General features: G+C 38.9%; 1 protein-coding gene across 2 annotated transcripts; it reads right to left on the bottom strand.

Annotated features, from left to right (window-relative positions):
• Nucleotides 1-14070: 14070 nt before the first annotated feature.
• Nucleotides 14071-43961, bottom strand: CFHR5 (complement factor H related 5). 2 transcript variants are annotated; one of them, XM_008685082.2, is made up of 10 exons: nucleotides 43901-43961; nucleotides 40838-41029; nucleotides 39360-39536; nucleotides 32849-33025; nucleotides 31345-31527; nucleotides 31046-31225; nucleotides 25155-25331; nucleotides 20111-20293; nucleotides 17038-17220; nucleotides 14071-15725 (listed from the first exon to the last, which is right to left on the bottom strand). In XM_008685082.2, exons 1-10 carry the CDS (start codon nucleotides 43959-43961, stop codon nucleotides 15529-15531), a joined length of 1710 nt encoding a protein of 569 aa, XP_008683304.2. In that variant the 3' UTR covers nucleotides 14071-15528. The 2 variants fall into 2 exon arrangements, with proteins under 2 accessions (XP_008683304.2, XP_040490534.1); XM_040634600.1 differs by lacking the exons at nucleotides 20111-20293; nucleotides 25155-25331; nucleotides 31046-31225; nucleotides 31345-31527; nucleotides 32849-33025 and having other exon boundaries at nucleotides 40838-41035; nucleotides 43904-43961.
• Nucleotides 43962-72089: the final 28128 nt, after the last annotated feature.

Below are 72089 nucleotides of genomic sequence, written 5' to 3'. Positions count from 1 at the left end.
GGATATGTGGGCAGGGGAGCTGAAGGATTGAGGAGACCAGAGAAACTGAAAAAGTCAGGCAATGAGGTGATACGTAAGCACAATCCAACAAGGTGGTTTGAAACTGTTTCAATGAGTTACCACTTCAGTGAGATGTGTGAGGTGTTGAGAGTAATGTTAAAATAATGGCCGTTTTGCTTTTTAGAGAAGTTATGTTGTAAGATTATCTTTAGCATGATGAACATGAAAGCGAACTGTGTTTAGGGGATTTGCCAGCCCTACAGGATAGGGCAGCTAAGTCACCCATCAAAGACTCCCTACCATGCTGATTGCCCTAGGGTATTCCAAAGTTTCAAAGGGTGCTGCCTGGTTCTGCAGAGAAACTAATTTTTCAAAAGGAAGTTAAGTTCATAGATGTCTGTTTGTTACTTCATAGTGAAAGATCGAAACCCTAGAGAACATTACACATTAAAACTGAATTCAGGGAAACTCAGCATGATTCCTTCAGAGGAAAAATGGAAAGCATGGGAAGTATAAAAAGTCTAACCCAAACTGAGAATTGTATTGCCTAATACACGTCTTCTCAAATGTAAATTAAAGACTAATCATCAGACAATAGGCAAGGTTTCAGCTGACAAGGATTTTAATTTGTTTTTATATACTTTATTTTTATTTTTTCAGGAACTATTTTAGTCTTTAAATGAGCACTGAATTGTACTTTATATACTTCAGTCTTTAAATGCACATTACAAGGCCCGCAGAAGGGAACCTATGGTACTGCAGCAGCAGGTAGGAAACCTCTGGTCATGATTTGGTCCTAGTTCCATTGTTACTCTTGAAGGCCAGGAGCCCTGTGAGCACCGAGAAGACCCAGGCAGTCCGCAGACCCCCCCCCCCTTTCTGTGATGTGGCTGTGACTGGCTGCTCGGCACTTGCCCATCTCAGGTTCCTCAGTGCTGGGGTGCGTCCAGGCCTCAGTGCTACAGGTGTCCCCTGGAGGACCCAGGAGCACTCCCCAGAGGACCAGCACAGATGTGACAAGTCTTCCTTCCTTCTTGCCCCAACATGCAACATCAAAAGAGAAAGAAAGAAAGAAAGAAAGAAAGAAAGAAAGAAAGAAAGAAAGAAAGAAAGAAAGAAAAAAATAAAATCTTACTTTGTTTTACTTGCCATTTATTGTAAGAAAACTTTAAATCATCTTTAAGGAAACATTCTAAAGCAAGGTTGGAAAATGTCTGATCTTTCTATAGAAAGTTGGGTACAGTGCGACTGCTGGAAACCCACTACCACTTTGTGGCCTGTGGAACCCAAAACATAAGGATATATTTGATGTTCTCAGCAAGAGAAAAAAAGTATGGTCCAAATTAAATTTTTCAAAGATTAAAGAATTCAGTTTATATAAAATGTATTTAGCATCAAGTCAACTTTTCTATGACCAGATATTTTTTAAACTACAATTTTGAAGTACTGTGTTATTTTTGTCACATATAAGAGCAGCTCTTCGACATTGTAAAACAGTTCAAACAATACAAATGTAAATAGGATAAAGAATGAAAATTCCCTTTATTCCTCCCAAAACTCCAGATCTACTTCCTCGGTCCAGAAATCTGACTGTAAAGAATTTCTCTGTGTCTTCCAGATGCTACTATACACACTTGAAAATGTATTTCTATAGATATGTACATGTTTTTGTTTTTATATATATTAGTGGCATATATATTACATATCATACATTATATATATTGTTCTAAGACTTTCACTTGGTATATGATATCCGCATCTCAAGACACATGGACTGATCTCATTCTTTATAAGATGTCAATAGTATTCCAAAAGCTGGAGGTAACGTAAAATATTTAATTACTCTCTGATTGATGGACTTTTCAATTGTTTTATTTTCCTCACTTCCTTTCTACCTTCCTTCTGGTTTTTTTTCTTCCTTCCTCCCTTCTTTCCTTCCTTCATAGTTATAGGTGGAAATCAAATAATATAAAGATGAAATGAAATAGAATTCTAAATATATGTAAAACAATAAATATAAACACCAAGAAAGATCTTAACATTCAATAAAATTAGGTGATGGAGGAGAGGGAAGGAAGAAGAAAGGAAGAAGTTGTAAGCTAATTTTCTTGTTTCTCATCATAGGGACAAATAGACATTGCCTGAAGCTTGTGGGAGTAAATTTTATAAAGCAGGAACGTCAGACAGGTAATAAGGCAAGCAAGTAATTTTTTTAGTCTAAAATACTTCATGTGAACAAAATGTAAATAAAGGACATGGAAGAGTCTAACAAGTAGTCAGTAAAGTATATCTTATAAATGTATGTTAATTTTCTACCCAAGTAACAGTGCACATGAAGCAGTCATGAAAACCAACCTTTTATATTAAGCCATTAAAAAATCTAATTAAATTTCAAATAGATTAATATAAGCAAAATTCTCTGGTTATATGCAATACATTTACAACTTAAGCAAATAAAAGAGGCTATTCTCCCAAAAATGTACCAACTTTCTATCAGACAAGTTGGGTTGAAATGGAAATATAAACCAAAATTGCAGGATTTCTAGAAAACGTAATGAAGACATTAAATATCAGACTTTATGGGCTATAGATAAAACAGTGCTCAGAGAAAATATTAGCTTAAAAATATATACCAATTAATGTTCTTAAAAATGGATTAAACAACCAAATCTAAAAGTTGGAGAAAGAACAGTAAGTAAAACAAAAAAAAAGGAAGAAATTAACCCAAATAAATAGAAACGTTAATAAAATAGGCAACATACAAACAGTAAGTAAATAAAAATTGACTTTAAAAAAATAGCAAAATAGAAAAATGAATAAAGATACAATAAAGAACAAATATAAATGACAAGAAATGATATGGAGTAATGACTCCTCAACTCACTACAAATTGGCTTCCGGCTCCATTATTCAGTTTATTCTAATCTGGAAAATTCAGGGAACATATGTGCATCTCAGCCTTAATTTCTTTTTTTTTTTTAAGATTTTATTTATTTATTCGACAGAGATAGAGACAGCCAGCGAGAGAGGGAACACAAGCAGGGGGAGTGGGAGAGGAAGAAGCAGGCTCATAGCGGAGGAGCCTGATGTGGGGCTCGATCCCAGAACGCTGGGATCACGCCCTGAGCCGGAGGCAGACGCTTAACCACTGTGCCACCCAGGCGCCCCTCAGCCTTAATTTTTTAATTGAAGTATTGTTGACACACACTATTACATTAGTTTCAGGTGTACAGCATAGTGATTCAAGAAATCTATACGTTTATGCTGTGTTCATCACAAGCCTAGCTACCATCGGTCACGATAAAATGCTATTACATTACCATTGCTTATATTACCTACGCTATAACTTTTATCCCTGTGATTTATTCATTCCATGACTGGAAGCCTATACCTCCCACTCCCCTTATCCTAATTTGCCCATGCCCCAACCATCCTCCCCTCTGTATTTGTTCTCTGTATTTGAGAGTCTGTTTCTGCTTTTTGTTTCTTTGCTTTTTAGATTCCACATATAAGTGAAATCATATGACATTTGTCATTCTCTGACTTATTTCACTTAACATAATATCCTCTAGGCCCTAGAACTATATAACACAGGTATATATATACCGTATCTTCTTTATCCATTCATCTATCAATGGACATTTAGGTTGCTTCCATATCTTGGGTATTGAAAATAAAGCTGCAATAAACATAGTGATGTATATGTCTTTTTTAAAAGATTTTATTTATTTATTTGAGAGAGAAAGAGAGCAGGAGCGGGGGGAAGGGCAGAGGGTGGGGAAGAAGTAGAATCCCTGCTGAGGAGGGAGCCCAATGTGGGACTCAATCCCAGGACCTGAGATCATGACCTGAGGTGAAGGCAGACACCCAACTGACTGAGCCACCCAGGCACCCCTATATGTATCTTTCCAAATTAGTTTTTTGTTTGTTTGCTTGCTTGGGCAAATATCCAGTATTGGAATTATTGGATAATATGGTATTTCTATTTTTAATGTTTTGAGAAATCTCCATGCTGGTTTGCACAGTGGCACTATTGAGTATGATGTTTGCTGTGGGTCTTTCATCTATAGCCTTTATTATTTTGAGATAACTTCATCTAAACCCACTTTGTTGAGTGTTTTTATCATAAACAGATGTTGAATTTGTCAAATGCTTTTTCTGCATCTATTGAGATAATGTGATTTTTACCCTTTGTTTTATTGATATGGTGTTTCATGTTGATTTGCCAATATTTAACCATCCTTGCATTCCCAGAATAAATCCCACCTGATTGTGGTGAATATCTTTTTAGTGTATTGTTCAATATGATTTACTAATAATTTGCTGAGGACTTTTGTATCTATGCTTATGAGGGATATTGGCCTGTAATTTTCTCTTTTTGTAGTGCCTTTGGCTTTGGTATAAGGGTGTTGCTGGCCTCATAAAATGTGGTTGGAAACGTCTTCCTTTTTTATTTTTGGAATACTGTGAGTGGAAAAGGTATTTTACCAACTCTTCTTTTTGTTTGATAGAATTCACCTATGAATCTATCTGGTTCTGGGCTTTTGTTTGTTGGGAGGGTTGTTTTTGTTTTTGTTTTTTGATTACTGATTCAATTTTATTACTAATAATTGGTCTATTGAGATTCTTTATTTCTTCCTGATTCACTTTTGGAAGATTGTATATTTCTAGGAATTTATCCATTTCTTCTAGGTTGTCCAATTTGCTGGCATATAATTATCCATAGTTGTCTCTTAAAATCATTTGTATTTCTTTTGTATTTATTTTTTCTTTTGTTTCCGATATTATTCATTTTTGTCCTCTCTTTTGTTCTTGCTGTGTATGGCTAAAGGTTTATCGATTTTGTTTATCTTCTCAAAGAACCAATTCCCAGTTTCATTGATCTTTCCTATTGTTTTTTTAATAATATTTATTTTGTTATATCAGTCACCATACAGTACATCCCCAGTTCTTGATGCGATCTTTCCTATTGTTTTGTTTGTTTGTTTGTTTGATTTTAGTTTCTATTTCATTTGTTTCTACTCTGATCTTTGTTATTTCCTTCCTTCTGCTAACCTTGGGCTTTGTTTGTTGTTCTTTTTCTAGTTCCTTTGGGTATAAGTTTAGATTGTTGAGTAGATTTTTCTTGTTTCTTGAGATAGGCCTGTAGTGCTAAAGATTGCCCTTTTAGAACTGCTTTTGCTGCATCCCAGAGATTTTGGACTGCTGTGTTTTCATTTTCATTGGTCTCCATGTATTTTTTTATTTCCTCTTTGGTTTCTTCACTGACTTATTGACTGTTTAGTAGCATCTTCTTTAGCCTATACATGTTTGTGTTTTTTCCAGTTGTTTACCTTGGGATTAATTTCTCGTTTTATCAGTATGGTGTACCACATTGATTTGCCAAAATTTAACCATCCTTGCATCCCCAGAATAAATCCCACCTGATTGTGGTGAATGATCTTTCAAATGCATTGTTCAATGTGGTTTAATAATATTTTGTTGAGTATGATACTGTTGTGGTCAGAGAAGATGCCTGATATGATTTTCATCTTCTTAAATGTATTTCAAGTGAGAAGAACCAACAGAAGTAATAGGACCTGCAAGTTTTGGGACACCTGAGAAGAGCTACTGGTTTGCAAAAGTGGCTTACATTTTCCTTCTCAAGCCAAATGACTGAAGATTGGTTACCAGAAAAAAAAACCCTGAGAAGGGAAAGAGTATAGCTGAAAATTCTTGTTAGATGCATACATACTTCTCTTTTTTTTAAGATTATCACAAACACTTTATTTAATGCATTTCCTTCCACATCTTTTTCTTTTTTTATAATAATTTTTTATTATGTTATGTTAGTCACCATACAGTACATCCTTAGTTTTTGATGTAGTGTTCCATGATTCATTGTTTGCATATAACACCCAGTGCTCCATGCAATATGTGCCCTCCTTAATACCCATCGCCTCATATCCCATACTTCTTTTTTAAAAAATTTTTGTTTAAAATTAAGAATTTAGTTAACATATAGTGTATTATTAGTTTCAGAGGTAGAATTTAGTGATTAATCAGTTGCATATTAACACCCAGTGCTCATTACATCAAGTGCTTTCCTTAAAATATCCACCACCCAACTACCCCATTTCTCCCCGCCTCCTCCAGCAACCCTCAGTTTGTTTCCAAGAGTTCAGCATCACTTATAGTTTGCCTCCCTCTCTGTTTTTATTTTATTTTATTTTTCCTTCCCTTCCCCTGTGTTCATCTGCTTTGTTTCTTAAATTCCACATATGAGTGGAATCATATGGTATTCTTCTTTCTCTGACTGACTTATTTCACTTAGCATAATACCCTCTAATTCCATCCATGTCATTGCAATTGGCAAGATTTCCTTCTTTTTGATGGCTGAGTTATACTCCACTGTGTGTGTGTGTGTGTGTGTGTGTGTGTGTGTGTGTGTGTGTGTATCTCACATCTTCTTTTATCCATTCATTTGCCAATGGACATCTGGGCTCTTTTCAGATTTTGACTATTGTAGACATTGCTGCTATAAACATTGGGGTGCATGTGTCCCTTTGATTCACTATGTCTGTATCCCTTGGATAAATACCTAGTAGCACAATTGCTGGGTCCTAGGGTAATTCTATTTTTTGACTTTTTGAGGAACCTCCATACTGTTTTCCAGAGTGGCTGCACCAGTTTGTATTCCCACCAATAGTGTAAGAGGGTTCCCCTTTCCCCCACAACCTCACCAACATCTGTTGTTCTCCTGAGTTGTTAATTTTAGCCATTCTGTCAGGTGTGCAGTGGCATCTCATTGTGGTTTTGATTTGTATTTTCTTGATGCCAAGTGATGTTCAGCATTTTTTCATGTGTCTCTTTGCCATTTGTATGTCTTCTTTGGTGAAATATCTGTTCATGTCTTCTGCCCATTTCTTAACTGGATTTTTTATTTTTGGGGAGTTGCATTTGGTAAGTTCTTTATCATTTTGGATACTCGCCCTTTATCTGATATGTCCTTGTGAATATTTTCTCCTATTCTGTAGGTTCCCTTGTAGTTTTGTTGATTGTTTCCTTTGCTGTGCAAAAGCTTTTTATCCTGATGAAGTCCCAATAGTTCATTTTTGCTTTTGTTTCCTTGTCTCCGGAGATGTGTCTAGAAAGGAGTTGCTGCAGTCAGGGTCAAATAGGTTGCTGCCTGTGGTCTCCTCCAGGATTTTGATGGATTCCTGTCTCACATTTAGATCTTTTATCCATTTGAGTTCATTTTTGTGCATGGTGTAAGAAAGTGGTCCAGTTTCATTCTTCTGCAAGTGGCTGTCCAATTTTCCCAACACCATTTGTTGAAGAGACTGTCTTTTTTTCCCATTAGATATTCTTTCCTGTTTTGTCAAGGATTAGTTGACCATAGAGTTGAGTGTCCATTTCTGGGTTCTTTATTCTGTTCCATTGATCTATGTGTCTGTTTTTGTGCCAGTACCGTACTGTCTTGATGATTGCAGCTCTGTAATACAGCTCAAGTCTGGAATAGTGATGCCTTGAGCTTTGATTTTCTTTTTCAATATGACTTTAGCTATTTGGGGTCTTTTCTGGTTCCATACAAATTTTAGAATGATTTGTTCCAGCTCTGTGAAAAATGCTGGTGGCATTTTGATAGGGGTTGTATTGAATGTATAGATTGCTTTGGGTAGCATAGACATGTTAACAACATGTGTTCTTCCAATCCATGAGCATGGAATGTTTTTCTATTTCTTTGTGTCTTCCACAGTTTCTTTCATAACTGTCCTATAGTTTTCAGAGTACAGATCTTTTACCTTTTTGATTAGGTTTATTCCTAGGTATCTTATGATTTTGGTATAATTATAAATGGGATAGATTCCTTGATTTCTCTTTCTGCTGCTTCGTTGTTAGTGTATAGAAATGTGACAGACTTCTGAATGATGATTTTAATCCTGCAACTTTGCTGAATTCCTGTATGAGTTCTAGCAATTCTTTGGTGAAGTCTTTCGGGTTTTCTACATAGAGTATCATGTCATCTGTGAAGAGTGAAAGTTTGACTTCTCCTTTGCTGATTTGGATGCTTTTATTTCTTTCTGTTTTCTGATTGCTGAAGCTAGGACTTCCAGTACTATGTTGAACAACTGCAGTGACAGTGAATATCCCTGTCATGTTTCTGACCTTAGGGAAAAAGCTCTCCGTTTTTCCCCTTTGAGGATGATATTTGCTGTAGGTCTTTTGTATATGGCTTTTATGATGGAAGGTATGTTCACTTTATCCCCACATTGTGGAAGGTTTTTATTGAGAAAGGATGGTGTATTTTGTCAAATGCCTTTTCTGCTTCTATTGAGAGGGTCTTATTGTTATTATTCTTTTATTAATGTGGTATGTCACATTAATTGATGCATGGATGTTGAACCACCCCTGCAGCCCAGGAATAAATCCCCCTTGGTCATGGTGAATAATTCTTTTAAGGTACTGTTGGATTCTATTAGCTAGTATTTTGGTGAGAATTTTTTCATCCATGTTCATCAGGGATATTGGTCTGTAGTTTTCCTTTTTAGTGGGCTCTTTGTCTGGTTTTGGGATCAAGGTAATGCTGGCATCATAGAATGAGTTTGGAAGTTTTCCTTCTATTCCTATTTTTTGGAAGAGTTTCAGAAGAATAGATATTAATTCTTTGAGTGTTTGGTAGAATTCCACTCAGAAGCCATCTGGCCCTGGACTCTTGTTTGTTGGGAGATTTTTGATTAGTGATTTCATTTCTTTGCTGGTTATGGGTCTTTTCAGGTTTTCTATTTCTTCCTGCTTCAGTTTTGGTAGTTTATATGTTTCTAGGAATTTATTCATTTCTTCCAGATTGCCTAATTTGTTGGCATATATTTGCTCATAATATTCTCTTATAATTGTTTGTCTTTCTTCGATGTTGGTTGTGATCTTTCCTCTTTCATTCCTGATTTCATTTATTTGGGTCCTTTCTCTTTTCTTTTTGATAAGTCTGGCCAGGGGTTTATCAATGTTGTTAATTCTTTCAAAGAACCAGCTCCTAGTTTCATTGATCTGTTCTACTGTTTTTTTTTTCTTGTGGTTGACTTCAATTTTCATAGCCTTGTGGTCTGAAAATACTCATGGTATGATCTCAATCTTTTTGTACCAGTTGAGTCCTGATTTGTGACCCAGTATGTGATCTATTCTGGAGAATGTTCCATGTGCACTTGAAAAGATTGTGTATTCTGCTGCTTTAGGATGAAATGTTCTGAATATATGTGTTAAGTCCATCTGGTCCAGTGTGCCTTCTTTACTTATTGATCTTCTGCTTAGATGATCTGTCCATTGCTATGAGTGAGTGTTAAAGTCCCCTACTGTTATTGTATTATTATCAATGAATTTCCTTAAGTTAGTTATTAATTGATTTATATATTTGGCTGCTCCCAAGTTAGGAGTGTAAATAGTTACGATTGTTAGACCTTCCTGTTGGATAAACCCCTTTATTATGATATAGAGTCCTTGTTTTTTTCTTATTACAGTCTTTGGTTTTAAATCTAGTTTGTCTGATAAAAGGATGGCTACTCCAGCTTTCTTTTGATGTCCATTAGCATGATAAATGGTTCTCGACCTCCTCACTTTCAATCTGGAGGTGACTTTGAGTCTAAAATATATCTCTTGTAAGCAGCATATCAATGGGTCTTTTTTTTAAATCTGTTCTGATACCCTATGTATTTTGATTGGAGCATTTAGTCCTTTTATATTCAGAGTAATTATTGAAAGATATGGATTTAGTGCCATTGTGTTACCTGAAGAATCGCTGTTCCTGTAGATTATTTCTGTTCCTTTCTGGTCTTTGCTACTTTTGGTTTCTCTTTCCACTCAAAAGAGGAAAGAAAAAGAAAAACAACAACAACAAAAAAAACAATAATAACAACAACAACAACAAAAGCTAGATTCTGGATGTATTTTGGTCTGCTTGTTAAAAGAAACTAGATCCCAAAATAAGAAAGAAAGATATATATATTACATATATATAGTATACATGCTATTATTATGTATTAATATATTTATGTAAGTATGTATGTGATATTATTTATATTATATATGTAATATATTTTATGTATTATAATTACATAAAATTATACATATTTTATATATTATATATTATACATGATATAATTTATTATATTTTACATATAATTATAAATATTATATAAGGTATATATTATGTATTAATATGTGTGTGTTATGTATATAATATTATGTATATTATATAGGTAATATATATTATATTGTAATTATATATAATCATATATTATATATAAATAAAATACAATGAAAGGAAACAAAAAAGAAAAAAATATAAGATATTTATAAAAATAAAATTTAAAAAGAATAAAAAAAGAATTGAAAAAAAAGAAAATAACTGAAAAAATAATACTAAAAGACTAAAGAATAAAAATACAAAGAATGCTATATACTGTTTTCCCTAAGAGCTGAAGATTTAGAGCCCTCCATGATAAGTAAACTTGCTGTGAACGAGTTCTTTGTGCTGGTCTTCTAGGGGAGGGGCCTGTTGCGGTGATTCTCATGTGGACTTGCCTAGTGGACATGAGCCTCCAGGGTGCAGGGAGGCAGGGCTCGGTGCAAGCATCTCTGAAATCCACTAGGTGGTGCTGTTTTGCTTCCTGAAAGCTTTCAGCACTGATGGGATGAATAAGGCTGTGCCCCTCTCTCTAGCTCCACCGCTGAAAATTGGCATCCACCACTCTTCATTGAGCCTTTGCAGAAAAGCAATCACTCGTCTCCCCGGTTTCCGTCAGTGCTCTGTGTTCACACAGCCTGTGGCCCAGCGTTTTTATCTCGCACATGCAACTGAGTTTCAAAACTCCAGATTTTAAGGACTCCTGCAGCTCCTCCCAGGGAGGTCTTGCCACCCTTCTGCGTTTTGCCGGACCCCTCCCAGGAAAGTGGCGGCATGACCATCCAGTGGTTTGCAGCTTATGGCCACACAGAGCAGAAAGCGGGCGCCTGCAGTCACTCTTCTCAGCTGGCTCCGATGTCTGGGAACTCTGGTGCGCTCAGGCACCACCTGATCTTTTAGGGATCCCAGGGATCCTCAGACCACCCTGTCACACCTGGGATTACACCCCACTTGGCCATCTTGGCACTTAAGCCAGGCACGTCCCCCACTGTAGCTGGCTTCTGAAAGTTCCGATTTTGCACTCTGCTGCTGATACTACTTGGGGGTAGCCTCTGTAGGCAGGCTCCCTCCCCTCTGCCTCTCCTCGCACTAGATTCAAGTCTCCGCACCTCCCACCTTCCGAACAGTGGTCGTTTTCTACTTGTGGAATTGCAGTATTTGTGTTCTCAGATCTCGGATTGATTCCTTGGGTGTTCAGAATGATTTGATAAATATCTAGCTGTATTCCAGGAATGAGACAAACTTAGGGTCCCCCAACTCCTTGGCCATCCTAACTCCCGATGGACACGTATTTCTGACAGTGCAGGTCTCCTGGCCATGACTTGCTCTAGTTAATTATTTTATTTTTCTTATTTCTGAAAATGTGCTTATTTTGCTTTTTTTTCTTGAAGGATTTTTTTTCACTAGACATAATATTTTGAGTTCAGAATGTTTTATTTTAGTACTTAAAAACTCTTTTCCATTATCGTCCAGCCTCCATATCCGCTGATAAGAAGTCAGCCTTCCTTGGAATTATTGTCCCACTCTAAGCAATGCATCATTTTTTTTATGGCTGTTTTCAAGAGTCTCATTATCTTTAGTTTCTGGTAGTTTGTATATATTTTCTTTGTATTTATCTTGCATAGACTTTATTAATTTTCTAGATCCTGTATAGTTATGTCAGTCATCAAATTTGAGGAATTGATGGTCTTGCTTCTTCAAGTACTTTTTCTTCCGTATTCTCTCTTTCTCCTTTCCTTCTCAGACTCCATGTACATATTTCCCTTTTCTATTGTCCAACCATTCCCACAAACTCATCTTATAATTTTTTATTTAAATTGGATTATTTCCATTGTTTATTTCCATTATTTCCATTTATTTTTATGCTTTCTGTCTTTTGTCAATTCCATCTGTTTTGAGTCTCCCCAGTGAAGATTTTTTTTCAGATATTGAACTGTAAGTTCTAGAATTTCTTTTTCTTTTATGGTTTCTATTTTTCTATTAATGTCATATTTTTATTCATTGAGAGCATTTATTTTTATGTCCTTTAAAATAGCTATAAAGCTTGTTCAAAATACTTGTCTATTCCAGGGGCGCCTGGGTGGCTCAGTCTTTAAGCCTTCAGGGTCCTGGGATCAAGCCCCGCATCAGCAGGAAGCCTGCTTCTTCCTCTCCCACTCCTCCTGCTTGTGTTCCCTCTCTCGCTGCCTCTCTCTCTGTCAAATAAATAAAATCTTTAAAAAAACAAAACAAAAAAATACTTGTCTATTCCAATATCTGGATCATCTCACACTCCATATCAGTTGATTGTATTTCTCTTGAGTGGGTCTGGATCACGTTCTTCTAGTTATTTGTATATCACATAATTTACTCACCTGACAACTATCTGTAAGAAATGCTTTCTGGAATTTCCAATCCTACTCCTTTTTTTTTTTTTTTTTTTTTTTTTAACTTTCTTTACGTCTTGGAGGAGAGTAGTAAGCTCCGGATAGCAGAGCTTCTGAAATACTGCTGTTTAAGCAACTTGTTTAGAAATAGGTGCCACAAAATAGTTTGAGAATGAAAGAAATTCTCAGAAATTGGGCAAGAATACCCAAGTTTAAAGTCCTATTACAGGGCATCTGGGTGGCTCAGTCAATTAAGCATCTGGCTCTTGATTTTGACTCAGGTCATGATCTCAGGGTCCTGAGATTGAGCCCTATGCCAGGCGCCCCACTCATCGGGGCATCTGCCTGAGATTCTCNNTTTCCCTCTTCCTCTGAGCCTCCCCCTGCTCGTGCTCTCCCTTTCTCTCACTCTCTCAAATAAGTAATTAAATAAAATCTTTAAATAAAATACTATTTCCTATTGTTTCTAAATAAAACATCTGTATATGTATTTTATCATTCTAAAACTTTTAAGTTAACAGTTCCCTTTCAAGATTTCCCCCTCAGAATTGAGGAGGAGAAATGAAACTTCTACCTGCCTTCCTCCTATCAGCTGTTTTAATAGATAGCCAGCGTGAGTCACAAGTTTTTACTTTTTTGTTCAACCCCATCAATCTTTGAGTCAGTATAAATTCATTATAAATTCTGATACTGTCTTAATTTTTCATTTTATTTTTTAATTCCCAGTGTTTGTCATGATTTTAACATGTTGGCCACCATTTTTTTTGAATCACTTTATTGAGATATATTTCACATATCATACAATTCACTCATTTAAAATGTATTGTACATTCAGTGTTTTCTGGTATAATCACAGAGTTGTATAATCTTCACCACAGTCAATTTTAGAACATTTATCACTGTTAGCTATCAGCCCCTGCCTCCCTACTCCAGCCCTAAGCAACCACTGATTTACCTTCTGTCCCTGTATTTGTCTGTTCTGGACATATCTTACAAACAGAGTCACATAATATGTCATCTTTTTTGACTGGCTTTTCTCACCTAACATAAAGTTTCCAAGGTTCATCCATGTTGTGACATACAATAGTGTTTTATTCCTTGGTTATAAATAAGTAATATCATATAAGATATATGTTTTGTGTATATTGATAAGCATCTGGGTTGTTTCTACTCTTGGTTATTATGAATAATTCTGCTATGAACATTCATGGACAATGCTTGTGTGAACATATGTTTTTATTTCTTTTGATATCTATCTAGGAATAGATTACTGAGTCTATGATAACTCTATGGTTAGCCTTTCGAACAACTTCCAGATTGTTTTCCAAATTGGGTGTACCTCTTTACGTTTCCATCAGCCGTGTAAATGGGTTCCAATTTGTCCATATTCTTAGAACTACTTGTTACTATCTGACTGATTATAGCCATTCTAGTGGGCGGGAAGCAGTATCTCATGGTGATTTTGATTTGCATTTGCTTAATGATTCATGATGTTAAGTATCTTTTCATGTGCTTATTGGCCATTCATACATATGTTTTGGAGAAATGTCTAGTTAGATCTTTTGCTCATTTTTAAATTGGGCTGTCTTTCTATTTTGAGTTGTAAGAGTTCTTTAATTCTAGAGTTCCTTAATTCTAGAGTTCTTTCTATTTTGAGTTGTAAGAGTTCTTTAATTCTAGTCCCGTATCACATATATAATTTGCTACTCTTTTCTTCTATTATATCTGCTGTGCTTTCATTTTCTTATCAGTGTTGTTTGCGCATAAAGGTTTATAATCTTGATGAAGTCCAATTTGTCTATTTTTTCTTGCTTATGTTTTGAAGTCATATCGAAGAATCTATTGCTTTATCCATAGTCATGAAGATTTTAAACCTTAATTTTTACCTGTATTTGTTGTCAGCATATTCATAGATATTTAAAAAAAAAAAAAGAAAAGAAAACCTGCTGACCCAAAAATATTTTAACTATGAAATGCTACCTAAAATACAGGACCATGCAAAGCATATTTCTGAAACTTCCTGTTGGGTATTTTCCTGAACTATGGTACATCAAAAAATAATGGGCTTTTTGCCTGAAATCAGTTTCATGACCTACAGGGTCTTTACACTCTCATCTTCTACTTTCTTGGTTTCTAATCACAGTTCTTGATAACTCTCATTTAACTGTAATAGTAATATAATTCAAAATGAAAAATTATAAAATACAGGAAATATAAAAATTTGCAAGTATTCTAATTTCTTTAACCTGTTAACCTCAAACCATATAGAATTATTACAGCCATACTTTGTATTTCCTCTCAATCTTCTTAAGTATTTATACATATCTAGATAATCCTATAAATGCAATATTGTAACCTCATCATTTTCACTTCTAACTGTAGTTACCTTTGTGTATGTTCATATCACCTCTTGACTATACGAGAAGTTCTGTAGTAGGATTTATAAATGTTTTAGTCTTCTACTCATTTGTGGAAGATGGTGCATTTGTGCCTTTAAGTATTATTTAGTATTTGATGAATAATTTGGCTCCCGTTAGAGGACTTATTAATACTTACTAATGCTTGCTAAAAGCATAAGAGGTCATAGTTTTTGTATTTTTTGATGTGATAGGAAGATCAATATCACCATAACAACTTTATTTCAGAGGAAGTAAAGTTGACTCCGAAAGCCTTGAAGTTATCTTATACATTTTAGACAATTGGAAGAGGTTAGATGGAATTAAGTACTGAACCAAGGCCCATGCTCACTTTCTGTGGGTACCATTTGTACAGGAGACCCAGTGCGAAGATTTGCCCAGGTATAATGAAGTCCACCTAATAAGGGAAGCACTGCTCTTGGCTTATAAATTTGTGAACCTCTGAAAGTCCAAGTTCAAAATAAAACTGAGATAAACAACACTGAAAGAATAAAGAAAATAAGTATAGAATTGACTACATAATGCATACGTATAACATACATGTAGGATTACTTTTAAAATTACATTCAGCAAAATTATGCTGGTTTCACTCACACGTGGGGTATTCCAATTTCCCTTCCCGGCAGAGTATCCGAAATGACTGCGCTGATGTCCTTGCTTTATATGGCGGTTTACACTCAAATTCAACAAAATCCCCCGTTTTCACATAAAGTTTTTTGATGTCTTTCCATCTTAACTGTATGTTATTTTTGTTCATGTTGCCTTCAGAAATTATACAAGGATCTGAAAGAAGAAATAATAAAAATAAATTATTAATAATATGACTTTTCCTTTCCAAGACTAGTGAAATTTTATTTAAGAATATTTTGGAATTAAATAAAATTATGAAAAAATATTAAAAGCTAATATTTATTGAGTTTCCCAGGTACTGTTCTTAGTACTTTGTATGCATTTTCTCTAAATACCACACATCATTTCCCTGGGCTACACAGGAGGAGATGGGGGCTCAGAGAAATTGAGTAATTTTTCCAAGGTCACACAATTTAGTGAGTATTTTAAGCCAGAATATGGACCCTGGCAGTTTGACTTCAGAGCCTATGCTTTTAATCACTATACATTATATACCTAAAAACCACATGCCAAATAGGATTAAATTAAAATGTTCTATTACGGTCCATGTTATTCACCCTCCTTTCCCAACTCAGGATTCTCTTTTACATTGTTTCCAAAATGTGCACAGTGTGAGCACATGAATGTATTAACATCTTACCAAATATTATAGTAAAAATAAGTTTACTTCCATTTATCAGATAAATAGTACAGAAAGTGGGCTGAAGAAGACAACAATATATATATAAAAACCTAACCATCTCTTTAAGTATTCTCTTGGCATATTCTTGAAGGTAACTATCAACAAGACCAAAAATTCTACTAGCTACTGTATTGCTTGTTTAGAACTCCTTTTCTACAAACTAATTATTGATGGTTCATAACTTTCGTGAAACATCGATTTCTGTAAAGAAGCAGTGTTACTTTCCCCCATGATCAGAGTCCACTCATTCTTCTTTAAATTCAGCATTCGGAGAGGTAACATTCCCCCTAGTAAACAGCACACCCTGGCACTACTAAGCAACAGCCCATAATCTCTGATATAGGAATTGTTCAGAGTTGCTGAAATTAGCCCAAGATTAAATTTGAGGAGCCATCCTAGGCAGTGGCAACCACAAGGAACTTCTTTTAGTACTTTTAGATTTGTCCAAGCCCAGGAGATTGTAAGATATTTACCAAGTATTTTCTTGATGACATATGATAGACTAGTCCATGTACTGTTAAGGAGAGGTTGACCTTTTTTCTCCCCAACTTTTCTGTAGACATGAGAGGCCACCAGAGCATCAGGCTTACATACATGAAATTTGGAACCAGATTGCTGTGTCTGAATCCTAACTCCACCAAATACTCACCAAGTGACTTGATCAATGTCAGACAGGTTTTCAGCTGAATTCAGTTTAAGTAAAAGTCATCCTATGAAATTAGTCCATGAAAATTTTACTATGAATTTCAAATCTCAGACTCCAAGAGAAGATGAAGAACTCACCTATGCATTTTGGTGGTTCTGACCACTGTCCATTTCTGCATATTACATCTATGGGGCCCCGAAGCTCATAGAAAGACTGGCAACGGTATTGGACTGTAGATCCCGGAGGATATACTGATAATGGGAATGAACTGATATCTCCATTGCTAATAGGTGGAGGGGGACCACAATATTGTGTAGACTCTGGAAAATAAATAACATTTACGTGTTGAGAGAAAGCCAACATGTAGTGTGAGTGAAGTAGTATAAATAAATCTCCTTATATTATACCTTCAATGTCTTATATGATGTCTGAGAGCTCAAGTAACTCATTTTATGATTTCTATGCTGCAACCTGATAACCAAAAAATATTATAGTGCTTCCTTTTACACTAAAGTAAAATACACTTAAGTATCAAGTATATATGTATTATAAGAGCATGCAAGTATAAGTATTAAGAATAGTTTTTATTTAAAGCTTGATGCACAGGTAAGTAAATCTTATCTGGCCTACTGCCCACCATCTTCATAAAAATTTTTATTTAAAGAGGAAAGGTAAAAATAAATAACTCCCTTTCCATTTCTATTCTCTGGGACTACTGTTATTTTATGCAAATAGCATGTGTCTATCAGGACATAATCATAAACTCTTAGTTTTACTGAAATGAATCATTGACATACTACTTTCTATTTATTTTTCTGATTCCAAATAATAGCATAGCATCTTTCCTGTCAATAAATGTTTCAACTTCATGTTAAGAATGGCTGGGATAGGACATCTGGGTGGCTCAGTTGGTTAAGTGTCTGCCTTTGGCTCAGGTCATGATGCCAGAGTCCAGGGATCGAGTCCCACATCAGGACTTGCTTTTCCTTCTGCCCCTCACCCTGCTCTCATGCTCTCTCTCAGTCTCTCTCTCTTTCAAATAAATAAATAAAATCTTTAAAACAAAGAATGAAAAAAGAATGGCTGGGATACAGGGGTTCCTGGGTGGGCTCAGTTGGTTAAGCAACCGACTCGAGATTTTTGCTCAGATCATGATCTCAGGGTCATGAGATGAGCCCCACATTGGGCTCCATGCTCAGTGAGGAATCTGCTGGAGATTCTCCTTCCCTCTCCCTCTGCCCCTTCCTCCACTCTCTCTCTCTCTCAAATAAATAAATAAATGTAAAAAAAAAAAAAAAAGGAATGTCTGGGATATATTCCACTGTACTGATTTGTCTTCCCATATATCACCAAATATATAGATAAGAAATAGCCAAATAAATACTCTTATCCCAAATAACTTCTTCTACCTCTTGTTTCTTTGAGTTACTATTCCTGCATTTTCTCAGACTAACTCTTTCATGTGGGCACTAGATTCCTTCCCCTTTAAATTCAGCAAAGACTCTACTCCATGAATTGTCCCCTTTTTTCTGTATTATCAATTTCTCCTTACTTGCCAAATCATTCATCAACATACAAACATGCTGAAAATGTCAAAACTTTCCCTTTTTTATACTCCCTATCTAGTTACTGCTTCATTTCCCTATTCCCATTAGAACAAAACTACTTGTTTCCTATCCTCCCTGATCTGACTTTATCACCCCATATTCTCTCTTGAATATAATGCAATTAAGTATTCCCCTCTACTGAAATACCTCTAAGCAAAGTTACCAATTACTTTAGGTAGCTAAATTCATTGTTCAACTACCAGTCATCTTGTCTAGTTCTAGGCAGTCTTTGAATGTTCGCTATCCTGTTGAATGACATTTTGCAATATGTCCTTAGCATTGCTTCTGGGACACTAGCTCTGGTAATGTGATTTATGATAAATATTTGGTCTTTCTCCCCATTGCTGGCACAGAGGTCCTAAAACCCTGGGGATTTCCTAAATGATGAGAGCAGTACATGTGTCTTTTGTTACGTCAATGAGATGAATTTTGGAGAACCCATAGGTAACCTGAGGATAGGCTGGTTGCTAGGAGTACTAACCATGTGATTAGAGGGTGGAACTTTCAGTCCCATCTTGACCTGTAGGGAAGGGAGAGGAGCTGGAGGTTTGAATCAATCACCAATGGCCAAAGGTTTAATCAATCACTCCTACATAATGAAGCCTCCATAAAACCCCAAAAGGACAAGATTCTGAGAGTTTCTGGGTTGGTGAACTTGTGGAGGTGTGGGAAAAGTGTGGGCTGGAGACAGTATGGAAGCTCTTGCCCTTTCCTCATACCTTCCCTATACATCTCTCCCATCAGGCTGCTCCTGAGTTAAATCCTTTTATAATAAGCCCATAATCTAGTAAGTAAAATGTTTCTCTGAGTTCTGTGAGCTGCTTTAGCAAATTAACTAAACCCAAGGAGGGCAGTTGTGGGAACCTCCCATGGATAGCCAGTCAGAAGCAGAGATGACAAGCTAAACATGACGGCGTTCTTAACCTATGAAGTCTGATGCTGTCTCCGGGTAGATAAGATAGTGTCAGAACTTAGGTGAATTGTAGGACACCTCACAGGTGTCCAAGACTTGTTTGTTGGGTGCGGGAGAATCTCCGTACAAGCACAGACACACACACACACACACACACACACACACACACACACACACACAATGTAATCGTGTCCTAGAATCATTTCATCAGCCTTCCCTAGTTTTTCTTCCACAACTCTGTCTGGCTGCTTCTCACATCCCCGATCTCTAGTAACGGAGAGTCTTCAAGGCTGTTCCTTTGACGTCCTCTCTTATTTAGCCATTCGAATTCTCTATGGGATCCCCTTCAATGCTATAGCTTAAGATATCATCTGTACACTAGCAGGTGCCAAATTTACACCCTGGCCCTGACCCATTACACACCTTAATCTGCATATCAAGTAAATATACTTAAAAGAAGCGAGTATCCAGTTGAGATCTCAAACTTTCTTCTTCTGTGGTCACTGCTGGAAGTACCTCATAGAGAAACAGTTTTTAAAAGTGACAGAATTGGGTAACTAGATGACAATTTAATGCTTTAGAATACAGTGCAATAGATAAATCATAAGTTGTTTTTCCTGTTCTTTAGATAAAGCAAAGAAGGTTAGTAAACAGTTTTTAGGTAGCATTGTTTAGAAATAAACTACTAACCAATACACTGCGGTAATGACTGCCATTGTCCATTTTTACACACTATTTCTCTTGGTCCGTGAAGTAGATAATTTTCTTTGCAGAGGACGGCTACTTTGGCTGTATTGAGATAATTCACTGTGGTTAGCATGTCCTGAGCATTAGGTATCTGAGGTGCAGGTGGGCAGAATTCTCTCCATCTTCCTAAAAAAGGTTGGAATTAAATTATTTCATTAGTAAAAGCTAAGGAAAAACAGCTCAACAAGATAATATTTCAGCATAGTGGAACATCCAGTAACTAGTGACTCCTTCTTTGTGTGTGTGTGTGTGTGTGTGTGTGTGTGTGTGTGTACATATGATGCTATAGTAACAGATACACTTTATCTTAACATAGTTTATGGTTTGCAAAGCACTTTTGTGTTATAACCACTGGATTAAAGTTTCTCTGGTGTTCCCTTCTATTTCCTATTCATTATTCCATCAGTACTCTCGATTTTCAAATTAACCCTTCTACATTTTTTCTAGCTAATTCATATGATTCAAAAAAGTTATGTACAGGTGACTCAAACAAGTTAAAACAAAAAAATTAAAACGGCAATAGTAATGAGAGAACCAACTAAGACTTCCCCTAATAACCTAACCCTTGACCTCAATGAAAGGTTTTCATGATTTGCCTTTTGTTCTAAACATGACAATGACTAGCAATCGATGTAATTAGAATGCCTCTGTTTGAGTAGGAATTAACTCCATTTTGGTGGCTTGGTTTATTCTAAGGGAAAAATTTTAAATGGTCAATTTGGATGCTAAAACATCATTATCTGAGCCACATCCCACCTCCTGACCTAGGCTCGTACAGCTCATTTTTTTTTCTCCAGGACAGACGCTGCTGTCTAGTGACACTTCCCTTCAAAATCATTACAAATAAATTGATAGATATTTTTTATTTCCCACTATACTATTTTCTTTTAAAATCAAGATAGAAGAATGATCTAGTATCTCTTGTTTAAGTACATTTGAAAATATAATAATAATTTGTAGTAAATATCTCAAAAATTATCTTAAATATAACCTAAGATCAGTATAAATTCAGCTAAAACACACATACTACCTGCAACCTGAATTTTACATTGGGTTGTTGCTTATTTTTTCAGGGGAAGGAAGACACACTAGAATTCTATGCCGCAAATCCTCTAAGCAAAAAGTATTTCTGTGAAAAATTAGAGGGGTATCTAGGAGGTGGGACCACTCATGCATATTCCTATGTTCTATATAACTTGCCCTCTTTATTTATCGGTTTAAGAAATATGTGACATAAAAGAATTTAATTCCAGTGACATCATTATTCTAGTCAACCTTTAACAGGGCTGGTCTTTTATGATCTGTTTTGGCTCAATAACTCACTCTGTAAAAGAAGATAAAGATTAGCCTGACATTTTAGCCTGACATTGGGGTGCCTGAGTGGCACAGTTGGTTAAGCGTCCACTTCGATTTTGACTTAGGTCATGATCTCGGGGTTATGAGATCAAGTCCCATATCGGGCTCCCCACTCAGCACAGAGTTGGCTTTGGATTCTCTCTCTCTCTCCCTCTGTCCCTCCCACTTGTGTGTTCTCTCTCTCTCTCTCTCAAATAAATAAATCTTAAAAAAAAGATTAACCTGATATTACTGTTATTGTACCTTTTCAATTACTGAAGTCTGATTCACAGGCTAGAGGACAAGCTGTGGAAAGCACATGAAAAGAAGACCAGGCACATTCAGTAGCTAGATGGGGCAGTTTATTATGTAGAAACTTTCCTACTTCATATCTCATTTCCTCTTTGTTGAGGAATTTTGTAGTGTCATTTATTAATTTTTGTTTAGGTGTTCAAATATTTTTAGTTAAATACAAAATCACAAGGATGAATACTTGGTGGATTTCATCAAGACGCTTGAAAGAGCATCAAGGTCTGTGATGCCAGTCTTGGGAGTCAGCAACCACCTGCTGTCGTCTATCTCTAGAAGTCCCAGTGCAGGGAAATAGGGAGGCTGATGTTGTCTATAATCTCAAGCATATAAATAATTTTAAAAATTGTGAACAAAGCCCCAACTAACCAAATTAAATATTCAAATATCATATAAATATCATTGCTGTTACATTTAGGTAAAAAATTATGCATGATTATGTCAGTTGTCCAACTTACTTTCCTCATGGAAGTATGGACATTGTCTTCAGAAATTTCAACCTAGTATAGATACAGTGCGGTTGAAACGGCACTAATAGAAGAACCTAGAAACAAATTCCAATTTTAATTTTGATCAAGTGATTTCTTGGGGCCTTGTATTCCTGATTTGTAAATTGAAGGACTTTGTTGTTGTTGTCTTTCATAAGAATAAGTCTGACAATCTGTGTGACAAATATTTGCCACTTGATAATGTCCTCACCTAATCTCCACCTGCCACCCACCATTACTTCCCAAAATTGTTATTAAATTCTTCTCTCAACTTTCAGGAAGACCTCCTCAATTTTTTACCTCACTCTGGAAAGATAATTTTATTATCTATAATTACAACCTTTAAGAAAATCAAGTTGATGCAATAAATCAAAATTTTTTATGATTTTTATCTAGCTCATATTGAGTATTTGGGGGATTCTAAATACCACTGTTAATGTGTCCTATAAATTTTATAACATTTTTAGTATTAAAAACTATCAGTAATCTGACAACTAACAATGGAGTAATGGAACATTATATACTGCCTTATCTAATACACAAATATATTTAGGTTCTAATGTTAAATCAACCATACAGAATATTTATTAATGTATATGATATGATAATAGGGTTAATAATGAAGTACCACTAAAGTATAATTTTTTTAAAAAGCTGCACAGTAATATCTCCAAAGTGCTTAGAAAAAGTAATGGGCAACCAATTGTTCTCTATACCAAAATTAGTTATGATTACATATGATTATGATAATTACAAAATAAAGAAAATTTTAAATATAGGAAAGCCCAAGAGAATTTACTACTCGAAATCATCCTTTGAAAGAAATCATATAAAATATATACCAATCAGCAAGATGAAGTATTAATTCTTAACAAAAGAGTATGAAGTCATTAGAAATTGTGAGTAAAAGGATTCTAGAATATGTTTTCAAATATCTTTTTCAAAATTAGTATTATTTCATGGGTCAGCTATAAGTAAAATATTCTATTTCATTGACACTGCTTTTACTTTTATTATTTTGCCTCCTGACATCTGGAGTTTACTTTTCCTACCTTTAGGGGAGATAGATAGATAGATAAATATCTCCAAACTTTATTCTTTAAGGCTATGTCACTCCCAATTTTGTTTAGGTTGCATCTCATAGGTTTTACTGTATGTTCTTATAATTATCATACAGTTCTTAGTATTGTAAACACTATATTGTCAAGTCATTTGGAAGTGAATTATTTCACAAAATGAAGGGTAGGGGAGTAGATAAATGTTATTTTAAATATTATTTTTTTGTGGTTATAGAAAGTGATCTGTAGGATATTAATATTTGAAACTTGTGAGAATTATTTAATGCACAATAAGTGGTTAACTTAAGCAAACTTTCCATGGACATAGAAAAGGTTTTAAAATTCTTGAAACTCTCAGAACAATATTTCTTCCTTATATAAAAATAAAAATATATTGAATAAAGAAATTTAATAAAAATAAAAACATTTTACTTGTTTTAAACAAATTAGTTACCTTACCTTCTTGAAATTATTGCTAATTTAAATTTAACATATTCTACTTTTTACTCACAATTTCTAATGACATCATGTTCTTTTGTTAAGAATTAACACTTCATGTTGCTAATTGGTATATATTTTATATGATTTCTTTCAAAGGATGATTTTGAGTAGTAATTTCTCTTGGTCTTTCCTATATTTAAATTTTTCTTTATTTTGTAATTATCATAATCATACATAATCATAAATAATTTTTTTAAAGATTTTATTTATTTATTCGACAGAGATAAAGACAGCCAGCGAGAGAGGGAACACAAGTAGGGGGAGTGGGAGAGGAAGAAGCAGGCTCCTAGCAGAGGAGCCTGATGTGGGGCTCGATCCCATAACGCCGGGATCACGCCCTGAGCTGAAGGCAGACGCTTAATGGCTGCACCACCCAGGCACCCCCATAAATAATTTTGGTATAGAGAACAATTGGTTGCCAATTACTTTTTCTAAGCACTTTGGAGATATTACAGTGTTTATTCTGGCTTCTTATATTGCTGGTGAGAAATCTGAAGTCTACTCTATTTTCTCTATTTTATTGTCATGTCTCTGTAAGCACTGTATCTTCTCTATATCTGGTTTATTTTAATTTAACATGGTGCCCATTTTATAATTGTTTGTAATTTATAATCCTGTTACTCAAATAATTTGAAAATAAGCTTTTGATGAATGTGAGATTTAATCTTAAGAAAATAATTTCTTAATCAGATCATTTTTCTTCTCTACTTTCTACTTTTGGTTCAGAATTTATAATATCTGTTAGTTATCCTTCACAACATCATTTGGGTTTAAATTATTTCCTAACGTTACTGATGACTGAGTTTCTGTTCTATTTTTACAGTTCTCTTTTTTTCTTTTATGATTTCAAGAGATTGTAATAGAGTAAAAAGGGGCTTACTCCATCATCTTTACCAGAAGGCAAGTGTTTTTAAATGATAATATTTGTCTGAAAATAGCATTATGAGTGGTTTCAAACTTCATCATCAGCTTAAAAATTACTTATTGGGGTGCCCGGGTGGCTCAGTTGGTTGAGCATCTGTCTTCAGCTCTGGTCCTGATCTCGGGGTCCTGGGGTAGAGCCCCACACCAGGCTCTCTGCTTGGCGGGGAGTCTGCTTCTCCTTCTCCCTCTACCTCTCCCTTCTACTTGTGCACTCTCTCTCTCTCTCTCTCTGTCTCTCAAATAAATAAATAAAATCTTAAAAAACAATTATACATCACAATAAATAATTTAATTTAAAAGCATACTAATTACAAGAGCAATTTTCTGATAAAGCTGTAACAAGGCCTACAAAATCTTCAAAACAAGCCTTACCTCTGCAGTCTGGTTCAGGATACCATTTCCCATTTATGCAGATTGATTGCATGCGTCTGACCTTCCCCAAACATCTGTAATTTATTCTGGCACTATGATTATATTCACGCACAAGTAGATTCATCGGCGTTTCTGTATGAAGTATTGGTCTTCTGCAACTCTTAAGTTGGTTTGTTTCTACAAAAAAGAAAAATATTCATACATGATAAGAATGTTGAGCAGAAACTAGCAATTATTTCAATAAAACGTCTGAAATAGTAATGGTATAATTAAATTCTGTCTGATGCCTTCAAGCAATATCACATAAAGTTATTCTTAGTTTCATTGCAGAGACTATGCTGTTGAAAAAGGAAAAAGGAAACAAAAACCCGTATTCCATCTTTGAATGACAAAAAAATATGTTGAAATCTTTTGGGAAATGGGAGTGCAAGATAGATTAGTCCGGTCCAGGGTCTTGACTAGAGAGGACAGTCCTTATGAAACTTCATTCAGCCTAATTTTTAAAGGCCATGAAAAGGCATACATATATAATTGTTTTCCACTACATTATGTTAAATAAATGTTGTCACAGTATTTCAATAATAAAAAGAGGTAATGCATGAGTAGGTCTGTGGGAAGTACAGTCTTAGGAGAGATAAATCTGGATGTCACTTGAGGTTCAATTACTCCCACATTTCAGAGGCTTAGTAAGGACCCTGACTCAACAAATCCGAGTAAGCTCAAAGAAAGAACACCCTAATGACAGCACTCAGAACAAGCATTTACGATGGGCCACTTGCTTGTCTAGGTAGTTTTTATTGTTCTAATTCTTCCCTACTGTCCATAAATATATAGATCATTATGGAACCTTTCCTGAGGGTGTCAAAGGATGGGATAATGAGACATAGATTGCTCTGCTACTTCTCTCTATGTGTTTTCCTCCAATAATCCCTATTTTTAGATTTACCCTATGTGATGCTAGTGATTGGATGTCTGTATTCCCCTTACATAAAAATTGTTGACCATGAACATATACTATTTACACCTTTTTATAATCAAGTCCAGGCTCTTGGGGCTGGAACACATTCCCTCCCCACAGGTCATCGTGAGTGGATGGTGACCGGGTTCCGCAACAGCTACAGTTTTCATCCCCAGAAGTGGGGAGGCCAGTTGAGAATCCAACAATCTAGGAGATGAGGGAAGAAAGTGGTTCTGGGTTTTCTACTTTAGAGTCTTGAAGAATAGCCGCAGAGAGTCTGCTAGTCTTTAAAGTTTAAAATTAGAGGCTTGAATATATTGGGATTGCTGGACATAGGCCAAAGGAGAATGGTATCTGAGGACATCAGGAGAAAATACTTCTGCATTATGTCTGACAGCCCAAGGACTGCCAGAATGCCAAGAGCAGAGCACACAGGCTGGTGGGCTGACAGAAAAACCTGAAATGGATTTCACAACTTCTGTGGAAGACAAACTAATCAGAAAATCTAGAATGGAGTTAAAAGAATTAGAGGCACAGGAAGAGCAAGACTCAGGCCTAGTTCCTAGGTCATGTATCCAACTCTCTCTAAGAGGAGATTCCAAACACCCTAGAACTTGAGGAAACTTAGGCTATATGATTATTATTTTGTCTTTTGTTTCTGGACCAGGCAGAGGTATTTTTATGAGCTAAAGCAATAAAATAAAAGAGATTAATTATTTATAAAAATAAAATATCCAAATTTGTTATTAGAACTAATATGGGAATTCAGCAAGATTTTGCTGGAAACAAAACCAATATACAAAATTAAATTATAATCTTGCATGTAGAAAGTATAACTTTTCATGTATATAAATTAATAGAAGCTCTCATTTGTTTTATCAATAGAATCCCAAAGGACTTAGGGAAAAAACTTATTTAGAAATAATTTTAATGAGGTTTGATATAAGACCTGAATAAATAGATTGAAACATTATATTCATGAGAGGAAGAGTCAATAATAAATAAAATTGATTACAATTAGCTGAATTTATAAATTTCATACAATCCCCAAAAAAACTGAACCAGAATTATCAAAGAACTTGGTTTTAAAATACAGATGGATTGGGGCATTTTAAAGAATAGCCAAGATAATTCTAGTAACTAAATAATAAAGATTGTTATAATAATAATGATTTTTCCATATTAGTATAAGAATAGACAAACAGGTTAAGGGAGCAGAATAGATAATCTAGAAATAGATATATTTATAAATAGGGTACTACTAAATGGCATATGGGGAAATAAATATTAGCAGAAAATAGAACAGGCAATTCTCTTAATATTGATATAGTTTTCCACATAGAGACAAAAGCACTCTAATATAATGTAAATATATCAGATACATTATAAAGAAATAAATCTTAGTAATGAGATCATAATGCTTAGAAAAAAAGGGAATATCTTTATGCACCTAAAAAAGTAAGGGATTCCTCAACAAGATACATATACATATACAATTGAAGAAAGGAAGATTGATCAATGAGTTTAAACAAAACCTTACAATGAAAAAGATATCACAGAAACATTACAATAAAACAAATATACTTTAAAACATTTACAATATAATTACGAGAAGATTCAATTCAGAACTCAAATAAATCTTAAAATCAGTAAGACAATACAAAATAAAAGAAAAATGCTCTTTGCACAGAAGAGAAAATCCTAGCCACCAACGGATATTTGTACTAATGCTCAAAATTACTATTATTCAGAAAAATAAAATTAAATATGGATAATGATTTTGACCCATTGACCTGGAAACAATTCAAAAATATTAAAATATCAAGTGGTGATAAAGAAGAGTAAGATCTCTGTATATAGTTGGCCGTACCTTGTAAAGTCAAAAGTATCTACAACCCGAATCCATTAACACCACTTGTAGGCATACGCTTAGGGAACCACTGAAGCATGTCTCTTAAACCAGGACAAAAATAATGTCCAAGCTACATGCAAAAGAATGAAACTTGACCACTCTCTCACACCATACACAAAAATAAACTCCAAATGGATGAAAGACCTCGATGTGAGACAGGAATCCATCAAAATCCTAGAGGAGAACACAGGCAGCAACCTCTACGACATCGGCCAAAGCAACCTTTTTCATGACACATCTCCAAAGGCAAGAGAAACAAAAGATAAAATGAACTTATGGGACTTCATCAAGATAAAAAGCTTCTGCACAGCCAAGGAAACAGTCAAAAAAACTAAGAGGCAGCCCACGGAATGGGAGAAGATATTTGCAAAGGACACTACAGATAAAGGACTGGTATCCAAGATCTACAAAGAACTTCTCAAACTCAATACACGAGAAACAAATAAACAAATCAAAAAATGGGCAGAAGATATGAACAGACACTTTTCCAATGAAGACATACAAATGGCTAACAGACACATGAAAAAATGTTCAAAATCATTAGCCATCAGGGAAATTCAAATCAAAACCACACTGAGATACCACCTTACGCCAGTTAGAATGGCAAAAATAGACAAGGCAAGAAACAACAATTGTTGGAGAGGATGTGGAGAAAGGGGATCCCTCCTACATTGTTGGTGGGAATGCAAGTTAGTACAGCCACTCTGGAAAACAGTGTGGAGGTCCCTTAAAAAGTTAAAAATTGAGCTACCCTATGATCCAGCCATTGCACTACTGGGTGTTTACCCCAAAGATACAGACGTAGTGAAGAGAAGGGCCATATGCACCCCAATGTTCATAGCAGCAATGTCCACAAGAGCTAAATCGTGGAAGGAGCCAAGATGCCCTTCAACAGATGAATGGATTAAGAAGCTGTGGTCCATATATACAATGGAATATTACTCAGCCATCAAAAAGAACGATTTCTCAACATTTGCTGCAACATGGACGGCACTGGAGGAGATAATGCTAAGTGAAATAAGTCAAGCAGAGAAAGACAATTATCATATGATTTCTCTCATCTATGGAACATAAGAACTAGGATGATCGGTAGGGGAAGAAAGGGATAAAGAAAGGGGGGGTAATCAGAAGGGGGAATGAAACTATGAGAAATAAACTGAGGGCCTCAGAGGGGAGGGGGGTGGGGAATTGGGATAGACCGCTGATTGGTAGTAAGGAGGGCACCTATTGCATGGTGCACTGGGTGTTATACGCAACTAATGAAGCATCGAACTTTACATCGGAATCCGGGGATGTACTGTATGGTGACTAACACAATATAATAAAAAATCATTAAAAAAAAAAAAAAGTAAGTAAGTAAATAAATAAATAATGTCCATTTCCAATAGATAATGAAGTGATAAAACAAGGTACATTCTTTTTTTTTTTTTTTTCTTTTTTTGACAGAGAGAGAGACAGCCAGCAAGAGAGGGAACACAAGCAGGGGGAGTGGGAGAGGAAGCAGCAGGCTTCCAGCGGAAGAGCTTGACGTGGGGCTCGATCCCAGAACTCCGGGATCACGCCCTGAGCCGAACGCTTAACGACTGACCCACCCAGGTGCCCCCCAAAACAAGGTACATTCTTAACGGAGATTACAGCACAATAAAATTACAATGTTGAAGGAAAGAGCATTTTGCAAGCAGACAATAATTTTGTGTAAGATTAGGGAAAAAAACACAAAAATCTCATCCTACACGTTTTAAAAAATAATATATATGTATATATATATTACACACACACACACATATATATATATATCCCCCCAAAAGTAGAAAGTACAAATTCTACTCAATTGGTATTTCTTTTGGGAGGATGATAGGATGACGGATACTTCCCTTTTTCTTCAATGCTGTTATTTAAATGATTTATTCTATTACCAAGTATTTGAAGGAAATAATGTCAAAAATGTAAATTCGAAATAGTGGAACATGGATGTTTTACAGCATTCTCTTTGTTTTTCCCCATTTTTTTCAACCTTAAGCAAAAATTGAATCAAAGTACTTCAGCTATGTCTTATCTAGAACCTCTCCGGGTCTACAACTGGTCTAGGCTGAGGAGGAGAGAGATGAGAACGAGTTCTGAGACATTAAAAATGTCAAGTAAAGCCTAGATGGACTTCCTATGTGTGTGACAAAGGCTAGGCCAACAGAAAGTAGAGTGCAAGAATGTGAGACAAGCAAAGAAAGCTGATACCAAATGGACCATGCCCCAGAGGAGGGACCTATAGCATAAAACCCCAAAATAAGTATGAAATAAGTTACTGACACAGACTCTTAACATTTTATGTAAACCTAAATGAATGATTACTAAGGTAGTGAATTTGAGATTGGGTCCCTACAGATGGGCCCCGCTGTTCTGGCAGGATACAATCTAAACGGGAAGACAAGTATCTATTAGGTACAAGACAATGTGATAAATGTACACTTAGCACAGTGGAGAGACTATCTCGTTCTACTAGAGTTTTGGGAGCAGAGTGTGGGTAGTGGAATATGAACCCGGAGACGTTTCAGAGGTGAGTGAATTTTGAGTTGAATCTTGAAAGTGAATAGTTTTACATGGGAGTCAAGTGGAGAAAGACATTTCAGGAAGAAAACAAAGGCACAAATGAAGAAAGCCACGAAGATTTAAAAGAACGTGGCTTATCCAGAAGCTAAGGAAACTCAGTTTTGCATGGCTCCATCACATGGTGAAGATGAGCTGCGGCGGGAGGTACTGGAAAGAGCAATCTGATATTATTCCGAAGCAGAAGTTCCAACTCTCATGGTTCACAGAGCCTTTAGCATCTCAGTAATTTTGCCCAGTGTACATGGGTCAGAGAAGATCTTCAACAATTCAGTTTCTTAAGTAATTAGGAGCAAAGAATTTAGCGTGTTCTATCCCAATTATTTAATACCTGATGGGTACCAGCATGTGCTGGTCTAAATATATTTACTGATTTAAAAAATAAGCAATCAAATACAAAAGTAAGAAGCGTATTCTCACCAACACACTTAGGAAGTTCAGTCCACATTCCATCAATACAGGTAATTACGTTATTTCCAATCATTGTATGTGTATCTCTGCAACTCAGCTCCACAGAGACACCATGTTGAAGGGGAAGACTAGAGAACCGGGCATAGCCATCCTTGAGGTGAGGGACGGAGCCACATGCTTTAACCTGTCCTAAAAAAATGTAATAAAAGATCTGCTTACTTTTAACATATCTTAAATCTTTTTATATATGTATTTATATGTAAGTGTGAAGTTTTAACTGTTCTGTTTAAACATTAACATCTATTTACCAACGCAAGTGGGCAAATTTGTCCATTCTCCATCGATGCACTGTACTTTCTTAGGCCCCGTCATTAGAAAATATGGAGGGCAGTCATATTCCACCGTCTCGCCGTGTCTATATTCTTCTTTCATTACAGCCTTCATTTTGCCATTGGGGAGTTGAGGAGGTTGACCACATGACTGTACTTGCCCTATCATAAAGAAACTATTTAAATAATGCTAAAAGAGTCTTATGAATCTGGCAAAATGTGGAATTACTGCTTTTTGGTTGACCTAGAACTTAATTATTTTATGCTACATTCCTATTTTTTTTCAGGTTTGCTTGTTACTGTGTACATAGTGTATTGAGTAATCTTTTTCTCAAATATTGGCTTTTTATTGTAAACAATTCTGAATAAATTAAAGAAAAATGAACACATATACTGATCACCTAGATATATATGAATGTTACATTTTGCCCAATTTAGTTAATCTTTTTTTCAATGTAATTTATGTATCTATTTATTTAAGATGTTACTTATTTATTTGAGAGAGAGTGCAGAGAGAGAGAAAGAGAGAGAGAAAGGGGAGCACAAGCAGGGGGAGAGGCAGAGGGAGAAGCAGACTCCCCTTTGAGCAGGCAGCCTGACTCAGGGCTTGATTCCAGGACCCTGGGATCATGAACTGAATGGAAGACAGAGGCTTAACCAACTGAGCCACCCAGGAGCCCCCAAAGTAATTTAAAGTAAATGATAGACATAGTAAGATTTTACTTCTAAATTCTTCAGAATGCCTATCTAAGAAATAAGGATATTGATCTGCATAAACAAAACACCTTATTGCATTTCTTTAAATTAGCAATAATTTTTAGTGCTATCTTATATCTTTTCTATATGTAAATATCTGATTGCCCCAACCCCCAATATTTTGCAGGTTATTATAACCAGGATATTAATTGTGCTCCTAAAGATTTTAAAGTAATTCAATAATCTGAATATCATATAAAAGTAAGTAGTTATCAAATATGTGGTATGATATACATATGCAATTATATTTATTGCATGTTTTCATTAATGAATATCTATAAATATATAAAATAATTTTATCAAATATTCTGAAAAAGTAATGTCATCCAAAGCAAGTAACAAATCATTAGTTTCTATTGAATAATTCATATGTTTATTTGATTACTTTTTGATTACTTAATAAATGTAACAAGGCCCATACAATCTTTTTTAAAGCATAATTTTTTTATTGCATTTGGGGGAAAATCCCTAACACTTCCCCATTCTGGCAACTTTATTTTTATTTCTAAAACTCCATCACATATTTCAAAACAGAGGTAGAATTACACCTTGATAAAGGAAACATAAATAATCTATGGCCAAGCACCTCCTCTCCTTCTCAGTTAAATTACTACCTTTGCCATTTTTTTTGCAGTTTGTCAGATTATATATATAAGACCAATAAAATACATAGACATTAATATAAATTGATATAAGTTGTTTCATCAGTTCTAAAATAAATATTGACCTTTGCATGTTGGAAAATTAGGTGACCATCCAAAGTAATAGCATTGAACTGAATCTGGTCCAACTCTTGTAAGTCTTTGTCCACAGGAAAATTGCAACACATCTCCAGCTTTATATTTTACTTGTCTTGGATAAACATCTACATTTGCTTTTAAAACTGGAAGAAGACATTCTATATCTAAAATAAAATAAAAGTAAATAAATATGTGTGAAATAATCATTATAATATTAAATTTAATATACGTTATTAAATAGCAGGGGGCTTCATACGCAGGGGGACTTATATTCTTACCTTCAAAAAAAACCCAAATTATTTACACCCAACAAATATGTGTAAGCCCCTCTAGAGAAATTAGGGTTGAACAGCAAGGTAAAATTTTGTATGACAATCTCCTCAGGACTGTAATAAATAAATCCTGAGCCATCACTTATAAAGTAAATTATTTCATTCATTTATTTAACAATAAAAGTTTAATAATTTTAAGTAGGGGGGACATTAAAAAGCAAATAATTCCTAACTTTACAAATGGGGAGCTGTATTTAGTAAATGGACTTTTTCAAAAACACATGGCCAAGTTGCTTCTAGGTGTTCAGAATCTTTCCATTATACGCAATCACATCTCTAATATCTTTCTAAAAACCAATGCTTTCTGAATACCTTCTGATTCAAGTAAAAATGGATATGTATATATGAATATATATGTGTATTTTTCTCATTTAATCTGTTATTCATGGTTCATTTATAAAATTAGATATTGAAATTCACATGTGAAAAAATAAATGACAGAGGCACCTGGGTGACTCAGTCAGTAAAGCGTCTGTCTTTGGCTCAGGTCATGATCTCAGGGTCCTGGGATGGAGCCCCACATCAGACTCCCCCCTCAGTGGGGAGTCTGCTTCTCCCTTTCCCTGTGCCTCTCCCCTCTCCTCGTTCTCGCTCTCAAATAAATAAATAAATAAAATCTATTAAAAAAAGAAAATAAATGACATTCAAGAGAAATATTCTCAATAAATCAAGCACATATCACAAAAACATGATGAAATATTTTCTAACTAAATCTCAGAACTACTATTTAAACTAGCCAGTTTTATGCATTGTTATTGGCAGGTTAATAGTTTAATAACAGCTTGAACGTATTCCCCTGAAATGTGACTCACTCAGCTTTAGGAAAATTGCACCCTATATCTTTGTATTTTATTCCAATAATATTGCATGACAGTTTGTTATTGGTGGTTTATATGCCCTTCTAATCCAATTGCAAAAAAAAAAAAAAGCTATTGAAAATAATTGATGTTGGCTGATGTAGGATTTTCCAGCTGATTTATTCAAGTGTGGTTATGACATGGTATTATAGACAGAGCAATGGCCTCCCCAAAATGTCCACATCCTAATCCCTAAAACCTGCAAATATGTTACCTTCCTTGGAAAAACAGACTTGGTAGAGACAATTAAGTTAAAGACCTTGAGATGGAGAGATTATTTTGAGTTATTTGTACGGTAGTGGACCCAATGTAATCACAAGCGTTCTTACAAAAGGGAGCAGAGGTGTCAGAATCAAAGCGGGAGTTGTGACCACAGTAGCAGAGGCTGGAGTGGTATGAGGAAGGGCAGTGAGCCAAGAAGCGCAAACAGCTTCGAGAAGCTGAAAAGGCAGAAACAGATTCTTTCCTAGGACCTCCAGAAGGAACTGTGACTCAACATCTTAATTTCAGGACTTTTGACCTCCAGAACTGTAAGATAATAAGTTTGCCTTGTTTTAAGTAATTAGGTTTGTGGTTATTTGTTACAGCAGCTGTAGAAAACTAATATACATGGAGAAAAAATGAAGAGACATATTTAAGGAAGGGTATGATTTGGATGACCTGAAGGCACCCTGTGCTGCATTGAAGTCAAAGACTCTGCAGCACCAAGAATGAACTGCAATATAAACTATGGACTTCGGGTGATTAGGACGTGTCAAATTGTTCAACTGTACAAATACAGCACGCTGGTCAGTTAAGTTGATCATGGGACAGACCATATGGCATGTGTGGGGCAAGGGGCATATCTCTGTACCTCCCCCGCAACTGTGCTGTTAAACCCAAACTGCTCTGAGATAAACAAAAAACCAACTCTTGGACTATAAATTTCTTTTTAAGATTTTATTTATTTGAAAGAGAGAGAGAGCACAGAAGGAAAGGGAGAAGCAGACTCCCCACTGCGCAGGGAGCCCAATGTAGGACTTGATCCCAGGACCCTGAGACCATGACCTGAGCCGAAGGCAGATGCTTAATCGACTGAGCCACCCAGGAGCTCCAAGTCTCTGACCTTAAATCATGAGTTTATAATCAAGTGACTAGGAAAAGGATGAAAATCAAGGAGTAAAATATCTTAAGTTGCTGTAGCATGCTTAGCAAACTATAACCTTGGTAATGTTTGCCTAATTTTGAATTCTTTGGCAGTTTGAATTCAAGGTATCTTTCCAAAAGCGTTCATCTTGGTCGTAAATATTACAATGCATGCGGCACGTAAACAACTTCATTTTGGCTGAGCCTAGTACTTTTCAAAGATCTTTTATTAAGTCAATATTTAACATTGGTCTCGGGGCACCTCGGTGGCTCAGTCGTTAAGCGCCTGCCTTCGGCTCAGGGCGTGATCCCTGAGTCCTGGGATCGAGCCCTACATCAGGCTCCTCCACTGGGAGGCTGCTTCTTCCTCTCCTACTCCCCCTGCTTGTGTTCCCTCTCTTGCTGGCTGTCTCTCTCTGTGTCAAATAAATAAACAAAACCTTTAAAAAATATATTTAACATTGGTCTCTTCAAGCTATGTGGAGACACCTTAAATTTTGATGATTGTTCTTTAGGAAACATCTTTCAATAGAGTCTACTAAAAAGAAATACATGCAGAATTACTCTTATTTCCTAGAAGAGAAAGTACGTACCATACCCTGTGGGCAAGATGGGACCAGCCATCGTCACCACATCCTATGGAACCCGGGATGCTTCCATCTCTGCTTTTATATCCATCATGGTGTTCATAGCCCAACTCGTCACTGAGTGTAAACCATATGCTCTTACCTTTGTTTCTGGCATTCACTAATACTGGCAGGTCATAAGACTCAAAGGCATATTAAAAATCAGGGTCTTATTTCCAATGTTATCCCAAACACACAACAAGCAGACAAAAACCTTTAACCGTTCTGTACTAATGGATAAAGTATCTTTTAGGAAATGTTATTATGAATAATTTAGTAAACATTGATTTTAGGTTCATTTTCCTTATATATCAACTCCTAAATAAATTCTACTATTTTACAATCCATATAAGTATTCTACTATATAAAGATATATGTCTATTGCTATATCTACCATCTATAGGATTCTGTACATTCTATTGGTAGCCCAGTGAGTACCCGATGTGTGTATATGTACGGGCGTATGGAAATGTATCCTCCTCACAGGAGACATTAGTTCTCTAGGTCAGAGACGAAATAGGTGCTTACTCACAAAGAGCCATATTGCCAGTTCTCTGAGCTCCAGTCTCTAATCTGTTAGACTCCTGTTCATCAGATGCAGTGAGAGCCCGAGGTGGTGGTGCTCAGGCAGGGGCTTTGCAGCAAAGGAAAGGAACCTGTGAAGTAAGAGGCTTGGACCTTTGCAGGGCAGCTGGCACATTGGCCCATCCTCTCCGCGAGACAGAAAGGGATGGAGACCATTGCTCTGCAACAGACAAATTCGTGGGGAGAGAGAGGAAGGTTTTTGCGACTCTGCAATGTAAGCAAATGGCTCCAGAAAGATGCTGTCGGTCTCACTGGAGGTACACGCTAGCTCCAGGGTCCAAGGCATGCTCGCAAGCTAGTCATGTTCTAGCCAAGGTTGCTGGCACTCTTCGTTCAGGAGACTGGGACCATACAGAAATGGGAAAACATCACAGAACTGTCTCCTAGGTATGTGTTGTAATGAACTTATTGAAGCATAAAATGCACGTAGACGAATGTAAAAATCAGAAGTTCAGTAAGTTTTACAAAATAAGCACACCTCTGGAACTGCCATCCAGTTAAAACAACAGAATTATTACTCACAGTTTCAAAGTTCCTCACGACCCCTCCAACCACTAACTTTCTCTTTACTGCAAATAGAATAATTTTGCCCGTTTTAAAATTTATGAAATTTTTTAACCTCATTTTCGTATTGGTGAATGCCAGCATTGTTTTTGTGATTAGCTGTAGTTTATCACATTATTTCATTATTTAAATAGATCACATTTTTAAAGGTTAAGTACACATTTTAAAATCATCTAAAAGGACCAGTCAGTGGTAACATCCTTCTGATAGAATTACTAAAATTTAAAATTTAATTTACTTGCATATTACTTTCCTAAAGAAAATGCTTCAATATGAATAACATGGATGACTTTCCTTTAAGAGTGAATCCAATATATTCTTTTAAAACGTGTGATTTACAATGTTGTTAACATTGCCACAAGATATAAAGGCATATGTATACCACGGTTGATTTAATGAAGTGATTAATGATTTTATCAGCATCCCCACAGTTATTCTGGGGAACAAAAGGTGCGCAAGCTTCAGAAAAAGTTTAGAACTCTTGTTCTAAATATTTATTTTTCTGTATTCTTTTTCTGTATTCCCGCTATTTCTTTCCTCTTTCTGAGTCTCTCTCCACCATTTTGTTATCCAGTCATTCTCTCTTCCCTTGCCACTCTAATTCTTGTTAGCCATTTTTCACTAAATATTTGTCCATAAATCTAACACAGTTGGTAGAAAATGGGAGCTTCCACCACAGGTGGAAACAATGTAGGGATTTAGAGACACATTGTTAGATTTTAATCATTGTTGCCTAGATAGTTCAGCATACTCATTTTGTGGCAGGCTCAGTAGCCTGAGCTCAAATAGGTGATCATTTACTCATGGACGCAGAGGTGATTTTTCTCAGAACCCACGCTGGAGTTGCCCTGAAATGTCATTGACTTTCCACGGTGTTCCTGATCCAACACCCAACCTTGCATACGCAGAATTTTTCAAAGGGTAATGGAGTCTCAAAAAATGTACACAGAAACCAGCTTGTGTGAGCTACTACTGGTCAAACTGAGTTGTTAGGCCTCTAAAATATAATTGTTGGGCGGACAGTTGCCATTATTCCACAAAATGAAGAAAGATGGTTCTCGAGACAGAGATGACGATGAAATATTTACACTGTAACTGAAGCCTCATAAATCATGAGCTCTGTTCTACCACTGGACATTTCAGGTAGGAAGTTAATAAATGTGTTCTTTTATTATTTTTCTGCAAGTATTAGTCATGTGTAAGTCTCTCGTAATTGAGATTGTGGCCTAACTGGTAACTAAGTATTTTAATTCAAGCTGCTTTAAAAAGACTCTACCTTCTAGTAGTTTAAATTTAAACAATGAAGTTGTAGAATAACATTTAAAAAAAAATGTCAGAATACTTCATTTCCTGATAAGATAGATTAGCTAGTATCAGCATAGCAGCTACCAGAAAAAATGTTAGAAGACTCTACAAACATATCTCTAAAAAACTGGAAACTATTCAATGCAAGTCTGTGATGAGTAAAAAAAAAGGGGGGGGGACACCCAAACCCCAAAGCACAGTCTATGACTGTTTCAGCTTCCTACTAGGAGAGCACTTTCCAGACTGTCTTGCACGGGGGGTGGGGGGGAGAAGCCATGCCAAGTCCAGGGGTCTTCCTAAATAGAGAAGAGCGAGATCACAGTACTGAAGAGCGTGGTGGCTAGAATGGCTCGAGCGTACAGGGCAGAGTAACAGAGAAAGGGTATATGAGGAGTAAGAGCTAGAGAAGTTTTCTTAAGAGTGTTCTTGAGTCTTCTGTTGATTGCTAAGCTGTGCAAGCATAGGCTGGAATTCCATGAACTGGCTTCAGAATGATTGCCCGTGAGTTGTAAAGATGAAGAGTTACAAGCGTTCACACAGGTCTAGGGGATGCCATCGTATTATACTGTTTCTTGAGTTGTTTTCCAAATTCTAAGCTACTGACAAATAAACATCACACTCACAGGCACAATATATTTTAAACATAGAAACTGATTGTTTATGGAATTAAGCTTATGAAGTTAATATACACACATAAAATAACTACAATAAACTGTCTTAGTCATAAGACATTTTAACTAGGATTGGACTTATGTTCACTTACATAGTCTATTTTCAGTTTAATACTCCAGTTTTAAATAAAGTTCATTTCCAACTAACGTGATAATTTTCACGTAAGCAATAAATGGGTGTTACTTTAACATAAAGGGACTGCCTTCAAAATGTTTGTATTGCCTAATATTTCTATTTATTGCATGCTCTGCATCTGTGTAGGTGGGCAAACTACGTTATTTGTATTTCTATCAGACTCAACTGGAACTGAAAAACAAATGCATAACGATAAAGGCCAGTAAAGGTGAGAGCTACATTTAGCCCCTGAAACAGATACATTTTTTAAAAAATCACATCACATGCCAGGATGTGACAGGATAGCATTTTACTTACTGGTGGAGCTGCATTTGGGAGGAGAAGACCAGCCATCTTCCAAACATGTGATGGTGTCACTATTATCAGGAAGGCTGTAGCCGACATCACAGACAATTTGTACAATGTCACCTTCCAGGTGTGTTTGTCCTGAAGATGCAGAATGACCATTTTCCACAGAAGGAAAGAAACACAGTCCTAAGGACCAAAAATTGCTTAATGTACAAGATGGAAGTGGTAAAAAACAATTAAATTTGCTTTTTACAATTTTTTTTTTAAGATTTTATTTATTTATTTATTTGACAGAGAGACAGCCAGCGAGAGAGGAGTGGGGAGCGGGAGAGGAAGAAGCAGGCTCCCAGCAGAGGAGCCCGATGCGGGGCTCAATCCCTAACACCAGGATCACGCCCTGAGCCCAAGCAGACGCTTATCGACTGAGCCACCCAGGCGCCCCTGCTTTTTACAATATTTTAAGAAGAATGGCAAACTTTCAAAATGGAAATCAGGTATGAAAACAAAATTTCTAAAGAATTCTGATCATGCTACTACATATATGATAGTACGAAATATACGAATATATTTCATACATGGAAGTAAATTAACATTTCATTCTGTTCTATGGTTTTTACAAAAAATATTTTATTTTTATAAACCTTTCTAGGTATAAAATTAGATTTTAATATATCCATTTCTCTCTTAATTCTCATAAATGTTTCTTACAGAAGGATAAAGACCATTACTGTCTCCTTTGTTGGCTCATATTTTCTGCTACCCATTGTTTTTTCTTTTTTTTAGATTTTATTTATTTATTTGAGAGAGAGAGAGAGAGAGACAGAGAGAGTGAAGGGGAGGGGCAGAGGGAGAGGGACAAGCAGACTCCTCAGTGAGTACAGAGCCCAGCACAGGGCTCAATCTCATGACACTGAGATCATGACCTGAGCTGAAATCAAATATTGGGTGCTTAACTGACAGAGCCACCCAGGCACCCCCCACTGCTTTTTGCTTATATACCTATTCTCTGCTGAGTCTGCTCTTCACATTCATGGAAGGATTAATCTAGATATCACTGTAAGAATAAAAGACATGTTTTATGGAAAATATGAAAGTGAAAATATTTACACCGACACAATCTTTGCAATATTCAAGAGAATGGTAAGTTTCAAAACAAATTGTGTATGTAAAAAGATTTGTGTTAAAGGAAAAGTACGCCCAGGCTGATACCAAGCAAATATTAGGAAATACATATTAATAGTCAAATATATAAATCATCAGTTTTTAAAATTAAAATATGTAAAGCACTTCTAGGTAACACAAGAAAGTACACATACTTATTCTTCATTTAGTTTTCATAAAAGGCTTCTCAAGAAAGGACGACATCTCTCATCTTCGCTGACTCGTCCTGAGCCCTGGGACTGTCTGCCAGGAGCCAACATCCCACCTGGCGCATCTCTATTTACTGAGTGTTGCAGGCACATCTACGGGCCAGGGCATTTACTCACTGAGACACTTGGGCGTTGGCGACCATCCTTGCTCCGTGCAGATGATGCGAGTCCAAAAGGATCGTGAAGGCGATGCAAAATTATATTCACAGGAATAATAATAAATTTCCCCGATAGATATTGGCAAAAGCTCCTCAGGCTTCTCTTTGCCATATATAATTCCGTGGTTAATTTTTGGAAAATTACAATAGGAAAATGCTGGGAAAAATAAGACAAAACTGAAGAATTAACCTACGTCAGTGAATCATTAAATCATTTTAATCATCTTTGATTTTTTTTTCTTTCATCCAGCTCCAGCTCCTCTACCTTAACCAATCGAGAACAAAAAACGATCTCTAAGAGTATTTGAAAAGCCCATTGTCAATGAACATGAGATTTATGTTTGGAGTCATGTGGCATAAACTCTCTTCCGCAGTAACTTTGAGAAGAAAATCCCGCGCAAGGATCTACGAGCGGCTGCCGAGCGGAGCAGCGAGCGGCCGGCACGGGTCCACACCGCGCGCTGGCAGGCAGGGATAGAGTCGTGTGGGCTCTCTGGGCTTTTCTTTTCTCTGTTCTGATTCAGACTCTGTGCTGTCTGGTTTTTCCTGGTGCCCTGAGGATGGAGCAGTTTTGTTTTCTCCTCATGTGAATAAAGAAAACAACTTCCAGAAATTCAGCTCACCAACCGGTTTCCCCGGGAAATTCTCCTTTGCCTTTGTCTAGAGGTGACTTCCCATGTGGCACAGTATTTCACGCTGGGGATTCCTGTGATGTTTAACCTGTGAAACCCGAGGTTACTTATCTGTTTACAATTTGACACGTGGTAGTTTTGGAGAAGATGTGGAGGAAAACATGGACAGTTGCACCCCCCATAATTCTTTTTCCAGATATGCTTTGCCCTCCCCTCAAATTATAGCGTTGGATTTCCATGCATTTCTACCTGTGTATACTTTGCTATCCAGAATAAGGTCCCTTCCATTCTCCGATCATCCCTCTTCTACCTATACTTCAATGCTCATTCTGCAACATTTTGCAAAAATATTCACTGTGTGCACAGCGATGTGCTAGCTCTGAAAAGTTAACTTCTCTTGGCAAACCTCCCTTAGCCAGTCACCCTCTCCAAAAGTAGGAGATGATGTCTCCTGTCTCTGCATTCTGATAAAAGCTCATGACTACATTTCCAATGAGATAGAGACACACCCTCATGTATACACACGTAGATCACACATACATACATAGGTACACGTAGTCTTGCATTCTATTTGCTTATTGAAGGACACTCAAAGCTGTAGTGAAGCACAGAGTTTTCATTTTCTTTTGAGCTTCTTTGATGCAGCAGAATGTAGTGCTCGATCAGTATTTCGCTATGGAAAGCATGTAGGGTTGGGGGGGTTATATAAGCATGACTTTAACACGCAGCTTTTGCTCTGGGGCCAGTTTCTCAACAGGCATGGAATCCTACCTGCGACACAAACTTGCAGGCCATTGAACATCGACACAACTTCTGGATAGAGCTTCACTGAAGGTTCTCCAGGAGACTAGTTTGAGGTTTGAATATCTTTTTCTGGGTTATGGGTTGTAAAAATTCTACCTATTATTCTCATAGTTTACACTTCTTTTCCTCTGCTTTTTGCCCATTTAGAAATCCTCTCTTAATGCCATCACTAAGATGTTTAAAACAATATATACCAGACACACAGATTGAAAAAAAAAATCAAATACACCTATCTCTACAGTTGTTCAGTGAGGCTGTTGTACAGTCTAACCAGATAATTTGCTATTTTCAATGGAGACTAAGTAATGCCTGTTGTACTCTTTTTTTTTAAAGATTTTTATTTTTTATTTATTTATTTGACAGAGAGAGACAGCCAGCGAGAGAGGGAACACAAGCAGGGGGAGTGGGAGAGGAAGAAGCAGGCTCCCAGCAGAGCAGGCAGCCTGATGGGGGACTCGATCCCAGGACCCTGGGATCATGACCTGAGCTGAAGGCAGATGTTTAACGACTGAGCCACCCAGGTGCCCCTGCCTGTTGTACTTTTACCCCCATCAGCTAATTGCTCTGCTGTGATTCTATCTCAATGTTAAAAATAGTAACAAACAAAAGGAGTTTCAAGTCCATAGAAATAAGGTTTTATAACTTTTATGATGGTGGCTCTTAAAAGTAAAGTATTTTTATTGCTCCTATTTTTCTCTTATGTTAGGATTAAAAAGAAACTTCCCCCAAAGAACGTCCATTATATGAAAAAATTAGCAAGCAACAAAATAGCAAAATAAACCCCTTCTGGAAATCAAACAATGAAACACAGGACTGAAACTCTATTTCCGCACATGGTCTAATCAGCGGTCCTGGATCTTGTTAGAGGTTTCGTTTGCAATTATTTGGATATGATGATTTTTATTTCAACGTGAAATAAGATGAGACAGTTTTTTAAATATTATAAGATGTGGTTTATCGTCTTAATAAAGATGGACAATTTCTTTTCACTTTTAAAATTTGCTGAAGAGCTCAGAAAAAGCAAATAACAAACAAAAAACTCATTGACATTTCACTGGTTTATTACATTAAAAAATTAGGATATACTGGACTGTTTTACTAAAAGAGATTTTCCCTTTGTTGAATGATAATTAGATTGAAAAAGGAAGTTCCTGGTTTAATAATATTTAAATCTTAATTTAACAAATCTATGAAAATGCGAATATTTTGAAGATGTCCTGAAGTTCTTGGGATGTTTTCTCTGGCCAGTGGCATTGCAGAGTTTATGGAGAATGACACTGGTAGCCGACCCTTTTGACTTTATTATATGCAGCTTTTTCATCCTGTAATTCCTCTGCAAATGTCATATTTGGTGGCTATTCCCACTTGGGAACTTAGAGGACAGAGAAAATCATTTCATTCTATTTTCTCTTAATTTCATATTAAAAACATTTTTATAAAATAGATTAAATTATAAGCCTTTATTCAAAATGTTCTTACCTATTTATTCATTTTTAGACATAATTGCACACACACACACACACACCCAACACACACACATATGAGAGAGGAACTAAATATTCAGATCTGCTCTTGTGTTTTCAACTTACCTTGCACCCCAACAGTAGAAATCCATAAGATTAGAATGGCATTAAGTAAAAGCGGCATGCTAGATTATCCCCAGCACATATACTGAGAAATGGTCCAACAACGGTGGTATTGCTCAAGATCCTGCTTTCATTTGGGGTGATATGGATGACTTTTGAATTTCATTGCACTGCCAGGAAGCTGGCGTAGTGAAATTCTTTTGGTAAATATCAAAGTTCACAGAGGGTAGCGTGAAAAAACTAAATAATGTCTTATTTGTGTTTTCACATCAAGACTAAATTCGACTCTTGATATTTACTTGAGCAGAATAATAGCTGTGCGACTTCCTTGCTGCAGTTACAAAGTTTCTAAGTTTGAAACAGTCAGAAATGGACCCCTGAGGAGGAGAAATGAAGCCCTTCCTCGCCTCTTGCTAGCCAGGAGGTCAGCTGTCTCAGAAGGCAATCAGTCCTCGTTCTAATGCCATGTCCATCTTTAGTTATTATAAATTCCTCTTCGAACTGGCACTAAGAATTAGGTTCCCTCTTAATAGTTGTTATATGTTTGTGGATATTTTTTAAATGTTGTCAAGAATAATTTTGTCAAATAATGCTTCCTGGAATTTTTGAACAAAGTATATTTCAAACTCCTTTAGGTGGGACTGGCAAGAATGGCTAGGACAGGAGTGTGGTAGATTCCCTTTCCAAAAGGCAGAAGTAAAACTGGACAAAATTGTGTGTGTGTGTGTATATATATATATATATATATATATATATATATATATATATATATATATATATATATATATATATATATATATATATATATATATATATATATATATATATATATATATATATATATATATATATATATATATATATATATATATATATATATATATATATATATATATATATATAAACATTATATATATAAACATATATATAAACATATATAAACATATATATATAAACATTATATATAAACATTATGTATATAAACATATATATAAACATATATAAACATTATATATATAAACATTATATATAAACATTATATATAAACATATATAAACATTATATATATATAAACATTGTATATATATATATAAACATTATATATATAAACATTTAGAGTTTCTGTAAATTGGCCAAAGAGCATACTGTTGAGAAACGTTTATTAAAGAAAATCTCCATAATTCTCACTAAAAAAGAGTGGCTGCTCCCACCCTTCTCTGACCCCTGCCCCATTCTGTGGCTCACAAGTTTGACTCAGGTGGGTAGGCAGGCTCTGCTGCCCTGCTCGAGCAGAATGACTTTATAGCAGATGTTGGAAAACACCCACACCCAATGACACTGTTGAATACAATAGAGATTATTGTGGGAAACAATGCAGGAAGGCTAACATCTCTACATGCTACTGTTGGGGCAAGTAACAAAATGGCAGACTAGCCAGAAACTGAACAGGGAGATTTGGGGGAAAAAACCAAAAAGGGCCCCCCTAAGATAATACTTCCTGCTGGTGGTCCAGAAGTTACTGGGTATATAACAACTGTATCCAGTCAGAGACACCAGAGAGGGCCCTGTGAGCTGCTGGTCCCTGGTTAAATGTAGAGCAGACTTGTACACTCCCTGAACTTTGAAAGCATTTCCTAAACCACATACGGTTTCAGACACAAAAGGTAGGGTGTTTAGAGGGTCCATATGTTTAAGGATAACCTCTGACCCATTACGGGTTGACTTAATCTACGCTGACTCAGGAATGATGCCTAGGAAGTCAGACTAAAAAATAAAAAGAAATAAGACCTGAGCACTGACATCAAAATCTATATACCACCAGACCCAAACCCCACAGAATTAGTCCAGGCTACTCACTGAACAAATAAACACGTTAGCAATGCAACCCCACTAGGCAGCCAGTCCCAATGGGAGCTGAGAGTCGCCAGGTTGAAGCCGCTGCCTCAGAAGATCACCAGGAGGGACTGGGAGGTCTTGCCAGGGTATCCACCAACAAGGAGAGACACTAGGAGGCTTTGATTGCTGGAGAATCCGGGGATCCCCCCAGGCAGGAAGTCTGCATGGGGACTGACTGTTGCCCATCTGTAGTTGTCTGCTTGGAGCACTTTCCAAAGGTAGGCTTCTCCACACCAGAGGCTAACCAGGTGCTTGGGGCCGAGCTGAAGCAGCAGAAGCCGGGGACCCCATGGAGCAGCCAGTCCACATGGGGCCTGTCACCCGTATCAGCCGCTGCCTCAAAGATTTTCACGGGATTAGAAACCTCCTCCTTTGAGATTGTTGGGGATAAACCCTAGCTCCCCAGGCCCGGAAGCCTCAGCTGCGCAAGGGTAAAATTCAGGGCATGTACTGCTCATGTAGGAGCCATATGGTTCAGGGAAGCCAGGGCCCTGGGACAGGCAATGACAGCTTAGGCCAGGGCGCAGGGCAGGCCTGGGAGGGTGGGTATGAAACATCTGTCTAATTCCAAGGCTTAATCGACACAAATGTGCGTATTCTCATTAGGTGCAGAGCGGGGCGGGCAGCGCTGACCAGGGTGCTCTCCAATCAGAGATACCTGGGGGCCCTCTGTTGCTGGTGAACATCAGGACCCCATCAACAGCCAGTCCAAATGGGGACACTGTTGCCAGGTTGAAGCTGTTGCCTCCGAAAGACTTTCTAGGGGTGGGCTCCTTCTACTCGGAGGACATTGAGGTCATTGAGGTCATTGCGGTTGGCCCCCACAGCCCAAGGCCGGGTGACGGGATACAGAGCACACATGAGCAGGCCTGGCAGTTGAGGCTGAAAGGAGACCTGCAATGGTGGGCGAGGCGCATCCCAGGAGAGAGCTAGTGGGAAAACGGGGCATCAGCCTAAAGAACGAGGCCGACTTACATTATGGAATATTCCCCCCAAAAGCAGAGCTGGAGGTCTTTCAACTGCCTTACTAGGAAGTGGCCTGCCTGGCAGGACAGGGCATCTGCCACATGGAGACGCAGGGGAGTCCTGATTCCTACAGAAGCCCTGGAGCCTGGCAGGCGGCAAGTCTGCAGGGTGACTGCCTGTTGCCCTTTCGCACCTATTGGCTCAGAGCGATTTTCAAAAGATGGGCTCCCTCCACCCCAGGGGCGATACTGGCCGTGGAGGCCTGAATTTCACAGGCTTGGAGGGCAGGCTCTGCCCCAAGCCGGCTTTTGTGTACGTACTGTCCATGTGCAGGCCTCCTAGGTAAGGGTAGTCAGGGACCTGGAAAAGAGGGCATGTGTCCAGAAATACCAGGTTCCAGGAGCATACTCTTGGGGTACAAAGAATCTGCCTAATTCGAAACCCCCACCTCTGCAAATGTAAATATTCCCTCTGAAGGCATAGTTAAAGTAGTCTGGATTGCCTTGCGTGCATGGGTCANNNCCCCCCGCCGCCGAGGAGCCCTGGTTGCTGGAGAAGCCAAATACCCCAACAGGCAGCTAGTCCCAATGGGAACTCACTGTCTCTAGTTTAAGCTGGAGCCTCAGAATGATTTTAGTAGGGGGTGGGCTCTGTCCACCCTGCAGGCCGGCAGGTGTTTGGGGACGTGCTTGAGCTCCACAGGCAGAGAGGGCCCCAATAGCCAGAAGCCAATTGACAGAATATGGACCACTCCAGCACAGGCCATGCAAGTCCAAGTAGCCAGGGCAACCAGGGACCTGGACCTGGGCGATGCTGGCTGAGGCTGGGTCACAAGAGGGGACGGTTGGGAAACCTGGCATCTGCCCAATACCAAGGCTTAACATGCAAAATGGCACATATTCTCCATGAAGGCAGAGCTGGGAGAATCCGCACTGCCTTGCCTCAGTGGGGCAGGAAGGGGTGGTTGAGAAACCCCACGGTAAGAACACCTGGGATCCTTGATTGCGGTAGAAGCCATTGGGCAGCCGCTTCCAATGAGAATGAAGAGTCAACAGTTAAAAGCTGAAGCCTCGGAAAGAATTTCAGGCTCTCCCCCCACCCCGCAGCTAGTGGGTATTTGAAGACTGGCTTGAGCTCCACAGGCCTCTGAGGGCCCCACAAGCCAAGGGCCGGCTCCCATGGTATGGTCCACATATATGCAGGCTGTGCAGGTCAGGGCGGTCAGGGACCTTGACACAGGCAATGTCAGGTGAGGCGGGCCACAGGAGGGGGCTATTAGGGACACTCGAGTCTGCCTAATTCCAAGGCTTAACTTCCACAAATGCATATATTCCCCCTGAAGGCGGAGCTGCAGAAATAAGGGTGGCCTTGCCTGGGCCAGGCTGGGCTAGGTGACCGGAGGGTCCTCCAATAAGAAACACCTGAGGAGCCCTGATGGCTAGAAAAGCCTGATACCCCATCGGGAAGCCAACGCAAACGGAGGCAATGCAGATTGTTTTAAGCTGCTGCCTCAGAAGGGTTTTTCAGGGGGTGGGGCTCCCTGCACCCTGAGGTCATTCAGGTGCCTGGGTTCAGGCTGGAGTTCCACAGGCCTGGAGTGCCCCCTGCAGCCCAAGGCCAAAGGTGGTGTGCCAACCGCGCATGCGCGGGTCTCCCAGATTAAATTGGCCTGGGATCTGGAACCCCGCAGAACTGGAGGTTTTTCAACAGCCTCGCTGGGGGAAGGATCGAGCCCACAGGACGGGGTATCTTCCATTTGGAGACAAGACTCCATCCAGAAACACGTCCACGTGGAGACCGTCTCCCATTAGTAGGGGTCAACTAGAAGCGATTTTCGTGTGGTGGGCTCCCCTCTCGCACGACTCTATGTAAGTGGTGGGGGCCTGGCCAGTGTTTCACGGGCTCTGAGGGCTGGGTCTGCCCAAGATTGGCTTACAGGATACGTATGTGCCTGCATGGGGACAAAGGTCAGGGGGGCCAGGGACCTGGAACAGGGCCAGCATCTGGAGATGCCAGGTCGGGGGAGCAGGCTCTTGAAGTTACAAAGTGTCTGCCTAATTCCAAGGCCCCCCCCTTACATAATTGGACATGTTCTCCCCGAAGGCGGTCCTTGAGAAATCTGGAGTACCCCCCAGTAAGAGACACCTGGGAACGCTGATTGATGCAGAAGCCCAGACCCCAGGAGACAGTAAGGCCACATGGGATTGACCGTCACTCATTTCAGCAGCTCAGAGTAATTTTCGATTGTTGGGTCGTTGGCTCCCACCATTTTTGAGGCTATGCAGGTGATTGGGTTTCAGGCCTGGAGGGCCCAGCTGCCAAAGGGCCGCTGATGGGGTATGTATTGCGCATGCCCAGGCCAGGGTAGTCAGGGATCTTGAAAAGCACAAGTCCCCTGTGAGGCTGGGTCACAGGGACAGGCTAAGTCTGGACTGCCTTGTCAGGGTGGGGCCCAGCCGCAGGGCCAGGGTACCCTCCAATAAAAGACACAAGGCAACAATTGCTGGTGAAACCCGGGGCCCCTCAGGCAGCACGTCCACACGGGGATGTCTGTCAGCCTCTGTAGCTATCAGCTCAGTGCGACTTTTGAAGGGTGGGCTCCGTCCACACCAGAGGCTATACAGATGGTTGGGCCCTGGCTGGGTTTTCACAGGCTTGGAGTACCAGGTCTGCCAGAGGCCAGCTTACAGGTTATGGGCTGTGTATGTGTGGGCCATGCAGGTCAAGGTAGCCAGAGACCTGGAACAGAGCAAGTCTTCTAAGAGGTAGGGTTCAAAGGAACAGTCTCTTGGGGTTACAAGTCCTCTGCCTAAGTCCTAGCCCCAACCTACATGGTTGTGATTGCGGTATGAACGTGGGTATGAATGCATATTCCCAGTGACATTGAGTAGTCTGGACCCCCTTGCAGGGCTAGATCAGTGGGATAGCAGGGATATCCTGCAATAAGAGCCTCCTGGGAACCTGGATGGACGCAGAAGCCCAGGACTTCAGCACGCAGTAAGTCAACGTGAGGATTGACTGTTGCCCTTTCTTGTGACTGTTTCAGAGCAATTTTCGGGAGTTTGGTGCCCCCCGTCCCCCCTGTTGAGGCACAAGAGCAGGCTATCGGAAGTACCTGGCATCTGCCTGTTTCCAAGATTTAACCACAAATGTGCACAGTCCCCTGGACGGCAGAGCTGGAGAAATCTGGTTGGCCTTGCCTGGGCTAGGCATGATGGCCACCACACCCTCCAATAAGAGACACCTGGGAGCCTTGATTGTTGGAGAAGCCAGATACCCTATCAGGCAGCCAATCCAAATGGGGGCCATCACCAGTTTAAAGCTGCTGCCTTAGAAAGATTTTCAGGGTTGGGCTCCTTTGTCCTGGAGGCTTTGCAGGTGGTTGGATACTGGCCCCAGCTTCAGAAGCCTGGAGGGCCTGTGCTGCCCCCAAACTGACTGCCTGAGTGCATACTGCACAGCACAAGTCACACGAGTCTGGGAAGCCAGGGACCTGCAACAGGACAAGTGTGTGGAGAGGCCTGGTTCCAAGAGTGAGCTCTTAGATGTCCGTGACATCTGCCTCATGCATATTCCCCCTGCAAGTATATCTGGAGGGTACTGCCCTCCTTTCTCAGGACAAGGCTGGGCACGCAACTTGGGTATCTATCATCTAATAAGAGACACCTGGGAGTCCTGGTTGATGGCAAACCCTGGAACCCTTATAGGCAGCAAGTTCAAATCAAGACTGATAGTGGCCAATTTGCGGCTTTTGCCTCCATGTAATTTGGGGGCTGGGCCCTGCACCACTAACCTGGAGGGCCCCAGCTGCCTCAGGCCATCTGAAGGGGTATGCACTGCCCGTGCCTGGTCAAATCAGTTCAAGGTAGCCCGGAACCTGGAAATGGATCCAGGTAGGCCAGGTCAAGGAATAGGATGATGTGAACAAAAGGCATGTGCCTCAATTCAAACTGTAACCTATGCGAAGGCACAGGCTTCCTTTGAAGACAGCTGGAGGATACTGGTCTACCTTGCCTGGGCAGGGCTGGGCTTTCTCATTGGTTATCTCATAAGAGACACCTGGGAATCCTGGTTGATGAAGCAGCCCAGAACCCCTTCAGGCAGGAAGTCCAAATGGAGATGGATAGTGGCCAGTTTGCCACTGCAGCCCCAGAGTGATATCTGGTGGTGGGCACACTCCACACTGTAGCCTACGCAGGTATTGGTGTCTGGTACCACTTCCATTCCTTGGAGGTTCCCAGCTGTCTCAGGGGGATGAACTGCACACAGAGCCAGGGACCTGGGACAACTCTGGTCTTGAGACGCTGGATTAGAGGAGTGGCTCTTAGGGACAAGATGTATGGGTACTTGCAATCCCTATCCTTCCCCACAGGCACTATCCCCTCTGAGGCAGAGCTCGAGGTTACTGGACTGCTGTGGTCGTACAGGGCCAGGAGTGCTCTCAGGTATCACCTAATAAGAGACTCTTGAGAGTCTTGTGGGAAGGAGAAGCCCCGGGCCCACTCAGGCAGCAAGTTTAAATGTGGACGACTGCCCCCAGATCGTAGCTGTTCCATCAGGGTGAAGTTTGGGGCTGGTCCCATCCACAGTAAACCTTTGCAGGTGTTTGGGAGTGGGCCGTGGCTCCACAGGGCTGTAGGGCCACAGCAACCCCAAGTGGCTGAAGGGGTGCTTTACTGCCCGTGCGTGGGCCGAGAGGAAAGGTCAGGTTAGCCAGGAACCTGGGATAGGGCAAGTGTCAGGAGAGCCCATGCCACAGGTGTGGACTCTTGGTGGTACAGGTGTCAGCTCCATTGTAAGGCCTCCCCATCCATCATATATAATACTCCCCCTGAAGACAGAACTGGAAGTTTGCCAACTGCTTTGCCAGGGAGGGGCAGGGTATGCAGCTCAAGGTATCTTCCATTAGGAGACACCTGGGAGTCCTGATTCCTAAAGCAGCCCTGGACCCCATCAGGCAGCAAATCCCCATGGGGACTGACTGTGGCCCATTTGCAGCTGCCACTTCAGAGCATTTTTCAGAAGGTGGGCTCTCTCCATGTCAGAGGTTATGGAGGTGGGTGTTGGCCTGGCTGGAGTTCTATAGGCTTGGAGATCCAGGTCTGCCCAAGGCCAGTTTACAGGTATGTTCTGTGCATATGCAGTATGCACAGGCCAGGGTAGCCAAAGATCGGTTATAGGATTGGGCTCTTGGGGTTACAAGTCACCTGCCTTGTTTCAAGCCCTAACCTAAACAAATGCACTTATTTCCTCTGAAGGCAGATCAGGAAGAAGTTGGACTGGGCAGGGTGTTTCTGGGCAGAATGGCCAGGGCACCCTCCAATAAGAGACACCTCAGAGCCTTGATTTCTGGAAAAGACTGGGACCTCACTAAGCAGCCAGTCCAAATAAGGACCGTCTCTCACCCATTTAAAGCTGTCATGTCAAAGATTTTCACAGAAGGGATCCCTCTACCCAGGAGGCTACATAGGTGGTTGGGGACCATCTTGAGCTGGAGGGCCCATGGCCACCTGCTGTGGTGCATACAGCATATGTGTTGGCTGTGAAGTTCAGGGGAGACAGGAACCTGGAATGGTGACCTTTTGTGGGTCAAAGACATCTCCCTAATTCTAAGCCCTAACCTTCATAAATGCACATATTCCATCCAAAGTTATAACTGGAGGAAACTGGATACCATGCCGGCATGGGGCTGGGCAGTCTGACTGCAGTATCCTTTAATAAGAGAGACCTGGGAGTCTTGATTGCCCGAGAAGTACAGGACCCCATCCGGCAGGCAGGCAGTCAAATGGGGACTGTTTCAAGTTTAAAGGTGATACCTCAGAAGGATTTCAGGGGTGAGCTCCCTTCATGCTGGAGGCTCTGCCAGTAATTGTGGACCAGCCCAACCCCACATGCCTGAAGGTCTTTGGCTGCCAAGTTCAGCTATAGGGTGCATACTGCATGTTTGTTGGCCATGCGGATCTGGAAAGCCAGAGACCTAGAACCTGCAATTTATGGAGAATCCAGGTCTCAAGAGCAGTCTCTTGGGGTTCCATGGCATCCTCTTTATTCCAACCCCTAACCAACCCAAATGCACATGTGAGGGCCAAGGCAGGCCACCCAAAATGTGCCACTTTGGCATATTAATAATTTTGAATTAAAGTTACGTAAGAAACAGTGCAAGAAAGACACCCAGACCACCCCCCTTTGTCTCCAGAAAACAGGAAATAATTCTTCCATGTAAAGAGGAGACTTCTTGCACCAGGAAGTAAAGAGAAATCCTATCACCAGAGATAGGGAACCCAGAGCCAGTAAAGCTGTGTAAATATTTTACTTTTACCAATTTACCACCCCTGTCCAAATTCTGTTTTAAATCCCTTACTAATTGAAGCTCCCAAACACGTTTTCTTCATCCGGTCAATTCCTCACAGATTTATTGCTTCTTTGTCTAAAAAATATAACAGCCACCTGCCTTAGTAATTTGAGTCTCAATTTTAATATTTGGCCTCTGTGCACACACAATTTTGCTTTTTTCTCCTGTTAATCTATCTTATGTCAATTTAATTCTTAGGCCAGCTAGAAGAATGTTGAAGAGTACAGAAATCTTTTGCCTCTGCAACACTTGATGTAATCGGCAGGATAAACTTCCCTGGCTGAACACAACTACAGGTGAGAGATCCTGAGACACCTGACAAAAGCTGGAAGTAGGTAGGAATTTTTGACACAACAGCCCCTGGCTCTCTGTCTTGGGGGGGGGGGTGCGGGGGATGGTGTCTAATGTACCTGAAAGTGGTGAGAGTCCTTTTTCTCTCTCTCTTTCTAAATTAAGATCAGCTTGAGAAAATATTTGTGGAATCAGTTGCTTGGACTTGGCAACTCTAGTATATTTGGTAGAATAGTCTTGATTTGACTGATCATTTCCTCCTTGAGGTGGTCACTGCTTTCCCTTATCTTTGCGTCATCTGTCATAAATAGGAATTACTATGGGGAAAGAATGCAGACATGGGCCCTATCAGCCTGCTGTTCAAGTAGGGCTCACAGGCTGGTGAGTTCACAGTTCTCAGACTGGTGTCCTTTTGGCCAAACTTTGCTGTGGATTCCCTTTATAAGAACCAGATGAAGTTTTTCCTTTGATCTTGTTCTATGTCCTGAGAGCTTGACTTTGTGACCAGCAAGAATATTCTGTTTGTCTCTACCATTCAGAGGGTACACTTAGTTGGCTATACCTTGGTGGTCGGTTGAATAGACTGGGATTCTGAAACGTAAGGTTTAAGCAGCACTCCATCCAGCAATGCCAGGGGAGTTTGTCATAAGAGGTTGCGGCCCAAAGGGACCTTTGTTATCTTAAACTTTGTTGCTTCTTAGCCCTGGAAAAGTCCCATTCCAGTAGTACCTGTCTGGTGAAATAGCTTAGGGGGTCTGAGACTAGAGACATCTTACATTTTCATGGGAGATCAGGGACACTGTCTTCACTACACCATCCTTTTTGTTATTGGACAAGGGCCCATTGCTCAATGTATAGCAAGCCAAACACTGATGCTGGTTTTGTGGTAGAGAAAAAGTGTTTTATTGAAGGGTGCCAAGCAAGAAGATGGGAGAAAATTTCTCAAATCTGCCTCCCCAAAGGGTTGAAGTTGAGTGTATTGAAGGATAAGAGGTCGGAGTGTGACAGAATATGTAGCTTGAATGGAATATGCTGACTGGTGTATGGGAAAAGGGAGGTGTCCTCCTTTCCGAGTACGGGAATTCAGGAATCCTGTCTTTTCATGGGACACATGTTCATTAAATGGTAGGATAAGCATGACAACTGGGGGAGATCTCAGAGTGTATCATCACAGAAGTTACTTTCATTCATTCTTGGTCCCTTCTGTGTAACTATGAGAATTCTTCCTGGTTTGCTCCAGTCTCAGCTAGTCTTGCTGGTGGTCAGTCAACTTCTGCAAAACAAGCTCATAAATCAGTCAGGTTAACCAGAGTTTCCTTAGAGTAGAACAACCAAGTATTTTTTAACTCAGCATATCCGTTTTAGTCCCCTCCATCATTTGATAATTCCCCAGTCCTGAGAGAATGGGATGATGACCACTCTTTAGGGGCATAGTTTGGGGCTTGAGGAATGAAACTATTTTGAACTTACTTGGAAGTATTTTCTTGTTCCTGGCTGTACATGCACATTTTGCATAACCAGGATATTAGTTCCTTCTTCAACCATCCTGGAACAACACTTTGCACACATTTTGTCATTCCATATCTAATAATTAGTATGATGCATATGAACATGTCCGTTTTTATTAGTTCCTGTAACATCAATACCTTGGAGGATCTATGAAAATAAACCTAAAAACCAGTGTGATCCCAGAATCCCTATGTCACTATATCCAATTGTTTGAAACATAGGCAACTGGTCTTCTCATGTTATCAAGAGTCCATGTTAACACTCTAAGACTTACCCTCTGTCTTTCACGCATAAGTCAGAGGGCTTTCTTATATCTGGAAGTCCCAATGCTGGTGCCTTTAACAAATTGTTTTTAATGACATGGAATGCCTGGTGACATTTTCCCGTCCAATTACAGAGTTCATTGTTTCCTCAGTTGAGGGCTTCATAGAAGGGCTTAGCTGTGAATCTAAAGTTGGAAATCTAGATATGGCAGAATTCTGCCATACCTAAAAATCTCCATAGTTGCCTCTACGTAGTGGGTACCTCAGCCCTGGCTAATGCCTCTCCCCTATCAGGGAGGAAACTTGTTTGCCCCTGAGACCATTTAAACAGCAAATATTTCACAGAGGGTTGAGAAATTTGCCCCTCTTTTTTGGATACCTCATCCCCAGGCAGCTAGAAAGTTCTGAGTCAAAATAGTCTTTAGTCTCTGGTCTTACTGGCTATCAAAATGTCATCCACATATTGAAGCAAGTCACCCTCTGTGAGCTGAAGTTTTCTCAGATCTTTAGCCAGAACCTCACCAATAATAGGGCATTCTTAAATCCTTGGGGGGGGGGTACAGTCCAGCAATATCGCTGCTTAACCTTAGTGTTCAAGTCTTCCCATTCAAAGGCAAATAGTTCTTGAGATTCTGGACTTAAGAGGCACACAGAGAAACACATACTTTAAGTTGAACACAGTGAACCAGTGAAAATCTCCAGACAAGGCGATGAGCAAGGTGTAAGGATCAGGTACCACCAGGTAACCATATTCCATTATTTGTTTAATTGATCTGAGGTCTTGGACAAAGTGATATTCTCTTGTGCAGTCTTCTGATCCAGCAAGAGTGGATTGTTGGAGGTGAGCGACAGGACTGAATGAGTCCTCTTCCAAAAAGGCAATGACCAGCGGCTGCAAACCTCATTTAAGATGTTGCCTTAGGGAACACTGGTTTAGGTTTGGAATCTTTGCCTTAGGGCAAAACTTCACCTGGGTGCGTGCTTCGGTTTTTGCCCATCCAGTCCTCCCACCTGCCCAAATGTTGGGGTTTACCTTTTGTAGAATCTCTTCTGACAAGTCTGTTGGTTGTTCCTCTCCTGATTGTAATATTGCCTGGAACGCGCAAGTTGCTCTGGTAGTTCTTTGATACCTATTTGCCTAGACAAAAAAGTGACTTGAGTATTGAGTTTATTCAGCAAGTCCCTTCCGAATAGTGGTGTGGGACACTCAGGCATAATCAAAAAAACTGTGTTTCAAATAAGTTTCTCCAATTTGACAACCTAGGGGTTGGAAGAACAACAGTCTTTGCAAAGGTTCTCCTGACACTCCTGTTACTCTCATGGAGGATAATTTTATTAAGCAAGTATTTCAAACAGAATAGGTGGTGCCCGTGTCGATCAAAAATTCAGTCATCCATTTTCCCACCGTCAGTTGTGCCAGGGCTCCTTGTGAGAAAGGTTAATGGAGCCGGTGGGTTGTAATAGAGTGAGGGCTTCATCACTCTTGATCAGTCTCAGTAAGCTGGGACATTTCAAGAGTAATGAGATCTTGCTCCCCTTTCTCCCCAGGAGCTTTGTTTAATCTAGGGGCAATTCTTTTTTCCAGTGGCTTTCCTGTTTACAACAGGCACACTGCCAAGGCCCTATTGTAGCGGCCTCTTCTGATTCTGCTTGCCAGGAATTCTTACTCTGGGTTTGTTACCTCTTCTGTGTCCACCCTGTGTGAGGACCGTAGCAACCAAGGTCGCTGGTTTCATCTTGCATTGTTCCTTTTCCTTCTGTTGGTGATCTCTGCCGTTAAAGACCTTAAAGGCAATTTCACCCAATTGTGACATAGACATTTCTATGGCCGCTTCCAACCTCTGCCGTTTCTTTCAAATATCTAGGACACTAGCGTCATTCCCCCTATCCTTTGCATCTCCGTTGGGGTCAGCCGCCAGCACCACCATGGCTGTCGCAGCCCTTAACAGACTGCCTAGAGCCTCAACCTGGGGCTTCTCAGCTTCTTCTAACCTCATTCTCCAGTCTTCTGACATAAGGCGAGTGGTGAGTACACTGTCTACATTTGCCCCGATGAGGTTATGGGTAGTAAAACTGGGGAGAACAAGTTTTCCATTCCTTTGGGGCCATCTCTATATGTTGGCGTATTATTTTTCCAATTAAACAAGTTGGAAGTAGAGAAAAAGGGAATGTCCCCAAATCATTTCATTCCCCAGTGGGCACTTGCCTTAAAGGGAATTGGCCTGCCTGAATTTGAGCGGCTCCCTGGCCAAATTTTGCTCCCTGCCCTGTTGGGTATGAGAAGGAGAGACTATTTCTTTCTACTCTGACTGACTCCTCATGAGCCTGGGACCCTAGAGCCCATGGCTCTGAGGTTTGTGTAGCTGGAGCCCCTGCTGCACCTCCCTGTGGAGGTCGAACTGGAGCCTTTGGTAAATTCAGCTGTGTTAGTTGAGGGGTCGTCCTGTCACTCATTACACTCTGGTAAAACCTTGGGGGTTTATCCCCCTGTTGGACCATAGTTTCTTCTGTACCAGCTTGTTCTGCTACGACAGCATGAAAGATTGTACATACAGAATGTCATTCATCTCATTTCTCCTCTCTTTTACAGAACAATTCTAACTGGAGAATAGTATTGTAATCCAAAGGCCCATTTTCAGGTCACATTTCTCCTGAGTCCAGGGAGCATTGTGGCCAAGCAATATTGCAGAAAAATATCATCTTGTTTTTCAAGGGATCATAACCACCAGCTGCCCAGTTCTTAAGTATGCATACCAAAGGGCTGCATGAAGAGATCAAATTACTATTACCCATGCTTTGGCTTTAATTTACTTCCTTTATCCTAACCAAGATATTGCCTAATACAATGCTAGCAAAACTAGATGCACTTTATCAAAAATTCAAGAACTAAGAAAACAAGAGAACTTCTGTGCGTAGGGTCCCTAACTCTTCTTTGATGTCAGGATTTCCCCCAACGAAGGCTTCCTTTCAGAAGTCAAAGCTTCCTTGTGGAACTCTATCATGTTGGACCCTAGAAGAGGATCAAAGAGAAGAGAAGAACTTGTCCTGTGCTGTCACACATGAAGTATTCAACAACAGACTTTTTCCAAATCAAGTCCTCTTTTTCCACCACAAAAATGAAACTAAAATGTGGAATGTTGGCATCATCCCACCATGAGGGAATCCCTAGACACCTCCCTGGATCAATGGTCCAGGCAGCTGCTGGACCCCTTCACAGAATCCCGGGCAAGCAAGGGGCAGCGAACCACAGACAGGTGTCCAGACAGGACTTAGTGTCCCTTCTTGGTCACCAGTGCTTTGTGAGTCCAACACTGATGCTGGTTTTGTGGTAGAGAAAAAGGGCTTTATTGCAGGGCACCAAGCAAGGAAATGCGAGAAAATTTCTCAAATCTGCCTCCGCAAAGGGTTGCCATTGGGTGTATTTAAGGTCAAGGGGGCAAGATGTCACAGGTATGTAGGTTGAATGAACTATGCTGATTGGATATAGTGGAAAAGAGAGGTGTTCTCCTTTTTGAGTATGGAAATTCAGGAATCCTGTCTTTTCATGGGACACATGTTCATTAAAGGGCAGGGTAAGCATGCTGATGCAGGAGATCTCAGAGTGTGTCATCACAGACGTTATTTTCACTCACTCTTGGTCCCTTCTCTGCAACTGCAAGAATTCTTCCTGGTTTGCTCCAGTCTCAGCTAGTCTTGCTGGTGGTCAGTCAACTTCTACAAAATAAGCTCACAAAATCAATCAGGTTAACCTGAGTTTCGTTAGGGTAGAACAGTCAAGCATTTGTTAATTCAGTGTTTTGGTTTCACTACCTGTGGAATGAAGATCTTTGCTTTCTTAGCCTATTTTGGGGAGTAAACTTTTGGATCACGGGGGCTGTGTTATCTATGCCTCTCTGGGGACACTTGTGTCCGTGGTCTAAACCCGGAGAGTGGCTCCCGGTCTTTTTTTTTTTTTTAATTAATTAAAAATTTAATTCCAGTGTAGTTAACATAAAATCTTACATTAGCTTCAGGTGTACAATATAGTGATTCAACAGTTCTATACATTACTCCGTGCCTTTTAAGGTAAATGTACTCTAAATTCCCTTCACCTATTTCACCCATCCCCCAGCCCACCTCCCCTTTGGTAATCATGTTTGTTCTCTATGGTTAAGAGTGTGATTTTTGGTTTGTCTTTTTTTTTTCCTTTGTGCATTTGTTTTGTGTCTTAAATTCCACGTATGAGTGAAATCATACAGTATTGGTCTTTCTCTGACTGACTTATCTCACTTAGCATTATACTCTCTAGATCCATCCATGTTGTTGCAAATAGCAAGATTTCATCCTTTTTATGGCTGAATAATAATCGTGTGTGTGTGTGTGTGTGTGTGTGTGTGTGTGTAGAGCTTCTTTATCCATTCATCTATCAATGGACACTTGGGCTGCTTCTGTATCTTGGCTACTGTAAATAATGCTGCAGTAAAATAAGGGTGCATATGTCCCTTCACATGTGTGTTTTCATATTCTTTGGGTAAATACCCTGTAGTATGATTACTGGATCATAGGGTAGTTCTATTTTTCACTTTTGAGGAGCCTTCATACCATCTTCCACAGTAGCTGCACCAGTTTGCATCCCGCCAACGGTGCACAAGGTTCTTTTTTCTCCACAGTCACCAACACTTGTTTCTCGTGTTTGTGATTTTAGCCATTGACAGGTATGAGGTAATACCTCATTGTAGTTTTGATTTGCATTTCCATGATGAATGATGTTGAGCATCTTTTCATGTGTTTGTTGGCCATCTGGATATCTTCTTTGGAGAAATGTCTGTACATGTTTTCTGGCTACTTTTAATTGGATTATTTGGTTTTGGGGCATTGAGTTATAGAAGTTCTTTATATATTTTGGATACCCTTTATTAGATATGTCATTTGGAAATATCTTGTCCCAGTCAGCAGGTTGTCCTTTAGTTTTGTTGATTGTTTCCTTTGCTGAGCAGAAGCTTTTTATTTTAATGTAGACCCAGTAGTTTATTTTTGCTTTTATTTCCATAACCTCTGGAGACATATCTAGAAGCATGTTGTTATGACCAATATCAGAGAAATACTGCCTGTGCTCTCTCCTAGGGTTTTTATGGCTTCAGATCTCACATTTAGGCACTTAATCCATTTTGAGTTTGTGTATGGTATTAGAAAGTGGTCCGGGGGCGCCTGGGTGGCACAGCGGTTGGGCGTCTGCCTTCGGCTCAGGGCGTGATCCTGGCGTTGTGGGATTGAGCCCCACATCAGGCTCCTCCGCTGGGAGCCTGCTTAATCTCCCACCCTGCTTGTGTTCCCTCTCTCGCTGGTTGTCTCTATCTCTGTCGAATAAATAAATAAAATCTTTAAAAAAAAAAAAAAAAAAAGAAAGAAAGTGGTCCGGTTTCATTCTTTTGCATCTAGCTCTCCAGTTTTCCCAACACCATTTGTTGAAGAGACTTTTTCCTATCACATATTCTTGCCTCCTTTATCAACTAGATTATATATTCGTGGGTTTATTTCTGAGTCTTCTATCCTGTTTCATTGATCTATGTGTCTATTTTTGTGCTAGTACCATACTGTTTTGATGACTATAGCTTTGTGATATAACTTAAAATCTGGAATTATGATACCTCAAGCTTTGCTTTTCTTTTTCAAGATCACTTTGGCTATTCGAGGTCTTTTGTGGTTCCATATAAATTTTAGGATTGTTTGTTCTATTTCTGTGAAAAATGCTGTTGGTATTTTGATAGGGATTGCATTGAATATGTAGATTGCTTTGGGTAGTATAGATATTTTAACAATATTTTTCCAATCCATGAGCGTGGAACGTCTTTCCATTTCTTTGTGTCATCTTCAATTTCTTTCATCAATATTTTATAGTTCAGAGTTTATTCCTAGGTATCTTATTATTTTGGTGCAATTGTAAATGGGGTTTTTCTTAATTTCTCTTTCCGCTGCTTCATTATTAGTGTATACAAACACAGAAGATTCCTGCACATTGATTTTTGTATCCTGCGACTTCGTGGAACTCATTTATTAGTTCCAGTAGCTTTTTGGTGGAGTCTTCTGCGTTTTCTGTATATAGTATCATGTCATCTATAAATAAAAGTTTTCTTCCTCTTGACCAACGTATATGCATTTTATTTCTTATCTGATTGCTATAACTAGGACTTCCAGTACTATATTGAATTAAAGTGGTGAGACCATCCTTGTGTTGTTCCTGACTTCAGGGGGAAAGCTCTCAATTTTTCCCCATTAAGTCTGATATTCCCTGTGGGTTTTTCATAGATGACCTTTCTTATGTGGGGGTGTATTCCCTCTAAACCCACTTTGTCAAGGGCTTTTATCATGAATGGATGTTGTATTTTGTCAACTGCTTTTTCTGCACCTATTGAGATGATCATCTGTGTTTTTATCCTTTCTCTTATTGACGTGATGTATCACATTGATTGACTTACAAATATTGAACCACGCCTGTATCCCAGGAATAAATACCATTTTATCATAGTGGTTGATTTTTTTCAAGTATTGTTGGATTCCATCTGTTAATATTTTGCTGAGGATTTTTGCATCTATGTTCATCAGAGATGCTGGCCTATAGTTCTCCTTCTTTATGGTGTCTTTATCTGGTTTTGGTATCAGGGTAACACTGACCTCAGAATGAATTTGGGAGTTTCCTTCTATTTTTGGGAATAGTTTGAGTACAGTAGATACTAAGTCGTCTTTATATGTTTGGTAGAATTTGCCTGTAAAACTGTTCGGTCCTGGACTTTTGCTTGTTGAGTTTTTTGATTACTGATTATATCTCCTTCCTGGTAATCAGTCTGTTCAAATTTTTTTATTTCTTCCTGCTTTAGTTTTGGTAATTTGTATGCTCCTAGGAACTCATCCATTTCTTCTAGGTTGTCTAGTTTGTTGGCATATAGTTTTTCATAATATTTTCTGACAATTGTTTGTGCTTCTGCGATGTTGGTTGGTATTTCTCCTCTTTCATTGGTGATTTCGTTTATTCAAGTCTTTTTTTTTTTTTTTTTAGTCTGGCTAGAGGTTTATCCATTTTGTTGATGTTTTTAAAGAACCAACTGGTTTCATTAATCTATTCTACTGTTTTTTTGTTTTGCTTTTTTTTCTATTTTGTTTATTTCTGCTCTGATCTTTATTATTTCCTTCCCTCTGCTGGTTTTAGGTTGTTTGTTCTTTTTCTAGCTCCTGTAGCTGTAAGATTAGGTTGCTTGAGATTTTTCTTGCTTTGGGGTATGCCTGTATTGCTATACATTTCCCTCTTAGAACTGCTTTTGCTGCATCCCAAAGATTTTGGATGATTGTTTTCATTTGTCTCTATTTATTTCCTCTTTTATTTCTTGGTTGACCCCTTCATTATTTAGTAGCACATTATTTAATCTACATGCAGTTGCATTCTTCCCAGATTTTTTCTTGTGATTGAGTTCTAATTTCATAGCACTGTGGTCAGAAAAGATGCATGGTATGACTGATATTTTTGAATTTGTCAAGACTTGTTTTGTGGCCTCATATGTGAGCTATTCTGGAGAATGTTCCATGTGCACATGAAAAGAATGTGCATGCTGCTCTTCTAGTATGGAATGTTCTGAAAATATGTTTTGGATATATCTGGTCCAATATGTCACTCAACGTCACTGTTTTCTTGTTGACTTTCTGTCTGGATGATCTGTCCATTGATGTAAATGGGGTGTTAAAGTCCACTACTGTTATTGTATTACTATAAACTGCTTCCCTTTCTTGTTAGTAGCTGCTTTATGTATTGGGGTACTCCCATGTTGGGTGCATAAATATTTACAATTGTCATATTTCTTGTTGGATTGTATATAGTGTCATTCTTAGCGAGAGAGGGAACACAAGCAGGGGGAGTGGGAGAGGAAGAAGAAGGCTCATAGTGGAGGAGCCTGATGTGGGGCTCGATCCTTTAACGCCAGGATCACGCCCTGAGCCGAAGGCAGATGCTTAACCGCTGTGCCACCCAGGCGCCCCATATAGTGTCATTCTTTGTCTCTTGTTACAGTCTTTGTTTTAAAGTCTTTTTTGTCCAGTTTAGTCTCAATAATGTTGTCAGTGCATTCAACTAACCCTGAAGATTGAGGATGGTATTCACAATGAAAGTGGTGTAAAATCAGCCAAACAGCACAGACTTGTCAGAGCACCTGACCAGTACAGTGGGTTTCTTAATCACTACGAAGTTCGAGCAAGGGATCTCAAATAGGGATAATTTTTTCTAACATAACTAGCCACAGAAGAGGCATTGGAATGCTTCAGTGAGAAAACATACAAACCATTACTAAAACATTTTATCCATGAGCTGGAGGGAGCTGTATGAAATCCATTTGCCAAGCCTCAAATTGTTCATTTGGCAATTTAACATGTCCAGGGCCAGTATGGATAGGTTTCCCAGTACTGTAACTTGGACAAGAGGAACAACCAAGGTAGGCACTTTTTATGGTATGGTTAATATTTCCCCACCAATATGGGTTCATGAACACTAATGTTTTATCAGTAGAACACTAGTTTAATGCATATACAGTTGTAAGTAGTGGGAATTTTAGAATTTCTGGTAGGGCTGGATAGTATTTGGTCCAAACTGGAGTTCTTTTTATCAAGCCAACAATTATTACATTTCTAATATTGTTTCTTCTTTTCTGGAGCCAATTGTTGGGCATCTGTAATCAGTTTTTCTCAATTGTCATTTGAGAGACTATCCCTTTGAAACATGACAGTGGTTTAACTATTGGTCTCCGTGAGAGCTGCATATTTGGAAGTATCAGCAAGGTAGTTTCCTTTGACATGCTGGGAGTCAAGTCTGGAATGTCTGAGAAGCTTAATAATAGCTAGAGCCCCTGGCAAAAGTATGGTTTTTTGTTTGTCTTTTGTTTCCATAACATTCCAAAATTATGAGCAACCCCAACGGCATCAGTGTAAATGTTTTTAGTTTTACCCTTGGCTAAAGTACACACTCACGTAAGGGCACATAACTCAGCCCATTGGGCCGAAGTAGCCAAAGATAAAGGTGCTGCCTCAGTGACTTCAAAAGGAGTTGTAATGGCATGCCTGGCATAATAGTTACCATTTTTATCCTTTAATTAATAACCATCGGTAAACCATGAAAATGCATTGGTTAGAGGCATTGGTTAGAAGGGTTTCCTGTAAATTGTCACAGGGAATCAAAAGGTGCAAATTTCCATCCTCGCCCGTTGGGTTTTTCCGCCAGTAAAAAAGGAGTGTTACAGGGACTAGTGTAGCAGATAATGAGACCCTGAGCCTTGTAATCTCCTCTAATGGGCTTGATGCCTCGAAGGGGTTCTTCATTTATAGGGAAATAATTCTAGGGAGAGGTTTTGAGGGATCTATTTGAATCTTGATGGGCGGCACACTGTGGACTCTGCCGATATCATCAAAGATTTTGCCCCTAAAGAGTACGGTCGTTGATTTAATAGGAACAAATGATCAGTGTCCGCAGACACGGCTATAGCGCCATTAGAGACTGAGTATAGAAAAGAGGCCAAAGCATCATTTATTTTCCCTGCTTGATTCCTTTAGTTACTACTGTCAAATTCTAGAATTATTTTCCCCTTTTGGGAGAAAGAAACTCCTGCTTGGTATTTTTCTAAGAAATCTCAAAATAAATATGGGTGGAGGGACTAAAGAGAAAAGAATGTGTATCTCTCAAAGGGCCTAGACAAAAGGGAATAGGTTCAGAGGAACTTGTTGGGGTTTATTAGAGACCCCCACTATTTGAGCTGTTCCAGTAGTCCAAGGCGGGGGCTGCTTTACAGCAACGGGCTGAGCACCAAGAATGTAGCTCTGGTGTCAGCAGGCACAGGGAGAGATTCATTCCCAATCTGAAGAGTGGCTTCTCTGATCTGATTGAGAGAGAGGACTGGGAAGAGCCCTTGGAGCTCCTTAGAGCCCCATCAGTGGAAATTAGGAGGGCATTAAAAAGGTTGGCCAGAGGGTTGAAGGCGCCTGAAGCACTTAAATTTGTAACAATCTTTTTGCCAATGTCCTAGTTCTTTGCAATAATAGCAGAAACTAAGCTTCCAGTTTTGTTTAGAGGCCTTCATTCCCTGGAGTAGAACATTGAAGATTTAGTAGTCTTTCCTTTAAATAATTCGGCTAGGGTGCAAGTACGCTGGTTTGCCAAATTAAATCTGGAGAGGACATAATTTCCCATTCCATCATGACCTTTTTAACTAAAAGGAAAAGATCTCAGATCCGTCCATTAATAAACAAAGTGTTAAATGCTACCCAAGGGGATTCAACATCTAACAGATGACCAGAATTTTTTTTAAAAGATAGTTTGGAATCAACACATTCATCAGGCTTTTGTGTTCAAGCCTCAGTTTTCTTCCAATCAACGGGTTTTTTTTTTAAAAAGCTACTATAGGGGTGCCTATGTGGCTCAGTCGGTTAAGCATCTGTGTTGAGTCAGGGCATGATCCCGGGATCCTGGGATGGAGACTGGCATCTGAGCTCCCTGCTCAGTGGGGAGCCGCCTGCTTCTCTCAGTCCCTCTGCCTTTTGCTCCCCCTGCTTGTGCTCTCTCTCAAATAAGTCAAATCTTAAAAAAAAAAAAAAAGAAAAGAAAAAAGAAAGAAATGAAATAAAAAGCTACTCAGTAGAGATCTCCAGCAAGTGTCCTGGCATCTTGCCAAAAGTCAGGGCTCTGTTTCTCTAAATCCCTTTCAAGAGGTTCCCATCAGGCTAGTTTCATCTAACATTTGGACTGATCCTCATCACCAAGCATGTGGACTAACTGATATAAATCTGAGAAATCAGGTTGGCAAGTTTGAAAAACTATGTTAAATTCTTCAAACATATGAGGGTCCTCAGTCACTATAGGAAACTCTTTATGACTCACAATTCAGCCTTAGTCCAGGAACATAAGAGACTTGGGATTTATTTAGATTCTCAGAAGACTTAACTTTAAAGGGGCAGATTTTAATAGGTTCAGGAAAGAAGGGGGTGGAGGAAGTTTAGAAGGAAAACAGAAGTTCAGCAGAAAGATTAGAATGAGGGATCAGAGGGTATAGAGCAGATGGGACAGGTGCAGAGAAAATAGAGGAAGGTGATGCCAGAGGTGGGGCACAAGCATAAGAGAGCTGTCATGTCAAGAAGATGGGAGAGGGGAAAAAAGAAGCCTCAGAAGCCCTTTTCCCCATTTTATTAAAAAGATTTTTTGCCTCAGTTAATAAATTGTGTTTTGCAGAGGTGATTTTAGATTCCTAATGAGGCCTGGAAGCTTCAAAATACCAACTAAAATGGAAAACTCATTCAGTTTTGTCGATCTTAGGTCTTGGTTGTCCAAATCAGTTTTGAGAAAATTAAGTTTGGGAAGACTGAAAGTTCCCAAATTACTTCTGGTTAAGTCACTCCACTTACTTATAAATGTCCATGCAGAAGGATGATAGTTTTTAAACATAAAACTGACCAAAGTCCCAGAAGTTGGGGTGGGCACGTTCAAAACGTTTTGATGACTGGGATCCCATTTCTTAGAGGTTTTGTTTTGTTTTTCTCTAAAGCAAAAAGAAAATTTCTAAAGAGCACTGTTTTGACAGGAACAGCCTGGTTCCAGAAAGAATCGGAACAAAGGCCAGCACAGTTCCAGGAAGAACAGCTTGGTTGCAAACAAGGGTCCAGACCAAAGGCCAGCACAGTTCCAGCAGGCACATTCCAACTGGAACAGTCTGATCTCAGAAAGGAGTCAGACCAAAGGCCAGCACAGTTCCATTAGGAAAAGTCCAATTCCGAAAAAGAGTTGGACCAAAGGCCAAAAGATTACTCTCAGATGTTTTTAAAGGGGTGGGGGGCAGGGCTTAAAACATATCCCAACTAAAGCCTGGAGAAATTGAACACAAAGTATAGAGCTCAAAATCTAGGGGGAAACTTACCCCCAAATTCTAGGGTCAGGGAGAAAGTGGAGAGCCTCATCAGCTCTGTGTACCAGCACCTGTTTGCTCACTAGCCTTGGAGTTCTTGGGAGGGTCTCCTCTGGATCCCACTTCTGATCACCAAGTAATGTTAAACTTAAAACTGAACTGCTAGTCATTTTGCCAGCAAAATATAGGCTTATTAGGAAAAGCAGAGAATTACCACCGACAACAACCAAGCTCTAGCAAAACCGTAAGCGAGTCTGGAGAACAAAGGAGGGGTATGCTCTTTTATAGAGGAAAGGGGAAGTTGGGAAGGCCATTATAAACAAAAAGTCTATTGGAGTAAACTGGGAGTTTGAAGTATAGTGGCTTCTCATTGGCTAAGTCGTGACTATCTCTCATTGGCTGGACTGTTGGTGGAGGAGGAGGAAAGCCTTTCTTCCTCCCGCTGGAGTAGTAAAGTGGTATCCGTGTGCAAGGTCCGTCTCTTCCTCTTGGATCTGCAATTTATAAGATGTGATAGGTCATGCGAGTGTCTCCGGCTGAACCTCCCAATTCCATTTTAGTGAGGTTTCCCTTTATTAATCCTCACAGTATTAGAGCTAATTTAAGGTTATTGGTTTAATTAAAATAGACACGCCTTTAGAGTTAATAGCATTCAGTATAATACTTTTATCCTACATGAGTTCACTAATCAAATCACTTCATGTTATCCCTGTTACAAAATTTGTCAGCAAAAAATAACTTAGAATGATAACTGACTGTCTAATATGTCATGAAGTGTTCATTGGTAATCTAAACATAACTTGGGAGCAAGAGTTTACACATAAACTTTTTAGCAATAATTATATTTTCTAGCATGCGTACTTTAACTCCCAAAATGTTTTTGGTAACCTGAAACCTTTAAGTTTTCTTAAGTGATGAATTAAGTTAAATTCATCGAATATCTAGATCATTTCCAAATAGGATAAAATAATGAAACATTAATTGCCGAACATAGTTTATTTACTTTTGGCTTCCCTATTTCAAAGAAAATAAAGATAAAATTGTGGTCCGTTAGTAAACATGTTTCGTGCTTTATTGAAAGAGTTCACTATGAAGAAGCATGTTTCTAGAAACTATAAAATGTGTTCATAAATCTGCCAACCTAAACAAAAATGCTGCTGTAACAACAGTTCACAATTGCTTACTACTTGTATTTCCCTAGAAATTTAAGTTTCTACGGATTAAGAATTCTAATTAATATATGTGGTTAAAGCTACTACAAATAAGAAGGTAAACATTTTCATATGCAAGCAAAGTAGACTGTATGCCTTCAGTAAAAGAAGGTATGAGGAATAGAAATGCATTTTTTGAGGGAAAAGAAAGTAATTTTGTCCTAAAGAGAGGCTGAAAAAGAGGAAAAATATAGGACAAAATCTGAATATATAAAAAAAAAGTGTAAAGGTTTATGGAAAAGGAATCTTTGAAAAGGAATTGTATGTGAATTCAGGACTGGCTAAGATTCAAATAAAGTAAATAAGTAAATGAGCTTTAGTATCAAAAATACACAGGTACAAAATTAAAATTAGGTTTTCACTTTGATAAAAAGACAGTTTGCTCTTGATAAGAGATTACAAAAGGTTTCAGCTTTTCTGCATAGAAAAGAGGATTTTATGTTTTATCAAAATGTGGAAGGATTTGTTCTAATGTAAGAGAGAGATTAAACTAATTCGGTGTATTTTTGTGGACTACATAACATGAGAAGCATTGTCAAGTAAATGATACTAACCCTCTTTGATTATATTCATGTAGATATGTTGTTAAAATAAGTGTTTTAGAAATTGTATGAAATTCCTAAAAATCTGATATGTCCTGTTATCAGTTGCAATTCTAGTGATTATCTTAAAATGTGTGTGTCACAGTAATAACCAAATTTCCTTCTCAATTGTATTGTAATAAACTTTAATCAGATCTTTAACCATTGCCATTTTTAAGTCTTTTATCATTTACAGATAATTATACTTTCCCTCAGATGCTTTTATAAAAGTGTTCCTGTAAAAATTCTTCTTCAAGAAGATTCATGAAAAGGACTCTAAGATCAAAAACTGAACTGGGTAAGCAATTTCCAGGACTAATGGAAAAAAACCAGATTTAAACAAATCAAGAATTAATTACATGGGACTGAATATTGAGGAAGATGATTATTATATTATGACTGTTAGAAATATTGCTGATTTTTTAATGTTTTGTTCCAGATTTAAGGAAACCTTTTCTCTTAAGCTAACGGATTTACAGCAATTGTTGAATTACACCTTTGTAAAGCAGAATTTAAATAAATCTTTTTCTCCCTACCTGATCCCTCCAGAATTCAGAAACACTCAGTGAGCATTCTTTTATTTTTCTTGGCAATATATTTATTTGCCTAAGTTTAATAAGAATCTGTTCTCCTTATAACAGGACGCAGTTGGAAATATTGGTAATATTACCAAGGCTTTGACTATAATGTCATATTTGAAAGGAAAATGCATAGACTCAGATATGAACAGATAACTTTAAGGAACTAAAAGTGACTTTATAGAGCCAATAAAGCCTCCTGGAAAATCAGCCTCATACCTTGCTTGCAGGGGTCCCAAAAGCCTTACCACATAAGTGTAAAAAAAAAAAAAAAAAAAAAAAAAAAAAAAAAAAAAAGTCACTTCCTGGCAGGTGCCAGAACCTCAGGATATTTTGAGGACCTTGAGAAGAGAAGTAACTCAAACCTATAGGTATTGCAGGCAAAGTCTGAGGGCGAGTATTTGGGTTGGCTTCTCAGCCTTGAGAGGCTGTTAAAAATTGAATCTGAGGATTCTTTATAAAAAGTTCCAGCAAAGCAGATTTAAAAGAACCTGTATGATTAATCACTATTCTTACTACAGTTATGTCAATAATCAGGCCAAGTTTATAAAAGCTGAACTTATTTTATAAACAAATTGGTCCTAACTTGGCTAGGACCAATTTTGAAAATGAGGGTAACTTCAGAGAAAAAAAAAGGTTGTTTCTTTTTTATTATTTTTTTTTGGAAGATTTTATTTATTTATCGAACAGAGAGAGACACAGCGAGAGGGGGAACACTAGCAGAGGGAGTGGGAGAGGGAGAAGCAGGCTTCTCGCCAAGCAGGGAGCCCGTTGCAGGGCTCAATCCCAGGACCCTGGGATCACGACCTGAGCGGAAGGCAGATGCTTCATGACTAAGCCACCCAGGCGCCCCTAAAAAGGTTGTTTCAGTAACATACTTTTGTGTATTAGATTCTAGTTCTGTTCATTGTTTTTTTGAGATTTTGTTTCCTACCTACAAACTAGACTAAATCCTGAATTCTTCTATTTCCTTCCAAAGTCTGACTACAACTCTCCAAAATAATGTTTCCAATTTCTCCCACCTGTTTGACTTAGAATTACTAATAAGTAAAATGTCCTTTCTCCTGAAGCCCTACAAACTGAATACGAGTGACATTATGTAAGCTTCAGGGAAATCGCGATCATAGCTCATCTATAGACAGTCTTCATACCTGTTGCTCTATGGGCCACTCAGAAAGATCATCGGAGACATTCAAGCTACAAATCAGGAAAATCAGTCTGATTGCCACTGCCTTCCCTCACTCTTTGAAGATGCTTCGAGCCTGACATTGGCGCAGGTGGCTGTGGATGGGCTTGAGTGCCACAGGCCTGGAGGACCTCAGCAAGGACCCCAGCGCCCCAAGGCCAACAAATGGCGTGTACACTGCGCATGTGTGGGCCACACAGGTCAGATTAGGCAGAGACCTGGAAAAGGACAAATGTCAGAATAGGCCAGGTCATGGGAACCGGGTCTTGACAGTCCACGGCATCTAATGAAATCCAAGTACTGACCTACACAAATGTGCACATTCCCCAGAGGACTTTATCCACATGAAACAGGTGGTATTCACTACGGCACAACTGTCCTTTTGTTCAGTGAGTAAACAGGAGCTAGGCAGTGATCCAAGATCCAATAATTAAGTGATCATTGTTGGGCTGCTGTGGAATCAGCTAGTTCTCCTAACATTAGGGAGAGATTTCTCATGTGTTTATTGGCATGTACTTCAAACCATGGGAGAAATTCTCTTCCTATGGAGGAAAACCCAGGATCATGTATGCCTCCTGGAAGTTCCCATGTAAGGCAGCCATCGAGGCTTAATGGGGTGGACTAGTGGGAGGCTTATGACTTGTTATAGATTTTTTTTTTTAAGTAGGCTCCATACCCCATGTGGAGCCCAACGCGGGGCTTGAATTCCTGACCCTGAGCTCAAGTCCTGAGCTGAAATCAAGAGTCAGTTGCTTAACCAACTGAGCCACCCTGGTGCCCCTGACTTGTTATGGATTTTAATAGGAATAATTAAATGTCCCAATAAGCATTGGCTTCTTATTCATCAGCTATCTAAACATTCATTTGCCCATGGGAAATGCTGTCCATCTCTAAAATAAATAAATAAATAAATAAATAAATAAATAAATAAATAAATAAATAAAACTAGGTAGAGTATAGAGGACTCTGCTAAAGTATAATTATTGACAGATTTATTAGCTGGTATTTTGATTGACCCATTAAAGCCATGAATCAGAGGAGTGGGAATGACATTATGTGAAAGGCTGTCCCTTCTTAAAGGAGTCTTTTCTAAAATCCTTACAAACAAGTATAAACCCAATTGGTGCAGGGAAACAAGTGATAAGGAAAACAATGTACAGGAACAAGCACTGTACAGTTGACAAAGGTGGAGATGTTAAGTTGAGCTAGTAGGTTATGACTGGGGAAAGGTTGAAGCAAGGTACAGGAACACTGGTCATAACAACTTAACTCAAAAGGTAATCTCCACAGACAGGCAGGTCTAATGGACAGTAGCATTTGGGACTAAAGAGAAGTTAGATCCAGGTAAGACCAAAAGTCTCCAATATTGTGAACAGATCAGAGTTTCTGGTGTCAGATCAAATAGAGAGGTTTCCCCCATTTGCCATAGACTGAAGAATTCTCTAAGTGAAAG

Source organism: Ursus maritimus, unplaced genomic scaffold (genome assembly GCF_017311325.1).
Source record: "Ursus maritimus isolate PB19 unplaced genomic scaffold, ASM1731132v1 scaffold_2, whole genome shotgun sequence".
Lineage (NCBI taxonomy): Eukaryota > Metazoa > Chordata > Mammalia > Carnivora > Ursidae > Ursus > Ursus maritimus.
The sequence above is the reverse complement of the archived record's forward strand: the minus strand, read 5'-3'. Positions and strand labels throughout refer to the sequence as shown.

Bases quoted from the DNA above. Each gene is read 5' to 3' on its own strand.
- CFHR5 (XM_008685082.2), bottom strand. From the start codon at position 43,961: ATGCCGCTTTTACTTAATGCCATTCTAATCTTATGGATTTCTACTGTT. The intron at 20,294-25,154 runs GTAAGGCTTGTT...AACCTTTTTTAG, and splicing joins TCCTGAACCAGACTGCAGAG to GAAGATGGAGAGAATTCTGC. The intron at 17,221-20,110 runs GTTAGTAGTTTA...TTTATTTTCCAG, and splicing joins GTCATTACCGCAGTGTATTG to AGTCTACACAATATTGTGGT.